The 72,089-nt window shown below is 34.7% G+C and overlaps 1 protein-coding gene across 1 annotated transcript; it reads left to right on the top strand.

Moving 5' to 3' along the window:
- Positions 1 to 12,403: 12,403 nt before the first annotated feature.
- On the top strand, positions 12,404 to 66,940 carry LOC149140056 (cytochrome b561 and DOMON domain-containing protein At3g07570-like). The gene is made up of 4 exons (XM_089450885.1): positions 12,404 to 12,607; positions 16,828 to 17,230; positions 17,350 to 17,633; positions 66,704 to 66,940. The coding sequence occupies exons 1-4, from the start codon at positions 12,404 to 12,406 to the stop codon at positions 66,938 to 66,940; spliced, it is 1,128 nt and encodes a 375-aa protein (XP_089307011.1).
- Positions 66,941 to 72,089: the final 5,149 nt, after the last annotated feature.

The raw sequence follows: 72,089 nt of genomic DNA, 5'->3' as shown, positions 1-72,089 counted from the left end.
TTGATTTGTGTTACATAAACTAGTTTTTTGAGTGTATATATGGATTTAGCACCTTCAAAAACCCCTAGGGGGCCTCTATTGTTGATGGTTTACTGTAATGACCCCTGTCAATTAATCTACACGGTAAATAAAAAAAATTACATGGGTTACACATATTTCTTGCCCGGCAAGGTCTGGTACATAGTTGTTTACACCAATTTAATACCCTTGACAAGCAGAAAACACAGGGAAGGTTCAAGAGTAGAGGTATCTGGATGTTTATGGTCACATTGAAAGTTTTCTGCGGAGGATGGAATATTTGATGGAATGTTTGTCTGCGGACATAAATGTCACTGGCTGCCTCCAGTCCACCTGTCCTATTTCATTTATGCAGACTGGCCTGATCACGTGGCAGTGGCCTCTCTACCTTTGCGCCCTCGGGGCTCTCCCCGCATCGACGGTGAAGATGGAAAGAGGTCCATCCGAGGGTGGATCCAGCTCGAGGCATTTCGTTTGAGTTTTATTGTTCCATTATGGTATTCCATATCGCATTTGATTCAGGTCTGCACTACCGCAACCCCTGCGCAGCACCGAGAAGACTACTGTTTGCTACCTGGTCGTATCACCAGTTGGCTGGAAGCTGTGTTCCTTTCCACAACCGAGGTATTGGTAAACCCTCTCTGTGTTACACAGATTTTTGGTCTATAGCTACATATTACTCTGTTTCCGCTCAGGTTTTGATCTTAACTCACTACAGGATTGTTTGCTACCTGTAGGCAAGGAAGTGTCCTTCCTTTTTTCTTTCCTGTAAGTCATGTTTGGATGTGGAAGCGGTTGACTCATGCTGATTAATAGGTATGTTCCTGCTCTATACATGTCTATTGAAAGTATCGATTATTTTGCTAAACCAGAAGAATTGCTTATTGATTAAGTTTACTAAGGAGGCACTCGAACCAACTCCTTACAGTCTTTTTCTCTATTTCTTTTCCTACGAAATGGCAGGATGCTGACGGGGTTTGAACCTGGCGAATCCGCCAGCTCACACCGAGTTAAAGATCCTTCTGTGAGAAGGTTCCATTTTCTTTCTAGGCTGATACTTGCATCGAGCTCTCGAGCTCTGATGCATTATTGATTATTGTAATGGAATTTTGTTAATAATTTTATCTGGGTCTTTGTCCTGGTGAAGCATTTGACTTCTAAATTACTGTGATTCATGCGCTCCTTAAAATTATGCAAGTACCAGTTCTCTTTCATTCCTCAACTACTGGCTTGGTCTCTGCCAACCAAATTCTGCCATTGTAATGGCCATTGTCTATCCTGTAGTTACAAACCCCTGTTTTAATTTATAAGTTATGAAGTTTGAAGGATAGACTACTGTAATAATGCGCATCTGGTCCTTATTTATATGATATGTGTTATGATGACTATGCCACTGCAATAGTATAAATCTTGACGATATTTATATGCTGTATGTTGCCTATGGGGTTCGGTTCTATAATGTACAGAATTTATTTCAGTATTGCAAGATGTTCGATATATTGTACTCTACATGATAACGAGTTTTCTGGTTTAAGATACAACAACCGCTGCATGCTATGAATCCCAAGAGTATATCCGTCAAGGCTAGACTCTAAATTCGACCTCGTATTTACGTTCCTTCTGAGCCCTTCGATTCAGTATGGGGTCAAGTCCTGTAGAGTCTTATTGCAGTTATGCTTTATTTATATGCATGTATATGGGTAATTTACTTGAATTTCTTATCTTACTGTCTTCTAAGGGTTTTGAATATACCCTAACCCTAGCCGTAAAACCTGTCTCTCCACACAGGTGCAGTTATGCCGCTCAGGAAATTTCCTTTCTCTTTTGACTAGTTTATGTTTCGATAGCCTTATTATCTCAAGGTTCATGGCTATGCATTAAATTGTCTGTATGTTTCATCTCTGTACTAGGCATATTATCTGAGTTTACTTTGTGTGAAATAAACAGTAACAGTTTTGAGGATTACTGGTTCACGACTAAAATAATTTTCGAACAGATTCCCATTCTATTCTGTCATTTGTCTTTTCCTTAATGCGAGGAAGACATTCCTTTTCCCTTTCTTTTATTTATTCCATCCGTATAAAGGACAAAGATTCAATTGCATAGCTAGGGTCAAGGCTACCGCTTAACTGGCTGTTCTAAGCCTTGTGGCTTTAACCCTTAAAGGCCTTCTGTTGTTATCAACGTGTCATAATGAAACTAACCTAACTCCTACAAACCATCTAAATAAGAAATTTGTTGGCCAACTTAGAACTATAAATTTGCCTCATACTCAAACCGTCTTTCTGTGCACTATTTATCATTTCAACTTTTTCCTATTTCGCAACCCTTCTAACAGGACTAACCAAATAACTTAAATAGAACTTTCAGTAGTATAGTAACTACAGCACAAGATTGTCATAGCGGTACTTACCTGTATCCGGTATGAACAATACTTGTTTTCTCTTTACTCAAAACCTTGTCACCACTGGTTCTCTGCTTGTCTTCCTCCCATCTGCGAGATTTGTCTGCGCGACCAAATCTCCCCCCAAGCTTGTCTGCCAGGTCACAACCTTCAGCAAACTTTTCCTGCACTGTCGTGCCAATGCTATCTGGTCCTTACCAGACTTAGCATAACTTTTCCATCATTGTCCCATCTGTCCCCACAGCACGGTCTCCCCTTTCCTCCCTCTTTTCCTTTTCCTTTTCCCACCCCCTTTCCTTGGGTGGTTACGGTTGGGAGGAACAGTTAGGTTTTTTGGCAACTGTTTTATTATTAAAAGAAACAACTTCCAAATGGGAAGTTACAATTTTCAAGTATGACTCGATTTAATTCTCAAGTGCAGAGTTAACAATTACCATTAATTCAAAACAGTAAATAGCACATTGTCCAATGTCTTTTAACCTACAACAGTAATAAAATATTTACAACCATCTTTTGTCTGGGAATATTACATCTTCCCCCCTGAGATTGGACATCGTCCCGATGTCTCCCAGCCATGAACAGTTCTGGGTAATTTCTTCTCATAAACTCTTCATCTTCCCAAGTGGCCTCATCAGGCCCAAAGTGCTGCCACTGCACTTTAACTTGGGTAATATCCCGCTTCCGCAGTGTTACCTCTCTCCGATCGAGGATGCTCAGCGGTTCGACCTGGATCTCTCCTTCTGGTTCTACCTGCACATGCAACATCCTACGTCAGTTTCCTTCCAAAAGGAAGACGTCTATACAGATTTATCGGTGATAATTCTCACCTGAACATCCTGCCAATTAATTACATGTTTAGGGTCATAAACATATTTTCTTAGTACGGAAACATGAAAGACATTATGAACCCGTATGTGGCTTGGTAGGGCGAGCTGGTAAGCTACCGGCCCCACTCTTGCTAGGATCTGAAATGGGCCACAGTATCGAGGTGCTAATTTGGCACACCCGCTCCACTGTAATGAGCTTTTTCTTGCGCGTATCCTCACAAAAACGTGGTCCCCGACCTGATATTCTTTAAATCTTCTTTTCCTATCAGCAAAGTTCTTCTGCCTATCCTGGGCTGCCTTCAAATTAGATCGTGCCTTTTTCACCAGTTCTTCCATTTCCTTAAGCATCTCGGGACCCAACATCAATCTGTCCTCCGGTCCACTCCAGCTCGAGGGGGTGCGACACTTTCGCCCATACAACACTTCGAAGGGACTCATCAACAATGAGGTGTGGTAGCCATTATTGTAAGCAAATTCAACCAAGTGCAAATAATCCTCCCACTTGGTTGGTTGCTGCATCACGTATGCCCTTAACATATCCTCTACTACCTGGTTCACTCGTTCCGTTTGCCCGTCCGTTTGAGGGTGATAAGCCGTGCTAAAATTCAGCTGAGTTCCCAACTCTTCAAACAGAGTCTTCCAAAAGACTGATGTAAATTTTACATCTCGGTCTGAAACTATTACTTTTGGTAACCCATGCAATTTAAATATATTCTGCATGAACACATGTGCGATCTGCGCAGCCCTATAGGTAGATTGTACCGGTATGAAATGTGCTGACTTGCTCAGTTTGTCTACCACTACCATGATGGAATCGTTATTTTTCTTTGTCTTAGGCAGACCTGTTATAAAGTCCATGGATATGGTTTCCCATTTCCATTCTGGTATGGGTAGTGGTTGTAATAATCCTGCAGGGTGTTGATGCTCTGCTTTGATTTGCTGACACTCCAAGCATCGTGCCAAATAACCCGCCACGTCTTTCTTCATCCCTGGCCAAAAATATTCTTTTCGCAACGCAGTAATCATCTTCTGATACCCGGGGTGTCCGGCATAGTGACTCTTATGAAATTCGTCCAATATCAGATTTTTAACATGGTTCTGATCAGGCACATACAGCCTCTCTTTATAGTACAACATTCCGGCAGTGTCTATGGCATAATCTGGCTGTTTTTCCTTGCTGGCTGGTTGCTGTATTTGCCGTTTTATTTGCTGGTAATTAGCATCTTGTTCAGCTGCACTTGTAATGATTTCCCTGAAGGGACTTTTCCCTTCACTGTAGGAGATTTCATATAGGCACTGCACTTTTCTGCTTAAAGCGTCTGCCACCCTATTTTCCTTTCCTTTTAAATGCTTAATTTCAAAATCGAAACCACTCAGGAAATCTGCCCACCGTGCTTGCCTTGCATTCAGAGTGGGTTGACTAAAATAATTAGTCAGGCTGTGGTGATCAGTTAATAACAAAAATTTTCTTCCCATCAAATAATGTCGCCACATTTTCAGGGCGTGAATCACGGCTGCCAACTCTAAATCGTAAGCAGAATATTTCTGCTCATGTTCTTTCAATTCCGTGATTCATAGGCTATTACCTTCCCTTCCTGCATCAACACACCCCCTACTCCTTCTTTGCTCGCATCTGTACACACCACATAGTTTTTGTTGGGGTCCGCAATGCTTAAAACGGGCGCTGTGGTGAGCAGGTGTTTGAGTTGCTCGAAGCTCCTTTGACATTCTAGGGTCCACCTGAAGGCCCTTCCCTTTTTCTGCAGGGAAGTAATGGGATATGCTACCCTTGAAAATCCTTCCACAAATCGCCTATAATAGCCTGCTAATCCCATAAAAGAGCGGATGTCCGCTACATCTTTAGGTACCGGCCATTCCATTATTGTTTTTATCTTCTCAGGGTCAACTGCAATTCCTTTCTTAGTGATTATATGCCCCAGATACTGTATCTGTTCTTTATAAAATTCACATTTACTGAATTTAGCGTACAATTGATGTTCTCGGAGGGTTTGCAGTACCAATCTGAGGTGCTCTTTGTGTTCCTCCATTGTCCGAGAATAAATCAAGATATCGTCAATGAAAATCAGCACGAACTTGTCCAAGTATTGGTGGAATACGCTGTTCATTAGACACATAAAAGTGGCAGGGGCATTGGTCAACCCAAAGGGTAGTACCACAAATTCATAGTGACCATACCGTGTTCTGAAAGCGGTTTTAGCTATATCCTCTTCTTTAATCCTGACTTGGTGATACCCCGACCGCAGGTCAATTTTCGAGAAAATTGTTGCTCCCTTTACCTGATCGAACAGTTCATCGATACGGGGCAGCGGATATTTATTCTTGATAGTCAATTTATTTAGCTGCCGATAATCTATGCACATGCGCAGGGTCCCGTCTTTCTTCTTAACGAACAACACTGGGGCTCCCCAGGGTGACACACTGGGGCGGATATAATTCTTATCTAGCAGCTCCTGCAATTGCATTTTTAATTCTGTCAATTCCGGTATACTCATTCTATAGGGTGCCCGGGATACCGGAGCTGCTCCCGGCACTAATTCAATGGTAAAATCTATGTCCCGCTTAGGAGGTAACCCGGGAATTTCCTCCGGAAATACATCAACAAACTCTTGTATCACAGGGATATTCTCTATTGCGGCTGTTTTGTCTTTTGAGTCAGCATAACCCACTTGGATAGCGTAAATCCGACATCCCTTCCTAATGCATTTTGCTAACTGGGAGGCGGTTATAGGCCGAAGTTGCACTGGCCGTTTGATCCCCTGCATTTCTTGCTTAATCCCCAGCTCATCCTTATAGCTGATAGTCTTTGTTTTACAATTAATTACAGACCAATGTTTTTCCAACCAGTCCATACCAATTAAAATGTCATATGAGCCAAGGGGAAGCATATTTAAGTCTGTTGTAACTAACTGGCCTGCTATTTTTAAAGGGCAGTTTTTGACTTTGGCATTTACCCGTCTCTTTGCCCCTGTAGCCAACTGAACCAGCCAAGGGTCCTTAAATTTAACAGGCTGTAACCTGCACTGCTCCACAATTCTAGGGCTAACATAACTTAATGTTGCACCAGGGTCAATTAAAATAGTGACAGCAAGGTCTAAGAGTGTACCTTCAAATTCCACCATAGTCGGCTGGTACTCTGCCTGGCGATCCTCTAGAGCAGCATTAATCCTCGGTAGACTTCGTCCTACATCACCCACTGTAGAGGCTTCATAGACCTGGGACACCTGATCAGTTCCTTTGCGTTGGGGACAATTTTTCACATAATGGGGGCCTCCACAGCCCCAGCATTGCACTGGAGGCCTTGCTGTCCCCTCATTGTCATTTTTCCCAAATTGGTCATTAGTTCTAGACTCATTGGGGGGCTTTAGTCGCAGCGAATTCTTCTGTGAATTTTTGCTGCTGGCTTGCCCTTTGGTAAAACCTCTATTACCTCCACCACGGTTACCTTTGGTACTTCCGGTCAATCTGCTGCTTTTTTTATCCAACCATCTCTTATGTAGGCCATCTCCCTTTTGCTTGCTCTGTTGGTAACACATTCGGGCTTTACGTATGGCCTCGTCCATCATTTTTGGATTATCGAATTCGATTCTTTCCCTCATACCCAAGGGTAGACTGCTGACAAACCTCTGTACTTTAGCTTTTTCCTCCCGGATGTAGGGCACATAGCGGAGCAGGGAAGTAAAACGAGTGATGAACTCGTCCATAGTCTGCTGTCCCAATCGCAGATCATGGAATTCTCTAGCTTTTTCATCATAGAAGCGTTCTGTCAAGTATCTTTCCTTAAAGTACCTTTGAAATTTTTCCCAGGTAATAGTCTGTTCACTCACTCCTTTGACCATCTTCACTTCCTCCCACCACAAGGTGGCCTTCCCTTGCAGTTGAAAAATGGCCAATCTTGCCTTAAGGTTGTGGTCATATTCATACAGTTGAAAATATTTGTTCATGTTGATCAACCATGCTTCAGCTGCCTCCTCTTGTTCTCCGTCAAAATGTGGCGGTTTAATCTTGCGGAATTCTCCTTGCAACTCTATCCGCTGCCTTTTTGACGTTTGTTGTTCAGAGGCATTATCAGACCGTTCCTGCTCCCTACCTTCCGATTCTCCAGGTTCTGTATTTTGGTCATGTTCCCCTGATATTCCCTGTTGCTCAACACTGGGGTGTGGTGGTACCTGATTTTGTTTATCCGAGAGACTCTTTATAATCCTCTCCTGCTCCATTGTGATCCTGGCGTTCTCTTCCCGTAAACGGGCCATTTCATGCTTCAATTCTTGTACAGTTTCCAGAATGGCATGGTTTGTGCTGCGAGTCTCTTCGCCGAGCTGTACCCACAACTCGGGATGGTTCCCTGCAGGTCCCTGACCTGCTACAAATCCCTGGGATGCGCTATCTGTTCTTCTCATCCTGTCGATCTTGCTCCTGTACTCAAACAGAATTTATCAGGGGGATAATCAAACAGGTTTATTGATTGTTATAAATATATAAATATATTTCCCACGCCACTGTCCTAGAGGTCACAGTTTCTGGAACTTGGCTCTGATACCACTTGTAATGACCCCTGTCAATTAATCTACACGGTAAATAAAAAAAATTACATGGGTTACACATATTTCTTGCCCGGCAAGGTCCGGTACATAGTTGTTTACACCAATTTAATACCCTTGACACGCGGCAAACACAGGGAAGGTTCAAGAGTAGAGGTATCTGGATGTTTATGGTCACATTGAAAGTTTTCTGCGGAGGATGGAATATTTGATGGAATGTTTGTCTGCGGACATAAATGTCACTGGCTGCCTCCAGTCCACCTATCCTATTTCATTTATGCAGACTGGCCTGATCACGTGGCAGTGGCCTCTCTACCTTTGTGCCCTCGGGGCTCTCCCCGCATCGACGGTGAAGATGGAAAGAGGTCCATCTGAGGGTGGATCCAGCTCGAGGCATTTCGTTTGAGTTTTATTGTTCCATTATGGTATTTCATAACGCATTTGATTCAGGTCTACACTACCGCAGGCACCGAGAAGACTACTGTTTGCTACTCGGTCATATCACCAGTTGGCTGGAAGCTGTGTTCCTTTCCACAACCGAGGTATTGGTAAACCCTCTCTGTGTTACACAGATTTTTGGTCTATAGCTACATATTACTCTGTTTCCGCTCAGGTTTTGATCTTAACTCACTACAGGATTGTTTGCTGCCTGTAGGCAAGGAAGTGTCCTTCTTTTTTTCTTTCCTGTAAGTCATGTTTGGATGTGGAAGCGGTTGACTCACGTCGATTAACAGGTATGTTCCTGCTCTATACATGTCTATTGCAAGTATCGAGGGTTTCGCTGAACCAGAAGAACTGCTTATTGATTAAGTTTACTAAGGAGGCACTCGAACCGGCTCCTTACAGTCTTTTTCTCTATTTCTTTTCCTACGAAATGGCAGGATGTTGACGGGGTTTGAACCTGGCGAATCCGCCAGCTCACACCGAGTTAAAGATCCTTCTGCGAGAAGGTTCCATTTTCTTTCTAGGCTGATACTTGTGTCGAGCTCTCGAGCTCTAATGCATTATTGATTATTGTAATGGAATTTTGTTAATAATTTTATCTCGGTCTTTGTCCTAGTGAAGCATTTGACTTCTAAATTACTGTGATTCATGCGCTCCTTAAAATTATGCAAGCACCAGTTCTCTTTCGTTCCTCAACTATTGGCTTGGTCTCTGCCAACCAAATTCTGCCATTGTAATGGCCATTGTCTATCCTGTAGTTACAAACCCTAATTTTAATTTATAAGTTATGAAGTTTGAACGATAGACTACTGTAATAATGCGCATCTGGTCCTTATTTATATGATATGCGTTATGATGACTATGCCACTGCAATAGTATAAATCTTGACGATATTTATATGTTGTATGTTGCCTATGGGGTTCGGTTCTATAATGTACAGAATTTATTTCAGTATTGCAAGATGTTCGATATATTGTACTCTGCATGATAACGAGTTTTCTGGTTTAAGATACAACAGCCGCTACATGCTATGAATCCCAAGAGTATATCCATCAAGGCTAGACTCTAAATTTGACCTCGTATTTACGTTCCTTTTGAGCCCTTCGATTCAGTACGGGGTCAAGTCCTGTAGAGTCTTATTGTAGTTATGCTTTATTTATATGCATGTATATGGGTAATTTACTTGAATTTCTTATCTTACTGTCTTCTAAGGGTTTTGAATATACCCTAACCCTAGCCGTAAAACCTGTCTCTCCACATAGGTGCAGTTATGCCGCTCAGGAAATTTCCTTTCTCTTTTGACTAGTTTATGTTTCGATAGCCTTATTATCTCAAGGTTCATGGCTATGCATTAAATTGTCTGTATGTTTCATCTTTGTACTAGGCATATTATCTGAGTTTACTTTGTGTGAAATAAACAATAACAGTTTTGAGGATTACTGGTTCACGACTAAAATAATTTTCGAACAGATTCCCATTCTATTTTGTCATTTGTCTTTTCCTTAATGCGAGGAAGACATTACTTTTCCCTTTCTTTATTTATTCCATCCGTATAAAGGACAAAGATTCAATTGCATAGCTAGGGTCAAGGCTACCGCTTAACTGGCTGTTCTAAGCCTTGTGGCTTTAACCCTTAAAGGCCTTCTGCTGTTATCAACGTGTCATAATGAAACTAACCTAACTCCTACAGACCATCTAAATAAGAAATTTGCTGGCCAACTCAGAACTATAAATTTGCCTCATACTCAAACCGTCTTTCTGTGCACTGTTTATCATTTCAACTTTTTCCTATTTCGCAACCCTTCTAACAGGACTAACCAAATAACTTAAATAGAACTTTCAGTAGTACAGTAACTACAACACAAGATTGTCATAGCGGTACTTACCTGTATCCGGTATGAACAATACTTGTTTTCTCTTTACTCAGAACCTTGTCACCACTGGTTCTCTGCTTGTCTTCCTCCCGTCCACGAGATTTGTCTGCGCAACCAAATCTCCCCCCAAGCTTGTCTGCCAGGTCACAACCTTCAGCAAACTTTTCCTGCACTGTCGTGCCAATGCTATCTGGTCCTTACCAGACTTAGCATAACTTTGCCATCATTGTCCCGTCTGTCCCCACAACACGGTCTCCCCTTTCCTCCCTCTTTTCCTTTTCCTTTTCCCACCCTCTTTCCTTGGGTGGTTACGGTTGGGAGGAACAGTTAGGTTTTTTGGCAACTGTTTTATTATTAAAAGAAACAACTTCCAAATGGGAAGTTACAATTTTCAAGTATGACTTGATTTAATTCTCAAGTGCAGAGTTAACAATTACCATTAATTCAAAACAGTAAATAGCACATTGTCCAATGTCTTTTAACCTACAGCAGTAATAAAATATTTACAACCATCTTTTGTCCGGGAATATTACATTTACCCATCAAACTTGTGATTTCAGTGAATTCCTGTTGGAATTTAGGGAAATTAGACCAGAAAAATCTATCAAAAAAACTTCCAAAAACTCGCACTAAAGACAACTTGATTATTAAATGTTTATCAAAGTTTTTTTATATTTTTTTGTATTAAGTGGTGTTATATAATTTAATATAAGGCATTTTGTAGTTTTTTTCAATATGTTTTTATATGTATTTTTTTATTTATATTTTTAATATTTTGTAATATATTAGTTTGAATGGTATATTATGAAATTGTTATTCAATTTTTATTTTCTTTTCCTATTAAGTGATGTTATAAAATTTAATGATGATGATGATGGTTAAGGTCCGCTGAGACCAAATAATGATCTATCGGACCTAAAAAGACAAATTATTTATTTTGATTTAAGATTTTATTCCTATGCTCAAAAAGCTTGGAGAGAAGCCTCCCGAGTTCACTATAATTTTGGCATTGTAAAAGGTTAGGAAGGTCAGTATTGTAACAAAGGTTGTGAAATTGAGATCTAATGTGGTTGTATGCAGGGCACTCTAAGAGGAAGTGGTTTTCATGCTCGATGCTCCTATTCTCACAAATATGAGAGATATGTTAGTATGACATTAAATTGATAAGATTTTATATTATAATGACTTTTGAATTAAAAGTTGAATAGAAATAATAAATTAGTTTTATTTTCCAATTTTGTTTTTATTAATAAATTTATAATTTTTTTTGGAAAAATTCATATTGATATCACATTTAAAAAAATTTAAATAACCATGATATTTTAGAATTCTATATTTAAATTAGTAATCACGTAGTTATATTTAAATTTGTTATATTGTAATTTTATTTTCCTTAAAAAATTACACACAATTTTATTGATATACTAATTCTATTTTCTTATAATTACCTTTAAAATATTTTTTAACTTTCTTTTTCCCAATATGAAACTAATATCAAAATAAATCTTCTCTTTATATTTTAAAATATTTTATTATTATCCATTATTAAAATAAATAAATAAATTATAAAAACCTAAATTTAATATATATAACAAAATACACCTTATATTCTTAAAGCCTTTTCTAAATCTTACCCTAATTTTTTTTATAACAAACCTCATTTCTCACAAAAAAATATGTCATTCTTTTATCCTAAAAACTAGGTCATTTATAATATAGTTTAAATTTTATAAATAAATTTTTTATATGCTTTTTTAGTTGTTAAAAATAAATTTACTTATTATAATTAAAATAAAAAATTATATATAGAGAGATAAGATTTAACGCAGAAATATCCCATTCAAACTAAACCTTGGACTTTCCCACATCGTAATGTTATACCTAATTAGTAATGGTGTTGCACCTGCTATTAGCATTATCGTGCATATCTTGACCAGCAACAACCAAGTTTTGTTCATACCATTAATGTTAAATATAATACTTTCCACTAGAAAAATACTATATTATTACAGTCGAAACCCTACTTTGTTCGGGAGCCAAAATATTAGTTTGAGATTCTCCAGTCAAACCTGCCATCCATGGCCATAGAATATATTAAAGCCATCGTGGAGTTGCTGAAAGCAAGTAGATGCTGCCAAAGAAAAACAGTTGCAGGCAACTGCTCACCTTATCCTTCTGAAATGCTGACAGAGGCGATTATATAATCCCTTGGGGGTGTTAGAACACATACAGCGTGACAGCGTGATTGAGTTTCAGTAGAATTTCAGGCAAAAAGCTATGGAGGGTTATGCATTGATTCACGATCGGTATTCTTGCAGGCACTTGTGGATTGTGATGATGGCCGCCATACTTATGACCTTCACTGTGAATGGCCAGTTAGACAGCTGCAATGTTAATCTGAATCTCTCGGCATCCATCCCATTTGATACGTCCTCTCTGCGTTGCACTCGTGTGTGGAGTACATACAATTTTACTCTCCGGGTATGATATTGATCGCCAACCTCGCCTTTCTATTTTCTCTGGTCATTAATGTAGTATTTTATTTTATATGAAAGCATAAATTGAATTATAGGTAGATTTAGGGGATATGATATGTAAGTAGAATTTTGAATTATATTTTAAATGGATTGTACAGTATTAGATTTGTAATAAAAATGTTTATTTAACAAGAAAGTAAATCAGAAATAAATTATTGTAATTATTTTTATTAAATTTTTCATCTGAAAAAATAGATTGAAAATTAAAAACTTTGTTGAGAAAGCAAAAGCCATACTTTAGTTATTATTTAAAAAATAACATTAAATTTCTCCGGAATCACCACATTATTAAATGAGCTCATCTCATAACTATCAACAAATCAATGATCATGTCTTCTATATTAACTTAACATTATAAAAAAGAGTGATACACTGAATATACCCTGCACCGGGTATTTACAAACCATGTTAAAGGGCAGCAGTACAAAACTATGTTGAAGATCACTTTAAAATGTCTTTCGCAAAACCTTAGCTAACATTATAAAAAAGGTAATGTGATAACGATACAGATAGGGCTTGGGCTCATTTAATTTATTTTGCATCTTAGTAGTACAAGACTATGCTGTGATAAGGATCACTTTCAAAAGTTGTGTTTCCTATAATATGAAATAGATACTATATCCAAATTTAGATAAAGGTGAAGATCACCTAAGAAAGTTGTTCTCCCTATAAGTCTTTCCCAAAACCTTACCAAACATTATAAAAAAGACAATGTGATAGTGATACAAATAGGGCTTGGGTTCATATAATTTATTTTGCATCTTACTTTTACAAGACTATGCTAAAGATTATTTTAGAAAGTTGTGTTTTTTTATGGTAGGACATAGATATCATATCCAAATTTAGATAAAAGTGAAGATCGCTTTAGAAAGTTGTTTTTCTTATGATATGACATAGATATCATATTTAAATTTAAATAAAATTGTCTCAGGAAAAAATATTTTAGTATAATAAATCAATATATTTAATAAACTTTAAACATAGTGTATTTAATTGAAATGTGCTTTAAATAACTTTCTAATAGCCGCTCCAATAATACCATCTTTCAAACTTATTAAAATTCTAAAACAACCTTTTAACATGGTGTGATACAATGACTTACCATGCTTTAGCTAAGGGGAAGCTTTCTAAATGTGAATGGAGGAGAGAATTTTACATTTAATATTTATGAATGATTTTTTTATTATTTGTTAGGTAAGTAAACATATATATATAATTCTTTAGGTAAAGTTGGTCCTTTTTTTTTTAAACAATTTATTTATTTTTAATAATTATTTTTATAAATTTGATAAAATTTACATTTACTAAAATGATTATTAATGACACTATCTTTTTCAATGATTCTAATTTTAATTTAGTGATTTTACTCACTAATTCTTTTTAAGTTTCAAGAATGATTCAAAATTACTCTTTTGAAAAAGAATCAACCATCTACTAAACTAACTAGAAAATCGTTTGTGGTTTAATGATCTATATTTGAGAATTTAAAAGAGTTGAATAAGAAATAAGGCCAAAACTTTGAAATTCATAAATTATTTTAAAAACTTCTCATTTATGTGGTAGTATGGTTTTTCATTGGCAATAATTAAATATAATGAAAAATTCTTTGAATATTGTTATTGCTTCATCAATAGAGTTCTTACAGCTCTGGAAACTCAAGAATTGCCCATAAATATAATGAATAACATGTTTTTAATCATCCATTTATACATATTGGATACCATAAAAAACATGTTTTTAAAGATGTATAGATGTTTGATATTTTATTGTTTAAAACATTATAGCATTTTGATTAATTTAAATCCCTTTCAATTTTTATTTAAGATTACATCTAATATGTGCATCAACATTATACTTAGTATTTTCTGATTTTACATAAAGCTTTTCATTTTTTTAAACGTCCTATTAAAGGATCTAAATCTATTAAAAGATCTAAATTTATTGTTGAACAATTATATAACAAAATTTTTTCCTTTGATAATATTTGTGATATGTAAAACCTTCAATGGTCCCTCCCAAAATGTGAGGAGAGAGTTCTTTTTCAAAAACAAACTTTTAGAAAGTTTGAAATTTGTTTCAAATAAATTTTAGTAAATAATCAAGTTAGACATAAATGTTAATCATCTTGATGTCCTAAATTTAGAAATTTATACATATAATAAGCTCAAAATGTATCTTTAAGAGATTAAATTTAGATTTCCTACACAATATTCTTGCTAGCAATTGCATTTTATGCTTCCCAAAGTAAATGGAAAGAGTTGAATATTCTGTTTCTCATTACATTTTTTTTCTTCCATCTCGAATTTAAACAAATGCATAAAAACATCGAGTATTAAGAGTTGAATATTCTGTTTCTCATTACATTTTTTTTCTTCCATCTCGAATTTAAACAAATGCATAAAAACATCGAGTATTAATGATTTTAAGGGTTTCAAAGGGAGACACATATGAGGGAAAAACTCTAGCAAGGATATTATAGGTTTTTTTCTCTTATCTTTGTTATGATATTTCACTCTTGTGCACTTATAACTATGGAAAAAAGAGTCTCTATAATAATAATATAATTCCTTTCTCCCATCCCTAATATAAAACATTTAATAGTCATCAAAGTTATGAAATATTTTGCAAGCCCAAACTTTCAATTAATGTTAGATTTTTGAACCCTTTATAATCTTATCAATATTCTAGTGCGACCGACTCCACATGCGTGGGAAATGGAAATTGATGTACCATTCACCTGATACTATGGTGTTAAAGTAGATATGGTGTTAAAGTAGATATAAAGTTATCAGAGACAATTTTTTTTAAAATTAATTCTAATTGAAATGCTCTTTAAATGGTAGGAAAGATCTTGACAAGTATAACCATAGCTAGATAGATATTTGAATGTATCTTATTCCACTCTCTCTTTTAATAGTGAAAATATACATATTCACAATAAGTTATTTTGAAGATGATTAACTACATCAAAATATAATATAAGAGCCAAAAAGAAATAGTGAATTAATTAACTTATCATAAACAGAAACACAGTATGAAAGACAAATAATGGCATCACTTATCATTTTACAATTAGCTTAGGTCCATCTTAAGATTAAATCTATTAGTCAACAAAGGGATCAAATTTCTTAAAGTTGATGCAACATCTTCTTTTTTCTAATTTTCTTTATAACCTCATTTATATATATATATATATATATATATATATATATATATATATATATATGAATTAAACATAATTTATTAATGTTAACTTAATACAATTTTTTATATATTATTTAGCTGTATATAGATAAAAATTTATTTCAATTTTTAATTATTTAACTATGGAAAAGAATTAAATTAAAAGGAAAATTATATTTAAAATATACTAAATTAAATCAGATTTACAATGGTACACACACATATATATATAGATTACTCACACCTGTTCACATTTTTAAAACATTTATCACACTACTAATTTTCATGATTTGTTGGGTTAGCAAAATTATAGTGACATGGGAACATTTTTTTCTCTTCTTTCTTACTATAGAAATAAAATAGACCACATCGGAGTTTAGACTCTCATAGACCACATTAGTATTAGTAGACTTTAATCATCATCATCATATATTTGAATAAAATATTGCATTGTGTTAATAGGTAACAAATTGATTTAGATTTTTACTTTTTACTTTTTATTTCTAATATATTTAAAGTTTAAGTGAGTTTTATGGTTAAGTTTATGTTCTTCCTTATAAAAAATTATAGATTCAAATCTAGATAAAAGTAATAAAAAAAATTCTATTACACCAACTTAACCATAATGTATTGAGAAATAATAACCAACCATAAATAACTTCGTCCAAGTTCATTGGCATTGTTGAAACTGCTTCCTCGTTGTTGAAACTACTTCCTCCAAGTTTATTGACATTGTTGCAAATACATGTATATGTATTTGTGTTTGAAACCTATTCCTTAAAGTTGAAACTAAGGAGTACATGATGATGGCCAGCTCTGTTATTTTGGGAATAGCACTTGAAGTAAATATTACCCCTTAGTGCTACTACTGAATCCAACAGAAGTTGAGATATGTTCAAAATTGAAAATAGAAAGCACATATTTGCGTTGATTTCAAAATTTTATTAAAAATGATGAACACTTTTTTGTGTTGTATTGCAGTATGCACAAAACAATACAAACGTTTGGAGCTTCTTGCTGTCTGCACCAAACATGAATAGCTGGGTTGGTATTGGGTTCTCAAGGAATGGTTTGATGGTGGGATCTAGTGCCATCGTTGGTTGGATTGACCAAAGTGGTTCTGGAATAAGTAAACAATACTATCTTGGGGGCCAATCACCATCCTTAGTTGTGGCGGATCAAGGAAACTTGGATATTGTGAATAATTATACCTCTATTCTGCTACAAGGGTCTACAATTTTCTTGGTCTTTCAACTAAATTTTAGCAGGCCTCTAACATCAGCAAATATACTTTATGCTATTGGTCCTCCAAATATCTTGCCATCTAATAATGTATTGCCTCAGCATCAGGATAGAATTTCGACTGTACTCGACTTCTCCACAGGCAAATTTTAGACAGTCATCATCCTTTTATAAATCTGAATTTGGGAATTTTTTTATTAAATCTCTCAATTTTTTCTTTATTATCCGCTACTTGACTTTAATTCTCTTAGTATTTTGCAGGCATATCTTCACAGTCAAGACTTCCAGATAATCTACGAAGAAATCATGGCATCCTAAACTTAGTGGGTTGGGGAATTTTGCTTCCAGTAGGTGTAATGATAGCCAGACATTTGCGACGATGGGATCCGACTTGGTTTTATTTGCATATTTTCACTCAAATTTCTGGGTTTCTCATTGGAGCGGTTGGAGTGGCTTTTGGGATTGTGCTGTACAACAAGTTGAATGCAAATGTCGAAGTTCATAGAGCACTTGGACTTCTCATACTTTCTCTCGGTTCCTTTCAGGTTTGTGTATTTGTCATACAATTCTTTCAATTCTTTTGATGTGAATTTCAATGTAATTGAATCTATGTTGATGGTAGATTTGAGTGTTTAAGAGATATGTTGATGGTAGCTATGAGTGTCTAATAGATATGAAACAAAGTTAGTATGTCTATTGTCAATTTTATATATATATATAAAATAAAGATGTTATCTATAAAATTGTATTATTTAGTAGTTATTTGGAGTTATTTTAGGTGATTGAGAAAAATGGTTGTTATTTATTTTAAGTAGGTTTAAATATAATTGTATCTATTAAAATTATAACCAATTTTTTTTAAAATGAAAAGAAATCAATATACTATATAAAAAAAGGATAATTATATTACTGTATTCACCCACTCTTAATCAAAGTTATCATTTTATTTATTAAATATTAAAATCCAATCTTTTAAAATTAAAAAAGAAAATAATATACTATATAAAGAGGAGAATTACATAAACATCTAGATAATCCAAGAGCTTGAACATGGTTAAAAGTTCCCAAATTGATGCACCAAACCAATGACAAGCTAAAATCATCCTTATGAGTGACATGATGCATTGTTGTAATGGCTTCATGTAGTTGTTGTATTAACTCTCAAATATAATTTTATTTACTAGATATTATAATCAAAATATGTAAAAATGAAAAGAAATTTATATACTATATAAAGAGGAGGATAATTGTATTGTTGTATTCAATCTCACATTAAAATTATAATTTTATTTATTAGATATTATAATCCATTTTTTTTAATGAAAAGAAACTATTATACTATATAAAGAGGAGAATTACATAAACATATAGATAAGCCAAGAGCTTGAACATGATTCAGAGTTCCCAAATTGATGCACCAAACCAATGACAAGCTAAAATCATCCATAATTCTATTTTATATACTAAATGATATCATATTAAAATTTTAAGAAGAATACTAATATCATAGTGTACCTTACAGAAGCAACATTAAGTGAATATATTAAACGAATATGGTATAGTATGATCTTATTAAGTGAAAATAGGCTTTGTTCTTTGCATGAGGGCACTCTCAAAAGGTTTCCTTTACCCGTGGAAGTTGTTCTCAATGATATTAAATGTTTTTTAAAGTACATATAGTATAAGAAATATTTCTAATAATCTATAGTATAATGTATTCATGCATAATGTTCCCCTTCTAGGATAGCAAACCCAACTCTTATCATTTCAACCAAATTTTATGTGTTTTATAAGGAAATGCTAGTGCCATGATTCATTACCTCAACCAATAAATGCAATAGGGCCTAATGAACCCTCAAAATGTGCATTTGTCCTCCCCTTCTTCACAAGAATGAGTTACTAACTCCATAGACTTACTTTCCAATTATGAATAGAAATATAATGAAGAAAAAGTTGTTAATGGTGATGACTTACCCCTACCAATTTATGGATGTGGATGTCCTTTATCGAAGACACCAAGTTTGGAGAATCTCTTGATGTTCCAAGAATAAGACCAAATTTACTTTCTATATGGTGTATTACTCATACCAACTAAAACATAGAGTTGTGGTCAAATTGATAGGTTATCAAGGAAATAAATGATGGGCTTAAATTTGTTTCCTTTAGTGATTACGATAAATGCAATAATACATATAAGCTAGGGAAATGTTGATCTCCTTTAAAACAAAGTGAAACAAAGAAACTATTATAGCAACACTTGGGTCATACCAATTTTGGGACCTTATGTTATATGAACCATCTAAGCATCATAGATGACCTTCTATAAATTATATAGCCTTGTGGTTTCTATTAAGGATGTATTCTATGATAAATCCATCATGAATTCTTTCCTAAGAATTTAGTGAGGCAAGCCTCTCATCCTTTTGAGCTATTCATAGTGTTACTTGCAAACCAATTACCACTCCTTAACTGAGTGGGGCCAAATATCTCCTCATCTTTGTTAATGATTTCTTCAAATTTATTGGACATATATTATATAACCCAAAGATGAACCCTTAGATATATGTAAGGAATTTAAATCTTTCATGGAAAAGCACACTAATCATTGATGAAATCTATTAGGGTTGATCACTGAGACAAACATTGCAATGATGACTTCCATGAATTTCTTGCACCTAAAGGTATGGTTTATAAAAATCCAAACCATCAAAAAAATGAATTAGCACACTAAATGAGTGGAGATATTGTGGAAATGACTTGTTGTATGTTTGATTTTTAAACAATGGAGCTTAAATTAATATGGGGAGAAGTAGTGTTTTGGGTAGCTTATATAATCAATTAGAGGTTGACTAGATATTTTAATCATATGCTTTGATATAGGTGTATATATGTAACCACCCACCTCTTCCACTATCTCAACGATTCTCTATTTTCTTGGAAGTGTTTTTATGATGTTTGGGTCCCTAATGTTTAGGGTCATTTAAGGTCCTAAATGATTACTTTTGGCAATTTGAGAGACCAAGAATTGTCATGGAATAATTTGGCCCTAATCAAAAGTTGTATTCCTTAGATAGGTCTTTCCAGTGAGCTATCATGAACCCCAAACAAATATTGTATGCAAAAGTTGTGCCCTTGGCAAGATGATGTACCAACTAACCACCTTGGGGCATACAAATATTTTTTCATTTCATCTTCTAGGGTTAGGCTTTTGGACCTCTAAGTTTATTTATTTATGTTAAAAGGTCATTATTTTAGCTTCTTGTTGTAGCTTTTGCAAATGTGCATAGCCACCATCTCTCTCTATTCATAGATGGGCTACCACCATTCTAGCTAGTTTGTGTTCTATAATATTCTTATTTCATTTATTAATATAAGTTGGATTGTCACCATATTATTGTAAACTATGTTATATTTCTTTGTGTGTATTACATTTTCTTTATTTAAGTTCATTTCATTCCTTATACAACTTGAATTAGTGGTATCATAGCAATGTTCTTCTTGTTGTTTCTCAGCGCATATCCCCAACAAGGTCAGGGTATAGAGAGTCAGGTCTTGAGCTAGTTTCACTTGGGAATGATTGCTCTCACAAACCCAAGAAACCTCCATGGAAGAAAAGATAAATGATGGATAAGGAAATCCTATCACTTGAGGAAGCACTCATGCGACAAAGGAATGAGATGATGGACAATTTCACCCACATCCTTTGACGAATACTAACAACATCCAAGGCACCTTCAATAATAAGAAATTTTTGAGGTACAATACCTTTCAAGGTTCAAGTTAACTTTTATATCCCCTTATTCAAAGGCAAAATAGATGAAAATAGTTAAATCTATTAGAGGGCTATTACCTTGTCCAAAATTTTTTTGACAATGAGAAGATCACCTTTGCACTACTGAAAGTCATTCCCCATGTCAAATATTGGTGGGAAGGTTACTAGGAGAGACACAGTGAATCTGATTATGTGATGTTTAATGTAGGACCAAAGTGGGATGCTTTTATTGATTCCCTTAAAGAGTAATTCTACCCTATAGGGAACTATGATGACCAATACATGAGATGGAAAACCCTATGACAAGAGAGAGACCGGACTATGCCTAAGTACACCAATAATTTCCATACCTTGTGCTTAAGGATGAGTATCAAAGACTCCAAAAATGAATTGGTATTGAAGTACCATAGTGGCCTACATAGATTCATCCAAACAGAGATGGATTTCCTAAACACCTCCTCACTCAGAGCCACTTATCAATATGTTATCGAAATTGACAAAAAATTGAAGCAATCGAATAAGCATGAGTTTGGGTCTACAAATATACTGCAACAGAAACCTAGAAAAAAGTAACCCTAACTCATAGAACAAGGGACACATCAAGGAGAGCCAACCTCAAGACAACTAGTCCAATTTACAAGTGAAGAAGGGTAATGGGAAGTAACAAAAGGACATTGAAAAGTGGTGTGAGTTCCACAAAATCCCCTAGGACAACAATGATGAATGTCACTTGAAACAATCATTGTTGGAAGAACCTAAAGGAAAAGAAATATAATATAGCAACTAATTCTAATTTAGAATAGGATAAAGGAAAGAGGATCATCTATGTGGAACCCATTGCTACCATCACAATGAAAAAAAACCAACCAGAAGAGCTTGAGGAGGGGGAGTTCCTCTTCGATTCATACAAGTGGGTGAGGGGGACCCCACTCCATTTTATTATTCACAGCGAGAGCTAGAAGAACCTGATATCAGTTGAGATCTTTAAGAGATTGATCTTTTTTATAGTTCCACACCCCTAACCATACACATAGCTTGAGTGTGCCTAATGGTTAAGAGCATGTATTTCCTCCTAAGGGTTCACATTTTCAAAACCAGAAGTGGGTAGAGTATGTATGTCTTTGTAGACTTATCAATCAAATCCTTGCTCGAAGGTGGGTCTCTTGTCCTACAAACAAGGGTGTCTCATACACCAATTTGGTTTTTGGCTTGGCCGTGACCGTAAAATTGGATAATAATAATACTCCATTGGTTGGTTGAGTCATGGACAAGATATCTATGTTAGATATAATTGCCACATATCCTATAGCATCAAGCCCTTAAAAGATGAGGGCCACCACTTGAAGTTTGTGATTTTCTTTTAGGACAACCTTATATGTGGAAACTTCATGCTATTTATGAGTCTCATCCCCATAGTGTGATTGGTACAAAGGTTATCTCTATTGGATACCAAAGGTAACCCTAACTATTGTAATTTCATTAATATTAGAAAAACAATTCTGAAAGGTAATCTCTCAGCATACAAAGTTTTTTCTCTTCATGGTTAGGTCAAAAGATGAATGGAAGGTCACTACAACCTCCGCACAAGCCTCTTTACACAAAAAAAGAAAGTGGATAAGGTTGTAGAGACATATAGAGATATATTTTGTTCACCTGTGGGGGTGCCTCTGCATGTCAGGTCAAACACTCAATTAAATTGATACTTCATGCTCATTTACCTAATGATCCAATATATAGATTCTCTCTCTTGGAGAGTGAGGAAATAAAACACCATATTCATGAGCTTGTCCAAAAGGGCCATAGTCGACAAATCTCCTCACCTTGTGGGAGTATAATTGTGTTGGTGTAGAAGAATGATGGGATATGGAGACTTTGTATTGATTATAGATTCCTAAACAAAATCACCGTGAAGAATAGATACCCAATCCCTAGGATGCATTGTATTCTTGACTAGCTTAAGGATGTCAAGTTCTTTAGTAAGATTGATCTGAAATCGAGTTACCACCAACTTCCAATTGAACAAACTAATATATGGAAGACAACATTCAAATCTAAAGAAGGAATTTTCAAGTGTTTGGTCATGCCCTTTCGCTTAACTAATGCTCCAACAATGTTCGTGAGGATGATGCATGATATACTGTTGTCCTTCACAAACTCTTTTGTGGTTATATATTTGGATGACATCCTCATATTCAACAGAATTTGGGTGGAACATTTGTAGCACATTCAATATGTATTGATCACCCTATAGCAACAAAAGTTGTATGAAAATATGAGAAATTCTCATTTGGAATGCAGTGAATTCAATAGTTTGGATATAATGTGGATGAACATGGGGTACATGTGAACCTAACCAAGATTCAAGTCATTCAATATTGACCAACCCTAATGAATCTAAAAAATCTTAGTAGCTTCTTGGGCCTTGTGAGATTCTACCGAATGTTCATGTTGTGCTTGTCTTATATTTCTTGGCCCTTAAGTCAAGTGACCAAGGGTGGAGCAAAAGAAAAATGTTCCTAGTCTAATTCATGATAGAAATAATTTAAGGATTTGAAACACCACCTTTCCTCTGCACTAGTCCTCACGTTACAAGACCCATAACAACCATTTTAGATTGATACGTATGCCTTTGACTATGTTATTAGTGTATTCCTCACTTAGAAATGACACATGGTGGTCTATCATAGTGAAACACTTTCAATTATGTCCAAATATACCCCACCTACGAAAAAGGGATGTACTCCATTGTGTAGGCCTACCAACAATGAAATCATTAGATTCTAGGAAAGGAGATGATCATCCACACCAATCACATGCTTCTGCAAATTATGAAAACACAAGAAAAGTTATGAAATGATCGACATAAAAAAATTTACACATACCTTCAAAAATTCCATTTCAATATCAAATACAAGAAGGGAAACACAAATCATGTCATTGATTTCCTAGTCAACCTCTAATTTTTGCACTAACCAAAATTATGAGCTCTTATGCGAAAAAGACTTATGGGTGGTCAAAATTATACAACAATAACTATGACTTCGTTGCTACATTCTAGATGTTAATTACAAGAAATAATATTCCAAAATTATAACTTGAGGATGCACTCTTATGCTAACTAGGCTACCTTTATGTTCCTTTAAGCAAGCATGACAAGCTAATTTGGCATCACACTTTGGTGTGGAGAAGATAGTAGAAATACCTTAACAATATTTCTACTAGCTAAAGCTTCAACAAGATGCCTAATGGTATATTAGATCATGCATTTCCTATGCCATTTCTAAACCAACCATTAAGAAGCTGGGGTTGTACACTCCCCTACCTACCAAAAAAAATCTGTGGGAGTCAGTATCCTTGGATTATATGTCAGGCTTTCCATCCACCAAGCATGGAAACAATTGTATATTGTGGTTTTCAATTGGTTCTTTGTGATGCCCATTTTAGTATCATGCAAGAAGAGCACAATAGTTAAAGTCACTACTAAAATCTTCTTTGAGCATGTTTTGGTTCATTCTGGGCTACCTCAGACCATTATTTCATAACGTGATAGTAGGTTCCTTAGTACCTTTTGGTCTAGCCTATGGTCTCTCATGGATACCAAGTTGACCAAATCAATTTTGTTTCATCCCCAATAGGATGGAAAAAGAGAAGTGGTCGACATGATTATTGTTCATATCTTGCACATGTATAACTCTAAGAATCCACATAAATGGGATGAAATCCTTCCATATGTTTGACATAGATATGAAAAATCCCTCCATAGATCTATTAGCCAAAATCCTTTTAAGGGGTTATTTGGGTTCCAACCATTGGCCCCAATTGATGTAGATATTCCCATTACATATTCACTAAGAAAGTCCTCCCATGCTCAGTTCAAGGAAGATAGGGAAGAACTTTTGTTTGAACATATCTAACACATCCAACAACATGTCCATGATATCTTGTAGAAATCCAATGCCAAGTAACACATATTTCAATAAATCTAGAATTAAATAGTGGATCTAGAATTTCAAAATAACCAAAAAAATCATTTCTAATGATGTCCTTGTAATAAAAATTTTCCAATTTTAATGAAATACGTGTTAAGTACAAGAAGCAATATGAACAACATAGGTTTCCACATAAGTTTCAGAATGGTGATAAGGTGTGTTTACATTTATAGAAATAGTTCTTCAAAGGCCCCCATAGGAAGGTTAAAACACTTCAATATGGGAATTACACAATCTTAAAGGTTGTGGATGAAAAATATTCTGAATTAATCATTCCCCCTTTCCTTGGCTTACACGTAGTATTTAATGTGGAGTTGCTTAGACCATATTTTCCACCTTTATTAGACACCTCATAGGAAACTAAGTAATTGGACACCATAAAACTCAATGTTGATTATATTGAATAGGCTAGTGTTGATCATATCATTAACACCAAGATAAATGATACTAACCAACAACACATACAACTCTATTGAGTTATCAAATTAGGGTAGCCTCTTTACTAAGGCATGTGGCTCACCAAGAGCCAAATTTAGCAGATGTTTCCCCATCTAATGAGGGAACTTGATGAAATAGAGACCATTTATTCCTAAGGGGGGAGGATTGATTGAGGTGAATATCAGTGGCCATCCACCTATTCTACTATCTCAACCTTTCTCTATCTTCTTCATTGTTTTTTATTATTTTTTGGTCTCAAACTTATGTGGCCATTTTGAGGCCTAAAATGTTGTTTTCTAGAAATTTGGAGGGCTAGGGATTTCCATGGAACTTCGTGGACCCAGTAAAAAATTTTAGTCCTCAGATACATATTTAAATGATCTATTGGGCACCCCAAATAAATACTGTATGCAAAATTTGTGCCCTTAGGAAGTTGATGTACCAACTAACCACCTCAGAGCCCACATATCTTTTGGAATTTCATCTTCTGGGGTTAGGATTTTGGACCTATAAGGTTCTTTATCTATGTTAAAAGGTCATTCTTTTGGCCTCTTGTAATAGATTTAATGAATGCACATAGCCACCATCTCCATTTTTCAGAGATACCACCATTCTAGCCATGATGCATTCTACAATATTATGTTATTTCATTTATTAATAGAACTTTGGTTTTCACTATATTATTATAATATATGTTATGTTTATCTATGTGTTTTCCATTTACTTTAATACATTTCACTTCATTCCTTATACAACCAAAATCATGATTTCTTTTGAGAAATGGTAAGGTTACAAATCTTCATTTTTTTCATTTTAAAATATTTAGATCAAATGCATGGGCCCATACTCTCAAAGGAAAAGTGAAACAAGTTGTAACATACAAGTCAACATTTCACTTTGGTGGCTACAATGAAATTTTGAAAGAATATTTCCTATATGATCCTTCACCAACAAGGTGATTGAAGATAGGGATATTGTCCTTAATAAGGTTTTTTCCCATTTCCCATTGGGATATTAACCCACTCTTATTGCAAAATATATGTCCCTAGATGTCTTAGTGGATCTCTTTTTTTCATGAACTAATGGTGATCCTCTTCCTTGTAGTGATTCTTATAGAATCCCATCCATAGTTGCTTAATCAATGACCCATTATGAGGCCTTTGTTTATGACCAGTTTGATATTACATGCATTTAAGTATATTCTACTCTAGTTGCTCCATCTAATATCTCACTAGTTGAGAAATCCCATAACAATGTTAGAACCCTCCACTTCCGCTCTTACTCCAACTATGTCACAACCAATGCCTAAGTGGGATAAACCTAGTCTTATTGTTGCTATTCTAATCCTTCCTCATGAAGTAGAATTGAGATGATGACAACAAACCTTGTTTCATGATCTCATATCTCCATTGCTAATGCAAGCCCTACTACATACACTTAGGAAAAAGACACTCTAGAATGGAAGGATGTTATGGTTGTTGAATATTATGCCGTTATGAAAGTCCAAACTTGGAACTTTCCCCCCTTACCCAAGGTTAGGAATCTAGTTGATTGCAAATGGATTTATAAAACAAAAAATTATGCAAATGGAAAACTTGAGAAGCATAAGGCTCATCTTTCTGATATAGCCTTACCCTAGAAAGAGGGTATTGACTATTTAGAGACTTTTTCTAATTGTATGAACTTGATTTGGATGATGCTATATCTTTGGGAGAATTTTGTTTCTAAGGTGAGACAAAATATCTTCTCTAAATAATGGAGAGGCTAAGAATTACTAATAATATAATAGGAGAAATAATGATTAATAATTTATCAAATTCCATCATAAAACAAAAATTAAATAAATCAATACTTTATATCTATCTCTCTCTCTCTCTCTCTCTCTCTCCCTATATATATATCTATATATATATATATATATATATATATATATATATATATATATATGTATGTATGTATGTATGTATATAGATATAAACGAAGTATTTCCTATTCAGACCATTCTCCCTAATTCCAATCATAGTACATGAAATAGGGATAACATCCCTAATTCTTATCAGAGTACATGACACATAATGAATGTCTTTTCCATGATGTTATCAAATCTCTCAAACCATTCTCCCTAATTTCGGTCAATGTACTTGACACAGGGATAACACCCTAATTCTGGTCAAAGTACATGACACAAAGAGAAACCATATTTTGTGATGCAATTATCATTCTCTCTCAATCATAGAAGCATTTATTAGAGAAATTTTGAGGTCTAAAATGGGCATCCAAAGGAATATTATAAAATAATAGTGGAAATAATAAAATATGATTAGATTATGTCGTCACATTTTGGAGGGAAAAAAAAAAAATTTGTGTTAACTCGTATTTTCAACTCATATCCCTACGATTTTACTCGAATTTCAAGTGGGGGACTCATTGTATAAATAAATTATTTTTTCATCCAAGGAGTCCCCATGGTTGACATCATCATATTTAATCCTATTGGTTTTTATAAAAAAAAAAAAATTGATGCATTTTGTTTTGAGGCCCATTTTTTACCTCAAAATTTCTCTAATGCTCCATAATCCCAATATTGTCTCGAACGTACACAAACTTCCCTCTAGAAAGAGGCCTCGTTAGCATATTGGTTATCTTTTCATTAGTGGAGATATACTCAAGCTTCACTACTCCCCTCTGCACCATGTCTTTCATGATGGTTGTCACCTGCACTTGATCAAAACCTACAAGTAGCATGTGAAGCTACACTACTTATCAAATTGATAATTCAACTGCAATATTCCTAGCTTTTCCATACTTCTTCATGCTCATCCTGGAAATTATAACAGAGCCCAAACTAAAGCAAAATTGATGTTGGTAATCCTCGTAGCCTCACATGATCCATCATCAAGATGCTTTCAAGGCACCATGACTGGGTGCTTCCTCTCACATTGACAGTTTATTATCCATGAATATGTCATCAAATATGAGGTTAATGCCTTCTAAGGTCAAAATAGTTCTTACTAATGGCTCCCTCTAACAGCAATACCTTCTCCATAGTTTCTCCCTCAGACACATGAGTTCTTCTTCTTTTGTCAAATATAAATCATATATGATCATCCTTGATCCATTCAACCAAGCCCAAATTACAAACTCTTCATTAATTATGAGACTTCTTTTCATGTTTATTAAAAACCTGAGGTAGTTCTTATACCAAAGGAAAATATCTTCCCATAATCATCTCCCTCTACCTAGGAGAACTTTCTCAAATCTTTCTTCCAGTTGCCATTTTTTACATGTTAGAAATTTACTTTTCTTAGACACAATCAAAGCATACTTCAAACTTCTCACTCCTTTTGAACTTGGGTCTCATCTAGTACAATATCCTTCAAGTATAAATTATGGAAAATCCTCTTGATTTTCTTTATTCGTCCATTTCTTCCATCTGTTTTCAAATCATAGGAAACTTCTACTATGTACATACAATCCACACTAGGAGGTCATGGAAGAGAAATTATCACCAAGCAAAGAATTCAAAGACAAGAGGATAACTAATAGTAAAAAGATAATAGTAGTAATAAAATAAGAGAGATATAAGATACTTATCTTTTGAGAATATTGTTAGCTCCCTCTTGATCTTTAATCTTCTTTCAACCATCTAGCACCTTTATCAACCTCATCCACATCATCATGATGTCATGCCTTTCTTGCAAAGGCTAGGATTTCTTCTTTCAATAAAAGCGACCAATCTCAAGGGTTTTTTCATAAACCCTAGGGTTTTCTTATCAATCCTTATTTCTTGCTAGGGTTTACAAACCCTAGAGTTGAAATGTCCTTAATCCATCAAGAATGTCCAATGATGATCCAAGAAAACACTACTTTCTCTAAACCCTTCCAACACTGAGAAATATTTTGTCCATAAAAGCTTGGCCTTCATTTCAATGTGTAAAGAATAACTTCATCATTCTTCAACACCCAACATTCATGACAGTAGATGCAAGATATATTTCTAGACATTAATAAATTCAATCAATACTAGGTCTACAAGAGACTTTTACAAGAGAACCTTTGGTCTCTAATCCTGAAGAAGGACTTTGAATTTCTTCCAAAATGAAAGATATTTGAGTCAACTAGAATTAATAAGTGACCTTAAGAGGAAAAATTTTATATTTTGTAAACTTCATAGATAGGCTTCTCAAATTTAGTATATTTACCTTTAGGTAGTCCTATGATCAATAAACTTTCTTGAGGAACTTCATAGACTAAATCATGTGAAATATATGTATTGTATCTCAATCAAAATAGTCATGTGAAATACAAGATATATCACAGAAGTACAAGGAATTGAAGATTTGTAACTTTAGGGAAAATTAAACCTTCAAGTTATTTGTTATAGTCTATATCATATTTGACCTAAGCTTTTATCAATACTTGTTGTCAATAAAATATTCTTACAACTATTAATTTCACATTTCAATGGTCAATCCTTACTAGAATTCAACATATACTTTTTAAACCCATCCTTGGTCTTCCTCCTTTATGATGATAATAAATTATTAAGGTCTAATAATACTTCAAAATAAATAAAATATTGATGATACATACCTCACATTCTAGTTGGGTGAAGGAGGCATTAGCTTTTGAGCATTCAATATCATGTATAGAGTTATGCTTTCTTAGTGGCCAAGGCTGGTCTTTAGCACTCCTATGATCATGTCAGTATCTTTTTCTCCAATAATTATTCCTTCATAGCATCCTCTTCTCTAATGAATTTTATAATGAATCTTCCCTATGAACCATCAATCAAATCACAAGGGATTACATAATAAAACAAGTTTTTTGAGGTGAAGTCACTTGGCCTTTATCATAGAGAGATAAAATTTGGTCTAAGATTGAGGGATAAATTTTGACATTTCTCATTTCATTTATGGTCCCTTTTCATAACTTTAAGACTAACATAGACTTAGATCATTTTTCAACTACAAATGCAATAGAGTATGAATTTTATAGAACACAAGAAGAAAATATCTTTAATGAAAAAATATTTAGACGTGCCTCATACATATTTAAACCTTTCAATCTTTGAAATAACTTAATTTTGTTAAGAGTATCAAAGTGATAAAATCAGTCTTCACAAGCCTAATTAAAATTTGGACTCCTTCTAAGATTCCTCGGTCTGAGATTGTTATTTTGGAATTATGATGCATTCAAGATTCCTGAGATATATCCTATGGAATTTCAGCCTCCCGCAATAGGACAAATAATTTTGGACCTACTGGGATTTTTAGCCCTTGAAATAGGTCTTGGACTAAGGCTCAGTCTGACAAATGTTTTAGCCTGCTTGCAGAAATTATGGTGTAGATTTGCAACTTCTCATGAAGTTTTAATCAAAATCACAAGACACAAACGTAATCTACTACTTTGTGGACATTAATTCACAATTTAGAACCAAAATCTCAGACATGCAATAAGAAATCACACACATGCCAATAGTATTTTTACCCGGGGAAAGAAAATTGTTAAAAACCCAAATTCTTGCTTGCATTAATCTGATGAAAAGAGATTTATTATAATTGCTTTTCTCAATTGAGCACAACCTCTAAGTAAATAACCTATCTCTCTACTCACAGAGAAGCTCTAACCCAAACTTTGTCAATTTATGCCCCTACTTGAGCCACTATTTCCTTGTGCAATTCCTTGAGAAATTAGGCCCCTATTATTTAGGAATTTCTCTGAAATGGGTTGCGCAATTCCTCATGTTTATAATTAGGAAGCATGAAACACCTATACAGTCTGGAGGGGTATATAACTAATGTTATAGTATGCACTCAACTGGGTAACTCGAAGTCTCTGTATGCACTAGCTATTTTGTGTCAGTTGATCAGTTAACTAGATGATCACTGAGTTTGAATGAAATCCCGCTTCACAAATGAACTTCCACTAGTTCCTCCAACATTTGGAACTATTTTAACTAAAAATAACTTGAGATGAATGACTTTGATTGCTATAAATTAGCATCAAACATGCTTAACTGAACTCTAAGTCCTCGAACTCAAATTTACTAAGTAAACTAGGTGACACAATCCATGTCACACAAGTTAACTGCATCCAAGTTGTCTACTAATGTGGAAATTCATTTTTCTCAATTTAATCAAGGAAAAATCAAATTGAGAATTTCTTGTTACATTTTTCAAAAAACCCTCTTAGAAAGAAATGGATTATCAACAACCCATATCTTACACCTGTGGATCTCGAACTTCCCTCTTAACAAGGCCTTTGTCAAAATCTTAACATCTTGTTCCTCCATCAGAATGTACTGCAACAACATTATTCGCCTCTACATAGAGTCCCATAAATGGTGATACCAAATATCTATATGCTTTGATCAATCGTGAAAAGTAGGATTCTCAGAGAGCTTGATTCAACTTTGATTATCACAGTAGATCATAGTTGGATCCATCATCTAAGCAAATATTCCAACAATCTTTCTCATCCAAATAACCTCACATGTTTCTTGACTTGCAACCATGTATTCTTCTTCTGTCGAGATGAGCGCCATAGATCATTACTTCCTGATGTACCAGGAAACTGCTGCGGACCCAACACTAAAAATTCCACCTGATGTACTCTTTTGGTCTGATGGACTTCCCACCTAATATGCATCTCTGAAGCCACACATCTTCACTCCCTTTTTCCATCTATATTGTAGTTTAAACTAGGTAGTTCTTGTGAGGTACCATAAAACATGCTTAGTTGCGTTACAAAATAATTTGGTTGGCCTAACCATAACTTAGTTGAGTTGTTTGACTGCATCGCACATATCTGAACATGTGTTCATAAGATACATTAGTGAACCCACCAACTGCTAATAAATAGTAGCATACACTTCCTCACATGAAGTGGCATCCTCTTTCCTCCAATTGGTCACTAGACGTTTCTCCATGGGTTTGCAACTATCCATGTGCTACCTCTATAGTATCTCATTTTCATACTTGCCTTGAGATACAAACCATTATCCATCACCTTTCCATACTTCCAACCTAAGAAAGTAGTGCATACGACCCATGTCCTTCATTTCAAACTCCCTTGCAAGGTCCTCCTTACAATATATGATCAGCTACTCATCACTAGTTAAAATTAAATCATCAACATATAAGACAATAATAAGAAATTTACCTTCTACCAAGATGCGATGGAGCTTTGCATCCACTTCACTTTTCATGAAGCCCAAATTGGTGAGATAGTTATCGATCCTGGTGTACCAAGCACAAGGTGCTTGCTTGAGACCATACAATGCTTGCTTAAGTCTACACACATGATACTCTTGATAAAAATTATTAAAGCCTTATGGTTTCTCAATGTACAAATCCTCCTTAATAACTCCATTGAGGAATGTTTCTTTTACATCCATCTGGTGGATCTTCCACCCCATCTGCATAGTCGAAGTAGGAATTGATCTAATGGATAAGTACCTTGCTACAGGAGCAAAGGTCTACTCATAGTCAATCCCTTCAACTTGAGAGTACCCCTTGGCTACAAATCAGGACTTATACTTCTCTATGCTTACGTTTGCTACCTGCTTCACTTTGAAGATCCATCTCAAATGCTCAACTGATTTATTTGTTGGTCTTGGGACCACCTCCAAAACACTGTTATTTACAATGGATTCATATTCCTCCACCATTTCATCAACCCATACAGGTTTATCAACTACTTCATCAAAAGAGGATGGCTTAGTCTCTACAAGCTCAACCATTAGATCCATGTAACCAGTGTACTGAACATGTGACCTTCTCTGTCTGCATTCATTTGAAGGAGCACCCACATCCTCCCTGACATCCTACACAAGTCTCTCAACTTCCCTGGTTCTTTTTCTTCCTTATCTGGATGGTTCTGCTTGAGTGGTTGTCTCCAATACTTGCTCCTCAATTTGTGCTTGCTCCACAACTTCTTGGTGTTCCTCCTTTGGAGCTAAAATATCCTCTTCTAGTGGGATCTAAATCTCCCTTTCAAGAGAACACCACATCACTTTATCCTCGTCAAATTTTACATCCCTTCACAAAACTATCATTCTGAGGGATGGAAAGTACACATGATAGTTGTGGGGAGTTTCTATGTAACCCATAAATGGCCCCAATTCTGTTGTCATCTATAGCTTCTTCCTTGATTCTTTAGAAACATGGCAATAAATAGAGGCTCCAAAAATACTGAAGTGTGGCACATCTAGATTTCTCCCCAAGAATGCCTCCTCCAATGCAATCATGCCCATAATTTGATGAGTACTCTAGTTCTGTAAATAGACTATTGTGTTGCATGCCTCAACCCACAAGTACAGAGGTAGGCCTTGGACATGCAACATCACCCTCGATGCTCCTAGAATGATATGGTTCTTTCTCTTAGCTACCCCATTTTGTTGTGGGTTGTGGGGTGTTCTCAACTCTTGTTGAATGCCTTATTTCTCACAAATATTTTAAATTCATTCGACACATTCTCACCTCCATTATCATTGTTAAGAGAATTCACCTTCTTGTCAGTTTCTTTCTCAACCAATGCCTTGAATTCTACAAACTAAAAGAATGTATCATATTTATTCCACATGAAGATGATCCAACACTTCCATGAGAAGTCATCAATAAAAATGACAAAATATTTGTGTCTGGTAGTGGAGGCTATCGAGAAAGGTCCATAGATATCAGAGTGGATACTTTCCAAGACTACATGTGCTTTGTTGTCCCGATCATGGAATTTGGATTTGGTGTACTTCCCCAAAGTACATCCTTCTGCTCAAGTGCTCCGTTAGGGAGGCTTGTGGTTATTTGCTGCATAATATTCAAAGTGCAATGACACAAATGATCGTCTTCTTTAAATTCCAAAGTTCACTGACATTGCGAATCTGTACTTTCTCCAACTTATAACTTAACACAACACAACCTTCCACATCTAACTTATACAGGTTCTTCACATGAACCTCGATCTGCTTCACATGTTTCATGGCTATGTGTCTCAAGAATGTTTTCCCTTTACTGAAGATCACATCATAACCATGGTCTTCCAAAAGTGAAACATAAATGATATTTTTCTTTGGGCCCAGAAAAACATGACATCCTTTAGCATGATGGGGGAGCCTTACTCCCTCTGAAAGGTGACTGTACCAATATTAGTCATGTTATACCTTCTGTCATCACCCATCTCGATGTGCATCTGCAAATATTTCTCTTCCAATTCACTAAAAAAATCTTTACACCTTGTCATGTGGAAAGATGCAGCTGAGTCCAAGTACCACACACCATTAGGGGAGTTATTAGGTCTAAAATGGGCCTCCTAAGGAAATTATAAAATAATAGAGGAAATAATAAAATAAGATTTTATTACATCATCAAATTTTAGAGGGAAAAAAGGAAAAACTATTTTTTCAACTCGTATTTTCAACTTATCTCCCTATTGGTTTACTCAAATTTTGAGCAGCAAGACTCATTGGATGCATAATTTGATTCCTCATCCAAGGAGTACCCATGTTGCATACTTTTGATGGACCCTGCTACACGAAAAATGAGAAATACATGAAAAATGTGATTGCAATCATGCTTTTTCATGTATTTCTCATTTTTCATGTAGCAAGGTCCATTGAAAGTATGCAACATGGATACTCCTTGGATGAGGAATTAAATTTTGCATCCAACGAGTACTCCCGCTCGAAATTTGAGTAAAACCTTAGGGAGATAAGTTTAAAATATGAGTTGAAAAAGTAGTTTTATTATTTTATTATTTTTTAATATTTTTACTTTTTTACTCCAAAAATGGTGAATCATCCCCCATGGTTGACATCATCATCTTAAATCCTATTGGTTCTTATAAAGTTTATTTTGGTTGTACATTTTTCTTAGGAGGCCCATTTTAGACCTCAAAAACCCCCTAATGTCCCCATCACTATGTTGGCCATGCATGCAATAAGGGTAAATTCAAGCTCAAACTGTGAAGCCAAGGCTTCACCTGCCACTCCTCCTGAGGTCTTCTTGCTTGCCTTCCCGTGTGGACACTTCGTGGAACAGTGCCCAAAATCATGACAATTGAAGCATTTAATTTTGGACAAATCTTTCTTCTTTCCCTCTTGACTGGATTCTAGTTTGGATTGAGATTTATTCACTTTTCCCTTCTTTGACTTTCCATCCAATGCAAAAAAAAATTCATCCTCGCCCTTGGATGAAGTCCCATCTCTAGTATTCCACCTTATTTCTTTTTTTTATCAAATCAGACCATAAGCACTCCCAATTCAGTAGTTTCTCCCTCCCATTCACTGAATCTTGATAGTTATGCAAACTCTTGGGAATGCCCAGAAGGGATAGGTTTAGCAAGTCTTCTTCAGGAACATTAACATCGACCCCACTAAGTTCATCACGACATTTTTTGAACTTGCTCAGATACTATGGAATAGTGTCATTCTTATGCATCTTGATACTTCGAAGTTTATCATTGAGCGCCAACTTTCTATGGTCACTATTATTCTCGAATAATTTTGTTAGTTCTTTCCACATTGCAAACAAATTTTCTTTTCCATGGAAATCTAAGACAATGTGATCCCATACTCCCTTCAAGATTATTCTCCTCGCCTTAGCTACATATTTATTCCACTGAGCAAGGTTATGGGCATTAGAATCCGGTGGTTTTGCAACATCTATCTTGATGTATTCTAGTAATCCATTGTCATCCAATACCACCTCCATGCGATCCTTCCATGCAAAAAAATTAGATGTGCCTTCGAAGGCATACTCAAATCATAGTCCATTGAAGGGCATATTCTCACCTCTGAAGAAATCCTGCTACATTGAATTCCAAATTCAAACATCCTGAGAAAAAAATTCAAAATTCCCGCTCTAATGTGAAATCATTTGTGATACCATGTATAAATTATGGTGTAGATTTGCAACTACTCATGAATTTTTAATCAAAATCACAAGACACAAACCTACCTACTCTATAGACATTAATTCACAATTTAGAACAAAAATCTCATACATGCAATAATAAATCACACATGCAAATAATATTTTTCCTAGGGAAAGAAAATTGCTAAAAACGCCAATGTCCACTTGCATTAATCTGATGATTAAAGATGTATTACAATTTCTTTTCTCAACTGAACACAACCTTCAAGTGCATAACTTATCTCTCTTCTCATTGAGAATCTTTGAACCATACTTAGTCAATTTCTAGCTCTACTCGTGCCCCTTTTTCCTTGTGCAATTCCTTGATATATTAGGCCCCTATTATTTAGGAATTTATCCAAAATGGATTTTGCAATTCCTCATGTTGATCATCAGGTTGCATGCAACACCTGTACACTCCAGAATAGTCTACAACTAATGTTACACTACCTTGGAATCTCCACCTCAACTAGGTAACTCGAATTCTTTGCATGCACTAGCTATTCTAGGTTGATTGATCAATTAACTAGATGATCGTTGAGTTTGACCGAAGTCCCATTCCACAATTGACCTTCCACTAGTTCCTCCAACAGTTGGAACTAGTTTAACTGAAAACAACTTGAGATAACTAACTTTGATTGTTACAAATTAGCAATCAAACATTATTAACTAAACTCTAACTCCTCCAACTCAAATTTACTGAGTAAACTAGGTGACACAAGCCATGTCACACAAGTTAACTACATCCAAGTTGTCTGTTGATGTGGAAATTCGAATTTTCTCAATTTAACCAAGGAAAAATCAAATTGAGAATTTTTTGTTGCATTTTTTAACATTGGTTTAATTCAGGTCCGAGACTACTTCATATATCTCCTAAGGGTCTCAACCCAACACGAATAAATCTTGAGGTCTTCTAAATGAAGTATCCTTTTATATCTTCATATAACATTATTTCGGGCTTCTATCAACTATGACAATACTAATCCTTTAACCTACTAAGGCTTCTCTCAGAGAGCTAAAGTAACTTCGGCCCAGTGAAAAATAATTTAAGGATATTTTGGTCTAACCAAAGAGATAAGCTTCCAGTACTAACTCATCTTCATTTGAGTTGAGCTTCTTAAACTATGGCTGCTCTTTAACCATGTTGAAATTTTCATAGGTATTCTATATTGATAATTACTTCTAATAATTTACTTATTTTCACAGTCTTATTCATAAATTCATTATTAAACATTACACAAAATACGTCATCCATCTATAATAGAAAGATCATGAAGAGACATCCACATAAAGAACACAATAGATTACTCTAAGAAAACCCACACAGGGAAAACCCTAAAAATATTTTCAATAGAGAAATAATCAATTCAACAGAGATACATCTTAATCAATAACTAGGTCAAACATGGTCCATCCTTCCTCCTATTCAAGTCAACTAGCTCCTTAATGACTTCGATTTGACCTGCTCCTCCCAAAGCATAACTTTAGTCTCTTCAATACAGAGATTCATCCTTCTTTATAGTTCTTCCACACAGATAGGAATAATTGCAATCACAGGGATTTGAGCAGTAATAGGATTAAAAATTTGACCTTGAATAGAGATCCTTCCAGAGATATTTCCTCATAATTTTGGCCTTCTCCACAAAATATTATCATAGAACTTCATTCTTCATTTGTCATAGTGATCATAAATATTTCAACCTTTTACAATCATAGAGATTTGTGCCTCAAACCATCTGAACTTTACTTGAACATAAGGAGATACAAACTCATTTCCAAATGATGGAGTGTGAGTGCTATATATAGGCTTCTTCTTTGTCGAAAGGGTGCCTCTTCTAACTTGAACTGCCATGAGGGTCAATTTACTAAATCCAATTCTAAAAATTCAAATCTTCTTCTTTTTGAAAGAACAAGAGGAACATTCCTCTTTACAATTTTATTTGACAAATACCAGGAAGAATATACTTCACAAATATATCAATAGTAAAATAACGACTATGAAGATTGACCATAGTTACAAAATTCAAGAAACTAGAGAATGCAGAAGAGAAGAAGTCCTACTCTGGAAATTTAATTAAGGAACCATCAGGTTGTCCAATACATCTTTTTATGAAGATGATCATTGTATTCCTTGGACTCTTAACTAAATAAATGAATGGTTTCTTGAAGCAATATGTAACCAAAGATGAAATCCAAGCCACTCTACAACCTATGTAGAAAGGAAAAATGTTAGGTATAAATGGGATAATGATATAATTCTTATTAAGGTTTCCATGAGTAGATCAAAGCTGATTTGGTGAAAGAAATTCAAGAATCGTAATTTTCTAGGAAAATCATGTAGTTCTTGAACTCCACTCACATGGTGCTCATATCAAAGTAGGTTACCAAATTTTTCAAGGATTTTATACCTATACCCTATGGAAATGTTTTTTTGTAAGATGATCTCCCAAATAATAAAAAATAAACTCAAGCTTGTGCTTAGTGAGATCATCTTTGAGGATCAATTTGGTTTCCTCTTTAATAGAAAGATCTTTGATGTGGTTGCATTGGCATAAGAAGCCCTCTACTTTATTAAGACAAAAAAAAACTCCCTCCTATAACACTCAAGCTTGACTTATCAAAATCATATGATAAGGTTAATAGGGTTTATTTGAGGCCAATATTAATTCAAATGGAAATATTGCTCTCTATGGTAAATTAGATCATGGATTAAATTATCACTACCTATTTCTCAATCTTAATTAATGCATCTCCTTTGAAATTATTCTCATCTTTTGGAGGACTAGAATAAGGATTCCCTATGTATCCTTTCACGATTCTTCTAGTAGTAAAGGATCTTAGCAACATTCTAGGGAAAATGAGGAGTTGAGAGGAATTAAAAATTTTCAATTTGATTCATTGATGATGTTTAGATATTAGGTGCAGGACTGCATTAGGAATTTATGTCGCTTAAGAATAATATGGATCTTTATTTCTTAGCTACTTACATGGAGGTAAATATGACTAAAATTAGTTATTATTCCATTTTCCTTGAGTGGACTTGAAATATTAGCTTAATGAGGTTCTCACTTTCCCTTGTAAATCTAATGACGAAGGCATGAAATATCTTGGATTTGTTTTAAATCCAATTGCATGCTCATTTGAAGACTATATATGGTTGTTTAAAAAAGTAGAGCTTATATTTCATTATGGGTAAACAAAAGGCCATCATGGGAAGGTTTCCCAGTTCATTTGAAAGTCATGTTGGAAAGTATATTGATCTGTTGGACTTCCATTGCAAAAGTACCCAAATGGATCTGCACAAAACTATGCAAATATTAGTTTCATTTTTTCTAGACATGGGATGATAATCTTTTGGTAAAATGGTCTAAAATTTCTCATCCTAAGAGTTTGGGGGGATGAGCCATAAATCTTTATCTTTTAATCTAGCAGTTGACAACAACAAAAATATTGCAACTTACATATATTAGTTAACCATGGAGGAGAATAATGACTTTGAAATATCTTGTGGGTATTTCAATGGAGAAATTATTCTAATCTCCTTGTAACAATGCAAAGAATTGTTGAAGAGTATGGAAATATTTTATAAACACCTTTGACTTTTTTGCAAAATGAACTATATGGTGCATCGGTAATGATAAAAAATTAAGAGTGGGAGAGGATCCTTGGATATGAGTGAATGACAACTTCAAGATTTCAGATATCCTCCTTGAACATCTAAATAGGCAAGGTTTGTTTTCCTCTATGGGACATGAAAGCTCCAATCCAGCATCGAATTGGCCAAACAGGGTAGATATATGAATTAGAATTTGTATTAGAAGGCCTCTTGGTAGTAGAATGGAGAAGCTAAATTGGGAAATTATGATTTAGCTATGTTAAATTGATTAAGGATGAAGAGGATCTGTTATTCTAGTAATCGGTATAAAAAACCAACTACTAGTAATTTCATAGAAAATATTAGATACCAAGCTCAGGTTGAGACTGAGTTTAACTGTGGCAAGCTTTGTTTGTGGGATAGGGTGTGGAAGCTTCAAAACCCTTTAAAAGAAAACATTTTTTTGTGGATTTCTTTGAGCAATAAACTATTGACAAGGGACAATCGAATTACAAGAGGATGGTGGGGTCCTACTAGACATTCCTTATGAATGTAACGATACCCAACCCTTCATGTACTATTAAAGAAATGGGGTAATACTTTTTTTTCCAATGAATCTTACTTAGACTTCTCGACTCATCATCAAAGCCTCACAACTAGGATCTCACTCTGTGTACTTTCACACATATAGATATAGGGATAAAATTATATATTTAATTATATATACACATTTATCAGCCCTACCAAATGCAATGTCATCCTCTTCCCACACCAACCCAATGCCTTCAAACATAACTCCCTTTTTCCTCCTAGGTGAGTGCCACTGGTTGCACCACCAAGCTTACCTTCTCTTGACATTTCCCCAAGTGTGCACATTAGTTACTGCCAGGGTCTCTATATCATGCTTCCATGGATAGTGGGCCCCTCTACCACCACTACCTATTCACGTCATCCCAGCCATGTTATCCCAATGACTTTGGCTACTGCAACCATCGATACGTCTGGGGTCACTGTCGGGATGACCTGGAAGGTGGGACCTCCTCTCCATTAATTGGGTGCACGTTTAGTGATGTGGTTGGCACATGTTAGCTGAGTACTTATTCTTAACACTCACATCCTTATTTCCATGTGTGCCACTAAATATATCGTAAGGGTCCCTCAGGGACACATCACCCTACTCCTTGGCGTCCCGACACTTACGATTGACTCCTCCCATTAAACTTCCGAGATGAACCTGTTGAGTTGACTAGTCAAGTGGGCCATTCCTTGACTAATAACATCACCATAATAGTGTGGGCCCTGCCACTCTCATCACTTACATCATCCTGCATGGCCTTACCTAATGCTTTCTCATGTGCCCCCTTCCTTCCTTCCAGGCCAATGCTTTCAGGCTTGTGTGGGTGGTTCGCCACACCTCCATCCATGTCATAACCATCATATGCACGTCATCTTTCGTCATCATCCTGGCACCTTGTCCCTCCACTACTCAACACGATTTTCCGAGGTGAACCTTCCAGGTTCCACCTCCAGGCCATGTTGGCACACTCGCAACCAATCACATTAGGGATATAAATTAATCACTGTCAATAAAATGGATCCATGACTATGGTTTTGATCAAAGCATGAATAAGGATAGTCAGATCACATTGTAAGTTTAAGACCTTGTTTCCCTGCACTGCATCAAGCTCACAGATGGGCACTTCCATGGTTTGACTAGGAAAACCCTATCAACATCTGAGCCATGAGTTTGATTTGGATTCCATTTGACTTCCTGGGGGCTTGCCCCAACTCTTCACTGATCACTCCTCGTTGGTTGATTTGGCTAAAAATTTGCTACAAGAATTCAGTAACCATTATGAATGGTATCATTGCTCAGCAGTGACAATGGTGAAAGTGGTTTGCTAAAAAACCCCACTGTGATACCCCTCATGAACTTGCACAAAGGCCTCCCCAACGAGTTCTCAACCATCCAATGTTCCTTGTATCGAAGCAGGGGATTTCACAACATGCCATCATAGGTGCTTTTGTAGACACACCCTGTTATGGACCTACACCAACCTTCTAAAGCGTTTTTCCTCTTGTGCCACCTATTAAGGGTTCCCAACTCCAAAGTTCGCCTATAGTCAACTCTAGGGCGCTATGCAAGACCCTCCATCACCTAACTAGTGATGCTAGGAAGCTAGTGGAAGGCATCCAACTTGATGATAATGCATGGTTGGCTAAGCCTTGATGTATGGGTTTCATGCTTTACTTGCCCTTATAAGAGTGAATAACTCATTCAACATAATAGTAGCACCTCATGTACATATTCATAGGCTTATGGCTAAGTGAATGAAAATTCATATGTATGCTCAGACCTTGCTTAAGTAGGCAGTCTCTCATGTAATATTTTAACTTAATAGAAGGTTTCTTAAGCCCAAGGTTTGCATGTTTTAAATCTAGACCCTTATGGATCTTCTACATGTCACATTTCTTAACGTACTTGTATCATTTTTCATATGTGTTGTTAACAATGTTAGGGAACACTTCATATAGATTATTGTTCAGCCTGTGGCCATAGCATGGTCTTGGTTGTCATGTAAAGAAAAGATACATTCTATTTCTTATTATAGGTTGTGAGTAGCACCAATATGAATTTAACGTGACATATTAATTTCAATGCAGACATATACATTGGTTCAACTTATTTAATAACATTGTTCATTTCAAAGGTGTGATACATGCATTTATGTATATGTTTATTTATCATAACCATAAGGGATATCTATGGATAGGGAGGTATTTACATGCTCATCACATTAACAATGTTGTTACAATCCCAAAAATCCAAGCCATTTCAACCAGAATGCATCATAATTCATCAACATGTAAACATGTACAAAAGATTACTTATATTTTAAACCTATAGGGTAACTAAGTCTGGGACAAGGACTCTCCACCCAACCATAGACAACTGCAACCACACTTACTTGTAGCTTTCACCCCCAAGCCAAATTCCAGACTCTAGGAGGGTGCTGACTTAAGGGAATAGAACACCAAGTTCCAACTAAAACGGGGAATTTCAGAGGACATCTTCCTCAATCCCACCAACTATCTGTAGCCATATTCTTCATCACAAAGAGTCCAAAGGCTCTTTGGCTCATCCTAGTGCATACACAATGATTCACTCCCTTCCAAGGGGTCCAGAATCCATTTTAATAGTATTACAGAAACCAAAGATCTTCAAGAAAGTATTCCTTTCTTGTTGCCTTAGGATTGGCCTCTTCCTAAGTTGTTGAGGGCTCCAAATTACAATATCTCGACCCAGAGCCTCCAGGGGACCCACGTTGTTATATGGCTCCAGAATTTTATCCCAACCCACAACCTCAAGGGACCCAAGCTATTATAGAGCTCCAGAGACTCTATATCGACCCACAACCTCTAAGGAACCCAAGCTATTTGATATGGATTGGATCATTATATTTCTTTTCATCCATCTCGATGCATTCAGGGGGGAAATTGGAGGAATCCACTCATGGGACCATTTTTACCAATGAGACCTAGTGAGGAAAAACAAGGTTTGAAACCTTTCGAGATTATTTTGAGGCATTAAACAACATTTTTGGGGGCTAAAAATTTGTCACTCTAGCACTGCACCATTTCACGTTGTTCAACACACATATATATTTCTAACAACGTACAAAGTGTTTCAATCAATGTTTGGATCCAAAAGTTATGCCACTCAGAAGCTGACCTTTCTGTTTTCACACATATAATTTGGGAGGATGCCATGGCAGCCCCCATTATTCATGGAAAATTGGCTAGCCACATGTTTATGATGTAAAAGACTCTAGAAGATCCTATATTCTAACACTAGTTAAGAGTTGATGTAGTCAAAATTAACCACCAGTAGGCTATTAGGTTGTGTTATAATTGTGCCACTAGGAGGAAGAGGCATTTCATTCTTTCAAGAGCATTTTGTTCCATAGCTGAGAAAAAATAGCTAGGAGAGATAGGAGGTAGAGCATGTAGAGAGGATATGCTCATTATAGCATCCCATGGGCCACATACATTACTTATTTGTACCTACAACCTTATTTTCCAAATAGAGAAAGAGAGAGAAGTGACCTCAGCTTACAATTGAGTTTTCTCCTGAAAGGGTTTCCCAAAGAATATTTTGTGTCTTATGTGTGTGTGTGAGATTATTTTTTCGTCCTCTATTTTTATTCATAATTTTCATTCACATGCATCCACTAATTACAGTTAAATCTACAGATCTTGAAGTTTAAATAAATTGTAATAGTGCAGAATTTTCAGATTTCTAATATAATATTATCATATCTATTATCACGAACTGTCTAGTGGAATATCCACAGTGTTTTACATATCAATGTTACAAGGTTCGATTGATTCTATCTCAACCCATAGCCTCTAGGGAACCCAAGTTGTTACAAGGCTTCAGAGACTAGCATCTCAACCCACAGCCTTTAGGGAACCAGAGAGATAATCCACTTCTCTTCTCTTCTTTTCTCTTTTGTGTTGCCTATTGATGGAATCAGTCTCTTCCTCCTCTCTTCACTTCCTATTGAATTATCTTCATTAGATTCTCCAAGTTGGTGCCTCCTCCAACTATAACCAATCTTTTTTCGGATGGTCTCTACTATCCCTTTTCCTTGTTATGTAGGGATTATTCATCCTCGTCCTTGCTTCCTTGCCTAATCTCGTCCTCCATAAATATATTGTCCTCTTTTCCTCACTAAGGTTCTCAAGTGCATGGGCCTTGTCCTTTCTTTTGAAACTCATTTAATTTAAGAGCTATCCTATTAAAATCATGCGCCAACCAACCATTGATGGTTGTCCAAGCAATTCAGATTTCTTCTCTGCACAAGGAAACCTAAATCATCCAAAGAAAGAAATCCTCCTCCCCACCTCTGGAATCTGTCTCCCTTTACTTAGTCCCCTTTTTAAATTTCACATATTTGTAAAATATTTACAATTCATATTTATGAGAGAACCGTGGGTGAGGTTGTCATAAACGCCTCGCCCTCAGGGTAACACCACCCTTGATGTTCTTTTTCCCATATGTAACACCAAGAATAAAATACAAAACATATTGTTTCATGGAGCTTTATATACACAACTCTATAGAATATCTACAATTATAGACACACTTGCTTTAACAAGAAAATAAAGTAGGGATAATTAGATTTCATGGAATCATCCATTTCCCATGTGGCCTCTTCTATCCCAAAGTACTTCCACTACACCTTGACTTGCTCTATGGCTTTCCTATGGAGCGTGAGACTCCTCCTATCTAGAATGTACATTAGCTTTGGCTGGAACTCCTCCTTTGGTTCCACCTGTAGCACAGACCAATCGATCATGTGATTAGAATCCTATTCATGTCTTTTAAGCAAAGAGACATGGAAAACATCATGAACTCTAATTGATGGAGGTGAAGAAAGCCTATATGCCACTCATCCAATCCTCTCAAGGATCTCAATCGACCTAAAATAGCATGGTGTTAGCTTGGCACATGTCCCAATCTTTAGGGAAATATTCTTGGGTTTAATTCTTAGGTAAACATGTTCCCCAACATGGAACTCTTTGTGCACCCTATGATGATATACATATCTCTTTTTCCTATCTTGTGCCACTTTCAAATTCTATTTTATGATCTGAATTTGCTGCTCCATTTCCTTGAGCATATCAGGTCCAACAAGGACCCTATTCACTGGATCACTCCAACTGATAAGAGTGTTGCAACTCTTGACATACAATGCCTCAAATGGGCTCATCTTTATGGATTCTTGGTACCCATTGTTGTATGTGAATTCCACTAGTGGAATATATTCTTCCCACTTCTTGGGATTTTTCATTACATACATCCTTAGCATGTCCTCAACGATTTTGTTAGTCCTCTCTATTTTCCCATCTGTCTGTGGATGGTATGTAGTACTAAATGCAAATTTTGTTCCCAATCCTACAAACAATTCCATCCAAAACCTGGAAGTGAACCTAACATCTCTATCTAACACAATTTTCTTAGGGATACCATGTAGCCTCACAATCTCCTTTATGAAGATCTGTGATATGTCACTTGCAGAATTAGTGGACTTGACTACCACAAAATGACCTACCTTACTCAGCGTACAACCACAACCATGATTAGATCACGTTTATTGGTGGTTGTAAGCAATATAGTAATGAAATCCATAGAAATTACCTCCCATTTCCATTCCAGAATGGGGATAGGCTACAACAATGTTGCCGGATGTTTGTACTCAACCTTTACTTGTTGGCATTCTATGCACTTTGCCACAAAATCAATGACTTAATTTTTCAAATTCAGCTAGTAGTAGTACCTTTTAATGGTCGTAAGGGTTTTTTGATATCCTAGATGGACGAAATAAGTCTTAAAATGGAATGCTTATGGTATTAGTCTTTTTATTTTATCATTGTTTGGCACATAAACTCTATTTTTAAACCTGAATAGTCCATCCTTAGTGAGCTAATATTCTTCATCCTCACCACCTTGAAACAATTTTTCTCTCACTTGCTAATATTTTTCATCTTGTTTCCTAGCACTTTTGACCCTTTCTAGCAGGTTTGTTTTATAAGAACTTACATCTATTGAGTGGTTTTCCCGCAATATTTTTATGAGAGCATCATAAAATAAGTTCCATTTACCTTTTATATACTTAATTTCAAAGTCAAATTCAGTGAGAATTGCTAGTCATCTTACTTACCTAGCATTAAAATTGGGTTTCCCAAACAAATAGTTGAGCCCACTATGGTCTATCATGAGTGTAGATTTTCTGCCAAGTAGGTAATGCCTCCACATTTTCAATGCATGAATGATGGAAGCCAACTCAAAATCATGGGCTACATAATGCACCTCATGTCCATTTAACTTCCTAGAATCATAGCATACTACTTACCCTTCTTGCTTCAAGACTCCACCGAGCCCTTCCTTGCAAGCATTTGTGCACAACATGAAATCCTTGTCAGGATCTGCAATTCTCAATACTGGTGCATTGGTGAAAAAATTCTTTAACTTCTCAAAGTTTTATGCACATTGTGCATTCCACTCAAATATTTTTCCTTTTCTCAGTGAAGTTGTGACAGGATGGCCTATCATGGAGAATTTTTTTATGAATCTCCTATAGTATCCTTCCAATCCCATGAATGTTCTAACCTCATGCACATTATTTGGATTTTTCCACTCCCTTATGGCTTTGATCTTCTCAGGATCAACTAAGATACCCTCCTTCGAGATAATATGCCCCAAATTATGTATCTGTCATTGGAATAATTCACACTTATTGAGCTTTGCATAGAGATTGTTCTCTCTCATCAATTGTAGCACTACATTCAGATGCTTCCTGTGTTCTTCCTTCATCCTTGACTACACTATTATATGATCAACAAACACAATGGTAGAGTTGTCCAAATATGGACGAAGCACATTGTTCATCAAACACATAAATGTGGTAGGTGCATTAGTAAGCCCAAAAGGTACCACAAAAAACTCATAGCGCACATGGGTTTTCCTAAAAGCAGTTTTATGAATGTCCTCCTCCCTAATTCTTACTTGATGGTAGCTTTACCTCAAGTGAATATTGGAGAAAATTTCTACTCCCCTTAGCTGATCAAAGAGATCATCAATCCTTGGAAATGTGTGCCTATTCTTTATGGTCACCTTATCGAGCTACCTGTAATCAATACATAACCTAAAGGTTCCATATTTCTTCTTTACAAATAATACAGGTGCTCCCCATGGAGACACACTTGGCCTTATGTGGCCCTTGTCAAGCATATCTTTTAGCTGGAATTTTAGCTTGACCAACTTTGGGGTGCTCATCCTATGTAGTGTCTTGGATGTTGGTGTTGCTCTAGGTACCAGCTCAATAGAAAAGACTATCTTTCTATGAGAAAGTAATCCAGGAACCTCTACTAGGAAGACATTTGCATACTGCTAAAAATAGGATACCTCTTTAGTAGCTCAACTTCCTCATCTGCAATTTAACTATCAACTTTCTTGTTATTAGAAACTTGCACTGCAAATAGCATGCATCATTTCTTTTGTTGTATTTAGCTTGCATAGTAGTGACCAGTCATACTGAAATGGGCTTTTTCCTACCCTATAATGGTCTTTTTTCTCCTTGTTCATCCAATAATTAAATTGATTTTCCATAGCAATCTACCTTGGTCTGGTATAAGTGCAACTAGTCCATACCCAACAACATGTTATTTTCACCCAATGGTAATACATTCAAGTTTGTCATTGTGGGCATGTCAATAAGCTCAAATGCATAGGACCTTACCCAATGGCTAACCTTCCTTTTTGTCCCAATTTCTAGCTCAACTAGCGATGGTTCTTCATGCAATTCCCTGACTAGGTTGCATTTGTCAACAAGCTTTGGGATGACATAACTATAATTAAAACTTCAATCCATTAAAATGGGAACAATTTGATCATGAAACTTACCTTCCATCTCAATGATGGATTCCTAGTGATCTAATTGGCGGTTGTCCACTCTACATAAATTCTTAACATACTCCAATCCACCTCACCCACAATGCAATCCTCTTGAGAACTATAAACCTTTGGTCCCATATTTTGCTAATGTGGATAGTCCCTTCTTCCATGGTTCTTACCACAAGTCCAACATTTGAGTGGCTCTCAACCTTCAAACTTGCATCGTGTTGATGTTGGTTGCTGCACATTTTTCTTAACAACACTATTAGCTCTTTGTTGAGGTTTTCTTACATGAATTTGTTCCTTACCTTTTTTCTTTTCTGAGCTTTTCTTGGGAAAATTATTCTTATGTCCAATGCTACCTTTGGCCTGCTAATTACTTTTAATTTCAGGTAATCGTTTTTCCTTCTTTGATCCAAACTAAATAGGAATGCAATAAATTACAGATATAACCATAAATACAGAGATGCAATAAAAATAACACTTCATTTCATTAATATCAAATATTGAAATATGCTTACAAATAGAATGGAAATAAGACTAGCTTGGGTGATGGTAGATTATCTCTGAGAAATGATGTGGTGGCTACATGCCTCTGAACTATGTTACAATGAGGCTCAAAGGCCTATTTATTATTGAGAAATGATGGAAAACCCTAAACATCCAAAAGCCTAACCCTAGGAGATGAAGTGTCAAAACTATGGGCCCCGGTTGGGTAGATGGGTACATCAACTTCCTGAGGTCATAACTTTGGCATTCGATATATGTTTGATGTGCACAATAACTCATTAGAAATATCTATCTGAGAAATACAATTTTTGAGTGGAAACCATTACAACCCGTATTTTCCCCAAATTTCCCAAAAAAATGTCATTCATGTCCTCAAAATGGATCCAAAATTTTAGGATCCGAAACACTATCAAAAATAGTAAATAGTGTTACAATTAAGGAAACTGAAGAATTGAAAGAGACAGTGGTGGGGTTACAAGTGGAATAGGTGGGTGGCAACCAAATTCCACCTGGATCATGCTCATAGAAATTCTTTATCTTTTCACTAGCGTCATTCAATGTAGGAGGCTTTAGCAACTTGGTTTTACCTCTAAATGCCATAGGGAGCCCACTAATAAACCTTTGAATTTTAGTTTTCTCATTCTTGAGATATGGTATGAACCTCAATAGACCTAGGAATTTGGTGATATATTCTTCGTCTGATAGCTACCCCATTTTGAGTTCATAGAACTCCTTCGCCTTGCTATCATAATAGCACTCAAACAGGTATTGATCTCTAAAGAGCTTTTGAAACTCATCCCAAGCCAATTCTTTCTTGATAATGGCTCTAACATTCTTCAAATTCTCCCACCATTTATCTGCTTCCCCCTTTAGGCTATAAGTGGTGATTCTAGATTTCATGTTTTCAAAATAGTCATGTATTATGAAAAAATTATTCATGCCCAACATCCAAGATTTTGCATCGTTTTCTTTCTTCATGTCCCCATTAAATGTGGGTGGCTTGGCTTTCTTAAATTATTTAGGCATGTAATCCTTTCCCTTGCCTCTTAGATGATGGTGATGATGATGGTGAGAATGGTGGTGGTGCTTCTTGGTAGAAAAACTAGATGGTCTGCTAGGATGATGCAAGTATGTGCTACTCCCTCCTCTTGGGGTGATTAAAGATACATCTTCTAAAATAATGTCCTCACTTTCTATGTGTGCCTCACTCTAGACATATCACCATCTTTTTGTTGGTGTTCTCTTCTAACTCATGGTGGTTATTTTTGTCTCTGTGACTGGTCCTCATCTCAAATTGCCTCTACTTCTTCCAATCTGAGAGACTTTCTAGGATAAATGCATTGATATCAACTTTACTTTCTTGAGACCTCACAAACCTCTCATTGTCTGCCTTGAAACTTTTGACTTTGACCCTCAGGATTCTTAAAGTGTCCATCCAATCTGGGGAGTGATTCTCTCCCCCTTGGTCCACTGATATTTCTTCTTCATTAATTCTGACCCTATCACTGCCATGCTATGATTGATCAAAACTTTATTCAACCATTCCAGTCCTCATTATTGTATTTCCTTTTTCTTAGGTTGCTTGCAATGTGTTTTCAACTACACACACTATTATACATTTCATGATAATAAATAAACACAAAATCATAACCATGAAATTGCATTCATGGATCTACCATGGATATCTCTGATATGAAAAAGTGACCATGTTATTGTGCCAACATATTTACAAATCATATGCATTAATCATTCAATCCTACAATCCTATCATGAGTGCATAATTAATAATAAACAATGTATTTATGTCCATGATCCTACTCTCATTGATCTGTTTTCCATATGCAACCAAACAACTCCCATTAGCACAAATTCATCGCTAAAGCAACAATCAACAGTTTAGACCGACTTTTAAAAACTAAATAGTTAGTAAATTTTCAAAAATCATCACTTTCTCTTGGTGAAACCCATCCAGTACAAGAGTTGAACCTAGATGCTCTAATACCACCTGTAATTATATCTAATCCATCACGTACTATTATAGAAATGGGGTAATACGTTTTTTTTGTCCACTAAATCTTACTTATACTTCTCAACTCGTCATCATGGCCTCACAACTAGGATTTCACTCTGCATACTTTCACACATGTAGATATAAGGATATACATATATATAATTATATATACACATTTATCGGCCCTGTCAAATGCAATGACCTCCTCTTCTCACATCAACCCGATGCCTTCAAACATAACTCCCTTATGCCTCCCAGTTGGGTGCCATTAGTCACACCACCCCTCTTACCTTCTCCCGGCATTTCCCCAAGTGCTCACATTAGTTATCATCAGGGTTTCCATACTGGGCTTCCATGGATAATGGGCCCATCTACGGCCTCCTCATTGGATTGAAGCCCACTTGCTGACCATCATCTCTACCTTCTCACGTCCTCCCAACCATTTTATCCTGGCGCATTTTCCTATTGCACCCTTGATACATTTGGGTTCAATCTGTCAGGATGATATGATAGGTGGTACCTCCTCTCCACCAATAATATGCACGCTCAGTGATGTGGTTGGCTCATGTTAGCCTGATACTCCTTCTCGGATCTCATGTCCTTCACTCCTTGAGTTCCACTATATCTATTGGGTGGGTCCCCTAGGGACACGTCACCGTACTCCTTGGTGTCCCAGCGCTTATAATTGACTCCTCCCTTAAATTTTTGGGATGAACCCATTGAGCTAACTAGTCTAGTGGGTGATTCCTTGACCAATAGCATCTCCATAACAGTGTGGCCCTGCCACGCTCCCACCTTACGTCATCCTGTAAGGCCTTTCCTAGTGTTTTCTCATTCGTCCCCTTCCTTCCTTCCAAGCCAATGGTTCTGGGCTTATGTGGGTAGTGGGCCAACTCTCCAACCAATGGTATAATTATCGGGTGCACGTCATATTTCCGCATCGTCCCGACACCTCATCCCTCTACTACTCAACATGATTATTTGGTGTGAACCTTTCGGGTTCCACCTCTAGGCTACATTGACACACTCATGACCAATCGTGTTAGGGACAAATCAAGCCCCACCAATGAAATTCCTCCATGAATAGGGTTTTAATCAGAGTAAGGATACAAATATCCAAATCACATTATAAGTTTGAGGCCATGTCTCCCTGCACTGCATCAATCTCACACATGGGAATTTCCATGGCTCAAGCGAGAAAACCCTATCAACCTCTGAGCCATGATTTTGATCTGGATTCTGACTAACTATGTAGGAGCTCACCCCAACTCTTCATTGATTTCTCCTCACTAGTTGATTTGGTTAAAACTCTGCTACAAGAATTCAGTAGTCATTACGAATGGTATCGTTGCTTAGCAGCGGTAGTGGCGAAAGTGGTTTTCTGATGCACCCTACGATGCTACCCTTTTTGAGCTTGGGTGAAGGCCTCTCCAATGAGTTATTGGCCATTTTATGTTCCCTGTATAGAAGCAAGGGATTTCACGGCATGCCAACATAGGCACTCTTGTGTCCACACCCTATTATGGGTCTCCAACAACCTTCTGAAGGCCTTTGCCTCTCCTGCCACATGCTAATGGTTTCCAAATTCAAAGCTGGCCTATATTAGACTCCATGGCACTATGCAGGACCCTCCATCACCTAACTTGTGACACTAGGAAGCTAGTGGAAGGCATCCAGGTTGCCGATGATGCATGGATGGATAAGCCTTAATGCAAGGGTTTCAGACTTCACTTTCCCTTAAAAGAGTGAATAACTCATTCAACGTGGCAGTAAAGCAACCTATACAAATTCACAGGCTTATGGATAAGTGAATGAAAACTCCTGTGTATGCTCAAAACCTTGTTAAGGAAGCAATCTCTCATGTAATATTTTAGCTTAATAGAAGGGTTCTTAAGCCCAAAGTTTGTAGGGTTTAAATCCATACCCTTGTGGATCTTCTACATGTCACATTTCTTAAAGTACTTGTATCATTTTTCATATGTGTTGTTGATAATGTTACGAAACACTTCATACATATTATTTTCAGCCCGTGGCCCTAGCATGGTCCTGGTTATCATGTAAAGACAAGATACACTCTATTTCTTATTATATGTTGTGAACAACACCAATATGAATTTAACATGACATATTAATTTCAATGTAGACATATACACTCATTCAACTTATTTAACAAAAGTGTTCGTGTCAAAGGTGTGAAGCATTCATTTATGTATATGTTTATTTATCATAACCATAAGGGCTATCTCTGGATAGGGAGGTATCCACATGCTCATCACGTTAAAAATGTTGTTACAATCCCAAAATCCAATCCATTTCATCCAGGATGCATCATAATTCATCAACATATAAATAGGGACAAAATATTACTCATCTTTTAAACATGTAGGGTAATTGAATCTAGGACAAGGACTCTCGACCCAACCATAGATAGTTGTAGCCACACATACTTGCAGTTGTCACCCCCGAGCCAAATTCTACAGTCTAGGGGGGTGGATTCTTAAGGGAATTAAACACCTACTGCCAACTAAAATAGGGAATTCCATAGGACCTCTTCCTCAATCCCACTAGTTAGTCGTAGTCATCTTCTTTAGCACAAGGAGTCTAGAGGATCTCTACCTCACCCTAATTCATACACAGTAATTCACTCCCTTCCAAGGAATCCATAATATATTGTAATAGTATTTCAAAAATTAGAGATCTTCAAGAAAGTATTCCTTTTTTTATGCTCAAGGATTAGCCTCTTCCCAAGTTGTCTAGGGCTCAAGAGTCTAATATCTCAACCAAGAGCCTCGAGGGTGTTAAATTTTCAGATTGTTCTATGTTGTATCAATTAATTTAGCCCAAATCAATACTTCAATTAACAATCTTTCAAATTATAGTTATTCTTTTCATTGATCAATATTAATTGAATATAGAACAATAAATGAAATGACAAAGAAGACAATCAACACATCAACAAGGGACACCAAGTTTGGTCAAAGGCTAGGGAAAAAACCCCACTAGGGGGAAAACCCTTTGAAATTATTCTTCTATTAGATTGTCATAAAATGTTCAGCAGAGAGTACAATGATCCCAATACAATATCATCAATAGAACAACCCAACAACATTCAGAAAGAAGTTTCCAACATCAAAATATATCAAAGACAACTTTTCCTTTCTGTAGTCAACTTCGGTCTTCGGTCAAATCTGATTCAAACTTCCCGATTGCATGCAGGGGGGGTTGTGCAAGCATCTGGAGGCTTCCAATTGGACCCTTTACTCTTGCAAGCAAGTCATTGTGTTCCAATTTTCCTTGTGGCGTGCCTGCAACTGTAACCCAAAAACCCTAAAATAGATGTGAGCCTCAGACCCTGTAATTTCAGACCTTTGGGAACTTTTGTTGTCATCCCTGCCTTAGACCTGTGTAAGCCAATCAATGAAGAAGAGAAGAAGAATATGCTTGGAGGTGTCCAAATGAGCTTGAGGTCACTTATATTTATACGCTTCCATGGGTGACCAATTTTCTTCAGGGCCGATCTTGTCCAAATGTGCATATGTGAGCTTTTCTTCATACGTACGCTTTCCCTTGTCCGAATTTGATGACATTTAGGTCGATTTTGGTCCTCTCAAAAAGAAAAATTAAATGCAACCATGGTTGAAATGAAATAATTTTTCCAAAGTGAAATTTTATCATAGTTTCATAATTTAACACTCCCTCTCTACTAGGGAGAATTCCACCTGTCTATATCTGGCCATTGATCAATATGTCATGTATATCTTGTCGTCATATTATGTCTCATCTCTTATCAACTCTATATGCTGAAACTGTCTCAAATATAAAGCAGAAGAATCATTGGGGAGCTAAAGCTACCACCCTCTACATCCTCGGAGAGCATATCTCAATCCGAAACCCCATCGGGGAGTACATCTCAACCCAGAATCTCATAGGGGAGCTAAATATATCTGACACCATATTGAGAAATAGCTGATATAGGGGATCACATCTCAACCCATCCTATTTCCTACCTATCTTCCCAATAATGACCCTCAATAGTCATGTGGTAGAACACTTGCATCATTATCTGAGCCTGGGCGAGATGCTCGACTTACCAAAGGGTAAGGATCACAAACCCCCAAGCCTCATCAACCTATTGGGCAGACAGGGAGGGACAATCCCAACAATACCATCTTTTGGGTATGATTCCAACTAGGGTATACTCTGCAATGACCAAGATAGGGTAGAAACATCTCCAACCCTATGGGTAACAGATAAGGGTGATAACCTATTTTCCAAAGATCCCTCAACCCCAAAAGCCCTCTATCTCAATTCCACACCTTGGGAGCTCAAACAAGGGGGAAGATTTAGCTTAATGGCCTCGATCAATGTTTCCCCTTATCAGGAGGGGTCACATCCATCAGTCAAATCTACTCTCTAAAGACCAAGAACTTCCCTTTCAATAAAGCCTTAGTGAGAATATTTGCAATATGCTCATTTGTTGATATGTGATGGAGTCTAACGTCTCCTCTCTGTACCATGTCTCAAATGAAGTGATATCGAATCTATATGTGCTTTGACATGTCATGAAACATGGGATTATCTACCAGATATATCCCACTTTTGTTGTCGTAATATATCATTGTAGTATTTAGGACTTGCTCAAATAGATCTCCCAAAATCTTCCTCAACCAAACTGCTTTGCAGGTAGCCATGCTAGCGGAAATATACTCTGTTTCAATGGTACTCAATTCTACATACTTTTTCTGCCTGCTCATCTAAGATATTATGGAAAGGCTAAAAAAAAATCCAAACGTACTCTTCTGGTCAACAACATTTCCTTCCCAATTAGCATCGGTGTATCCATGAAGTCAAACATCTTTGGAAGAATATCTCAAGCTATAGAAATTCCTTGCAGATTCAAACTAATAATTGTTATATGCTAAAACAATAGACTTGAATCTATACTACACATCATTGAAAATAATTAATTGATAGAGAAATCACAAAGCACACAAGAGAAAGAATTAAATCAACACATTACATAATGATTTCCTTGGGAAAGCCACAACTAAAAACCCCTGCTATATGTATATTGCATTAGTCAAAAAATATGAGAATGTTACAATGCTTTTCTCAAGCCCAAGAAACCTCTATACTATCTCTATCTATCTCACAACTTCCTAGACAAGCCTTGGATGAATACAATATGCTCTGCTCAACCTTGAGCTCAACCTACACAAGTATTTTCTATCCTCTGCTTGGCTAACTACATTTGGCCAATACTTAGCCGAATTCCTATCCTTCCAACTCCTACTTCCTTGTGATCTTCAATGAGGAATTATATCATTATTTAATAGGAATTTTCCTCCATTGGATTTCACAGTTCATTAAGGCTCTTCCTCTAAATGCATGCACCATCTGTACACTTTGGATAATTATACAATTGATAGTAAATTGTCCCTGAACTCCAATCTCAAGTGGGTCTTTCTCTGATCTAATACACATGAGTTAATTATGAGTGAATCTTCAATTTACTGGTTGATCATTGCAAGCAACACTACATTGTACTTTAGGTAGCACCACACTGCGCTTTAGGCAACACCACATTTCACTTCAGTCAAAACCACACTTCACTTTAGTCAACACCACACTACACTTTAGGAAGCACCACCCTACACTTCATGTAGCACCACACTGCACTTTAGGAAACACGACACTTGACTCAGTTAGACTGAAGTAACTAATTACAACTCAAAATAAACTCAACCAGGACTCCTACCTGAATTAACTAATTACAACTCAAAATAAACTCAACTAGGACTCCTTTAATGTAGGAGACACTCTCCATGACTCTAGTTAGACCCTCAACTCGAATTAACTGAACCAACTAAGTCAAGTTAACTTAGTTAACTCGTACAAGTTGTCTTATGATGTGGAATTACAGTTTTTGTCCTAATTTAATTCAAGGACAAAATTAATTTAGGAATTTCTTGTTGCATTTCAACACAGACCAAGTGTAATCATCCCATGAAAATATCTCAAAACGTGTTTGGTAGTGATCCAATGTGCATGGAGAGGCTTAGTCATGAATTGAATCAATGTATTCACTACATAGCATACGTCTGGATTGGTGTTCACTAGGAAAATTAGAGCCCTAACCAATTGTTTATACTTGAATGGATTCACCAAATAGGGTCATGCAACTTCTTCACATAATCTCTCGAAGTTCATTTCCATTGTTGTGGGTGGAGACTTGCATTCTGACATTCCTAATCTTTCCAACAACTTCACAACATATTTTCCTTGTGAAAAGAAAATCTCACCGGGCCTTTTCCACACCTCAAGTCCTAAAAAGTAGTGCATGAGTCCAAGGTCCTTCACCTCGAATTCGGAGGCTAGATCCCTCTTACACTCAATCATCAGGGGCTCACTACCGATCAAGAATAATTGTCAACATATAAAACCAAAATAAATAGCATACCTTGGAATAACTTGAATTAGAGGTTGGGATCAACATTTCTTCTTTTGAATCCCAACTTCACTAAATAATTGTTTATGCAAGCAGACCATGCTTTGGGGGCTTGCTTCAAACCATACAATGCCTTCTTCAACCTACAAACATGTGTCTTTCAATCCTCTACTTCAAATCATGTGGTTGCTCAATGTACACTTCTTCTTGTAACATGCCATGGAGGAATGTAGTCTTCACATCCATCTGATGAAGGGTCCATCCTTGGCTTTTTCCAGGGGAAACTATCAAACGAATGGTTGTATATCAAGCAAAAAGAGAAAATATATCATCATAATATTCTCCCTCTTTCTAGGAGAATCCTTTAGCCACAAACCTTGCCTTGTATTTCTCAATGCTACCATCAACTCCATGCTTGATCCTAAATAACCACTTTGAAGTCACAACAGATTTCCATTTTGGTCTCGACACAACATCCCATATGTCATTCTTCATAATCGATTCATATTATTAGGCCATAACATCTTTCCAAACTCTTTCCTTCACGACTTCTTAAAATATGGGAGGTTTGGCTTGAATCATAGTGCTCATGGTGACAACATATCCCTCGTACTTGCATGGCTTCTTCCTTTCTGTAAATGACCTTTGAATGGGAACACATCTCTCATAATCTTCTAATGTGTCTCAAAGCCAAAGTGGCTTCTTCCTAGTGGGAGGATCACATGGAGGAGGATCTAAGGGATCCATGGGATCCATGGGATCATCAACAATATTTGTCTTATTTTTGGCATGGAAGGACCATATAAAATATCCATATCATCATTCTTCTCAAGAGGAGGAGGTGAAGGAAGGTCCCTTTATTTTCCAAGTGTGGAATCTTCATCGAATGTAACATCCCTAATAATTTCAACATCCCTTTGACCAAGAATATATATTCTAAATGATTTATAATTTTCACAATATCCAACAAATGTATCGTCTCTTCCCAAGGATTCTAACTTGTTCCTTTTGTCCTTTGACACATGAAAGTATATGAGGCAACCAAAGATACAGAGATGACCAATATTGGGCTTGATAACTATGAATACTTCTTCAAGGGTGTTATTGTCCAATGCTTGCTGAGGTACTTTGTTTTGAACATATAAGACGACATTTGTTGCTTCTCCCTAAAGGAACTTCGACAACTTTTGGTCATGGATCATGGCATTGACAACTTCTATAACGGACCTATTCATTCTTTTAGCCACTCCATTTTGTTTGGGAGTATAGGGAACCATTATCTCTTTCTTGATACCTTCCTTTTTGCAAAAATCAATGAACTCCTTTGATGTGTACGCTCCACCATTTTCAAACCTGAATATTTTGATTTTCTTCCCTATTTTATTTTCAATCGAAGCTTCGAACTCCTTGAACATTTCGAAGGCTTCATCCTTGTGCTTCAAGTAATATATCCATGTCTTTCTTGAGAAGTCATCAATGAAGGTGATATAGTTAATATGGACACCAATAGAATGCACGGGCATCAGACGACATATGTCAGAATGGATAAGATGGAGGACATCATTTATCTTATTCTCACTAGAGGGGAATGATCACCTTATCTTCTTCCCATTGGTACAACCTAGACATACTCCCTCATGATGGGCTTGAACCTTGGGAATCCATGAGACCAATTAATCCAATTCTGGAAGAGCATCATAATGTAGATGGGCCAATATTTGGTGCCATAGACCTCTTAGATTATTAGTATCATGGACCAATGCTAGAAGTGGTATTCCAGTAATCCTATAGATACCTTCATATATTGATCCCAATGTGAATGCATCTCTCATAGGTGATCCAACGGGACAAGTAAGAAAATTTCCCCTAATGAAGGCAACCCTCATCCCTTTCTCTTCCAAAGCAGATATTGATACCAAATTCTTCTTCAACCCTCGCACATATATCACTTCATGGAGCAAAATAGATTCCCCTGAATTCAAATGAAATTTGATGGACCAAAAACCTTTAACGGGATGAGTAGAGTTGTATCCAAGGATAATTTTCAAATTTGACTCCCTCTCTACCAAATTAGATAGAAATTCCTTATAATCAGAGAAGTTATGAGTGGCCCCACTATCAACCAACCAACTATCCCATGAAACTATAGGAGATGAACTAGTAAGGGTGGAAATAAGAATATATTTAGATTGATTTGCAACATTAATTTCATACCTAGATAATTTTAACTTCTTTTATGCACACTGATCTTCTTCATGATCACTTGGATAATCTCTTCTTCTCCTTTCATCTCTTCCATTGCGATCATTCCTTCAGCCATCTCTCCTTCTTTGATCATTGAACCTATTGTTGTTGCTTCTAGTATTGTAGTGTGGTCCATTGTTCTTCTTGGGGAATTCTTAAGCATAGTGGCCTTTCTTATGATAATTGTAGCATTTTATGTGCATAAATTCCTTCCTTCTATTTGGATTTTGGGGAGGAGGCTTTCTTGAATTTGATGGAGTGATGGATGCAGTGGACTCTCCTTCTTCATGCTTTTGAATCATTCCTCTTAATATCATCCTTGATTCTTCTTGAGTGAGATTTCCAACAATTTCATCAAATGATGGGATAACATTATTGTTTCTTATAGTAGTAATAATGGTTTCCCAAACAGGAAGGAGACCTCTTAGAGTCACGATGAACAATTCCCTATCAGGCACAAATTCCCCAACTCTTTGCAATTGATATACAAGGCGAGATATACTCATTATGTAGTATTGCACAGACTCTCCTTTATTCATCTTTTTGTATTTGAGTTGATCTTTCAAGGAGATGATTTCATTCAAATTGTTGACTTCATACATGTCAGCTACCTTATCATACATGTCCTTAGACCTTCTCAATTTTCCAACATGTGCAAGTAAATTATCTTGCAAACCATCAACTATTATTTTCTTTGTTTTTAACTCACATTTCTTGTGCTTGTTCTTAACATCAACGGAAGCATTATTTGGAGGCTCAAGTACTTTTCCTTGAATGTAGTCCAAAACATCATTGTTATCAGCTATGCTCTCCAACCTAGCTTTCCATGCAGCAAAATTTGATGAGTCACCCAACTTCTCATTTTCTTTGAAGAAGGAAGTCATATTGACTTGGCTATATCAGCTCTTTCAAATTTCCAAAGATGATTACTTCAATGCTTGTCTCCTTTTGGGCTTGTCATTCACCTTAGCTCTGATACCATGTTAACTTTTCAAATTGTTCTATTTTGTATCAATTACATTAGCCCAAATCAATACTTCAATTAGCAATATTTCCAATTATAATTAGTCTTTTCATTCATTAATAGTAATTGAAGATAGAACAATAAATGCAATGATAAAGGAGACAATCAACACATCAATAAGAGACACCAGGTTTGGTCAAAGACTAGGGGAAAAACCCCATTAGAGGAAAACCCTTTGAAATTATTCTTCTATTAGATTTTCATAAAATTTTCAATAGAGAGTACAATGATCCCAGTATAATATCATCAACAGGACAACCCAAAAACATTTAGAAATAAGTTTCCAGCATTAAAATATATCAGAGACAACTTTTTCTTTTTACGGTAAATTGCGGTCAACTTCGGTCTTCGGCCAAATCCGAGTCAAGCTTCCCAGTCGCACGTAGGAGGATTTGTGTGAGTGACTAGAGGCTTTCAGTCGCACCCTTGATGCCTAAAATCTAGATACTCTGGTTGAATTTTCCCTGTGACGTGCCTGTGACTATAACCCAAAAACCCTAAAATAGATGCGAGCCTCGAACTCTGTAATTTCGGACCTTTGCAAACTTTTGTTGTCATCCCTGCCTCATTCCTATGTGATCCAATCAATGAAGAAGAGAAGTAGAATATACTTGGTTGTTTCCAAATGAGCTTAAGGTCACTTGCGTTTATAGGCTTCCATGGGTGACCAATTTGCTTTAGGGATGACCTTGTCCAAAAGTGCATATGTGGGCTTTTCTTCATAAGTACATTTTCCCTTGTCCAAATTTCATGATCTTTAGGTTGATTTTGGTCCTATCAAAAAGAGGAATTCAATGTAATCATTATCTCCATCAAATAATATGTCCAAAGTGGAATTTGACCTTAGTTGCATAATTTAATAGAGGGGACCTAAGTCATTACAAGGATTTAGAGATTCTATCCCAACCCACAACCTCCAGGGACCCAAGTTGTTACAGGGCTTCAGAGACTCCGTCTCAACCCAAAATATCCAAGGAACCCAAGATGTTACAGGGATCCAAGGACTCTATCTCAACCCACAAACTCTAGGGAACCCAAGTTGTTACAGGGCCCCATAGACTAGCAACTCAACCCACAACCTCCAAGCAACCATAGAACCAATATGATTCTCTTCTCTTCTCTTCTATTATATTTTTCACTACCTGTTGATCAACAATCTCTTCCTTCTCTCTTCACTTGCTCTTGAATTCGATTCATTGGATTCTCCAAGGTGGTGCCTTATCCAACTATTGGCATCCTTCTTTCAAATGGTTTATGTTCCACCCTTTTCCTTATTATGTAGGTATTCTTCATACTTGTCCATGCTGCCTTACCTGGTATCTTCCTCCATATATTTCCTATCCTCTTATCCTTGTTAAGGTTCTCAAGTGCATGGACATGTTTCGTTTCTTTTGCGACTCGTTTAATTTATGAACCAACCCATTAAAACTATGCACCAACCATCCTTTATTGGTTGTCCAAACAATTCAGATTTCTTCTCTACACAAAGAAAGATCAATCATCCCAGGAATTCAATCCTCCTCCCCAACTCTAGAATTTGTGTCCCTTGACTAAACCCCATTTTTAAATTTCACATATTTGTAAAAATATTTACAATGCATCTTTATGAGAGAACCATGGGTGGGATTGCCACAATTCATGTAAGATTATGAACCTTTCTTTCATCTTTTTATTTCCTACTAGTTTGATTTGTGGTTTGAGGCTATATAATCCAAAAGCTATCATAAAAAAAAATAACAAAAAAAAAAAAAAAAAAATGGTCTTTGCCTATTATGGAAGAATGTGTAAAAAAATTATCTCTCTGATTAATATCTTCTATGTTTTGAGGCCTTTCCATGTTTATTTGTTTAATTCATATGTTGGGCATATAATTTGTGTGTTTTCTAGGATAAGAACATTATGGTGGAAATTATGCCACATATTATTGCTAAAGTTTCCAAGTAATTTGAATGCAAGAACATGACAATTAACCCTTGCTACCTCACCATGCCTACTCTAGATTTCAAGATTCCTTAGGGATTCTTCGATGGAGCTAGCTAAGGCTAGTCATCTAGAGGTGGTGTGGGTGAAGTTTCATATTTGAATTCCTTTCATTACTTACATTTAAGATATTTCATTAGGCTTGGTAAAATATGAAAGCATAGTTCACACCTTTCATGACTCTTTTACATTAGGCTAAGAAATGTAGTGTCTCTTAGCTTTAGATATTAGGGGATTTTGAAGTAATAATTGGAAAGGAAAACATAAATTCCAAGTGCAAAAAAATTGTTTCCATCCTTGTTTAACGAAACTAAAGAACACATCCAACATTTGAGGGGACTTCTTTCACTCATATTTATAGATAGCTCATTAAAAACATGGATTGTCTATCCAAAGAATCCCTATCCCTTATTGATGGAACTTTTAACTTGCAGGAATTCTTCAACTAATTCAAATAAAAGGTTTCCTTTTTCTATTGATCTAATGTTATGATCTATAGAGTAATGTAATGTATTTTGGAGGAGCCTAAATAGACTTAGTTTTAGTTTTAGTTTTCATTAGTCTCTTTTGTTGATTTAGGGCGAAGGATTAAGAGAAGGCCTTAGATTTAATATGATCAATATTATTGATTTGAAGAATTTTTTGAAATCTCAATAAAATTATAATATGTATATTTTCTATATAAAATATAAAGATTTTTTTACCCTATATATCTATATATATATATATATATATATATATATATATATATATATATATATATATATATATATATACATATGAGAATCATTACTTTTAATATGTCATTTTAAGTCAAATAAAACCTTACCATGGATTTTTTCCCAACCATTATAGTTCCAAAGGATGATATAACTAATAAAATGTTGAGGACTATGTGTGTTAGGGATCTCTAAAGGAGAAACTAAGCAGGGAAGTTGTGCCCCATATTAATGTTAATGTTTCCAAGGGATTTGAATTTAAGCAAATGACAATTAACCCTCGCAACTTGAACATGCTTACTCTAGATTTCAAGATTCCTTATGGATTCTTTGATGGAGCTAGCCAAGGCTAGTCATCTAGATGTGGTGTGGGGGAAGTTTTATATTTTAATTCCTTCTATTACTTTTCTTTAAGATATGCCATTGGGCTTGGTCAAATATGAAAGCACAGTTCACACCTTTAATGACTCTTTTACATTAGGCTAAGTAGTGTATTGTCTTTAAGCTTTAGATATTGGAGGATTCTAAAGTAGAAATTAGAAAGGAGAAAATAAATTCCACTTGCAAAAAATTGTCTACAATCCTTGTTGAACCAAATTAAAGAATACATCTAAGGTTTGAGGGGACTTCCTTCAGTCATATTTATAGAGAGCTCATCAAAAACATGGATGGTCTATCCATTATCGATGGAACTTTGAACTTGCATGAATTCTTTGAGGACATCAATTCATATAAAAAATTTCTATTTTCTTTTGATCTAATGTTATGATCCAGAGAAAAATATAATGCTTGTTTTGATTGGTCTCTTTTATTGTTTTATGATATGGGATTAAGGCATTAAGGCCACCATCAATTTTTAATAAAATTATAATATTTAAAAATTATAATATTTATATTTTCTATATAAAATGTAAAACAAAAATTATATATATATATAAATTAATTATTAATTAAATAAATAAAATAATTATTATAATTATTAAAAATCATTACCTTTTAATATGTCATTATAGGTTTTTCCCCGACCAATATAATTTGAAAGAATGGTATAACTAATAAAATGTTGAGGAAACCTACTCTGTGTGCTAGGGATCCCCAAAGGAGAAACGAAATAGGGAATGAGTTTCCTGCATAAAAACACGCTTCAAAAACTTTAATTTATAGAAATCGTTATTTAAAGAAATTTACTTTTATTTGAAGCAAATATCAATCATCGTTTTTACCCCCATTTTAAGGATTGGAATATTGTTGTTATTGTTTTTGTGTTTATTTCATGTTATCTGAGTTTAATTTGTAGGGTAATTCCTTTTCATTGAATTTAATAGAGTTTTAATTTTAACAAAGTTAAATAATTGTATGGTAATGATTTTTCTATAATTTAATATAAATAATATGTATAATTTTTTTAATACTGAAATAAAAAATTTTGATAGATAATATTTGGAAAAAATGTTATTAATAAAAAATAATATGTTAAAATTAATTATACATAAAATGTTTTAATATACATTAATAATTTAATCTCAAAATATTTTGTTAAATAAAATATATTATAAATAAACAATTTTTAAAAGTACTATCGAATTTACCTCAATTTTTTATTGCCTTTGTTGTTAAGATATTGTTGATAATCCAATGTGTTACACAAATCTCTTAATCAATTCTCACATGATCAAGTACATTAAAGTTTACATCACTTACTTTACACTAGATAACATCTTTTACATTACCCTTAGTACCATCTTCATATTGTGAAGAAACAATTTTATGAAATTTATTAAAAATAAAACTTTTGAAATATAAATATTAATATTTTTTCATAAACCATTTAATAAATTAAATTACTATACTAATTAACCAAAATAATATACAACATTATATTAATTTAAAATTTAAAATCAAATAATATTAAGCCATATTTATGTGTTTAGCCATGTGTTTAGTACTTAATTAAATATATAATTTACCAAAATAATATACAACATTATATTAATTTAAAATTTAAAATCAAATAATACTAAGCCATATTTATGTGTTTAGCCATGTGTTTAGTACTTAATTAAATATATAATTTAGATATTTTTATTGAACCATTAAATTTCTAATGGTAACCAACTTATAATATGAAAATAAAATTTGGTTTTCTAAATTTGGAGGGATGGATAACATCTTTTACATTACTCTTAGTACCATCTTCATATTGTGGAGAAACAATTTTATGAAATTTATTAAAAATACTTTTGAAATATAATATTAATATTTTTTTCATAAACTATTTCATAAATTAAATTATTGTCGCACTAATTAACCAAAATAATATACTACATTATATTAATTTAAAATTTAAAATCAAATATTATTGAACCATTAAATTTCTAATGGTAACTAACCTATAATATGAAAATAAAATTTGGTTTTCTAAACTTGGACGGACGGAGAGACGACTTTTTAATGGGAGAGAGTTGTGTTTTACGACTTTTTAATGGGAGAGAGTTGTGTTTTACTTTTTAATGGGAGAAAGGTGTATTTAATGTTTAGTTAATTATTAATAACAAAAAATATTTAATAATAAGCATAAATAAATTATTTTAATGTTTAATTTAAATAAATAATTTTATATTAAATTAGTAGAAATTTTTAAATAAAACTAATAATATTATATTGAGGCATGTTTTTTATTTTTTCATATTTTTCATTTGAGAAAAATGTGTAATTCATTAAATTCTTAATATAGAGTTGGCATGTGGCTTATTTTCAATGTTACATGTAACAAATATTTTATTGTGGAAATTTAATCTCACTTTACCATGGAACTTCTTAATCTTTGAATAGACTTTGTTAGAATATCATGATTTACTAATAACACATGTTCATAAAACCATAACTCATGTTCATATGACACGTGTTTACACAACATTCTTTTTAGTTAAACAATTTAACACATGTTCATAAAACCATAACTCATGTTCATATCACACGTGTTTACACAACATTCTTTTTAGTTAAACAATTTAATGAAAACAGTAAATACTTTTGAGATAAATCTCAAGCTTTGATTTGTGATTACTTCTAAAAATATTCTAGAATATTATGTAGAGGTTAAATCTCTACCAGCCACTTCAAAATATTAGTTATTGAATTAAACTTTTATAAACCTTATTCCAAAACAGACATGCTTAATTAAAACATTAGAATTATGTATTAGTATTTATGAAAGATATGTGTAATTCCATCCATGATCAACATGAGTTGACATATGGAAAATTATGAAAAATTTAGAACTAACTTAAAGTTATTAAGAACTATCTTGTATCAAGAGATCAAAAAACATTTTCTATAGAAGCCACAATTTGACCAGGAAAGTTATTTTTGCCAAAATCTGACTATTTTTTATTTTAAAAATCTTACCATAGAAGTGTTTAAATCGACTTAGGTTAAGGAACACCTTAATTAGTTATGAGAAAATGTATTTAGTCTTCTCAGGCAACTTTCACTCAAATGTTTATCTTATCAGGTATTTGCTACACTGTTGCGACCTCGTAAGGAAGCAAAGTCACGAAAATATTGGAATTGGTGCCATCAATGGTTTGGTCGAATACTTCTCATCTTTGTGGTGGCCAACATATTTTATGGAATAAATTTGAGCAATGCAGGGAAAATTTGGAATATTGGATATGGAGCAGCTGCAGGATTCATTTTCTTAATTTTATGTAGCGACAGGCCTAATTTTAATGGTTTAAGAAACTCATAGAAGTAGTTTAGAACAAGGTGGAAAGCTGTAAATGTATGGTGTTTATTAAGTTACATTTATTTCTTAAATTTATTAATATGTATACATTTATTTTTTAAATTTATTAAAAAAATTATGTCTTTGTTTTTTTTATTGTATGTGTAAAAGTAGTTTTAATTTTATATTTTTTGAATTAAATAGGTATATATTAGGTAATTAGTTATATTTAATTATGTGGATATGTATATTTATTTTGGAATAAAGTTTTTAAAATTTTAATTTAATTATTAATAATTATTAAGTTGATGGTAAGGATTTAACCACCACAGAATATTGTAAAATATATATACTAGTATACACATATCAGAGGTTGAGATTTATTTTCAAATTAGATAGGTTCTTTTTGTTCTTTTATTTAAATTGATAAATGAAAAACAATGTCATATGAAGTAAGTTATGGTATTTTTGTCATGTGATATTGATAAGCCATGGTATTGACCCATGCTATTGAAACAAAGTCTATTTACACATTAAAAATCTCCATGGTAAAATAAAAGTAAATCTCCATAATTAAGAATATTGTTCCATGTTGTTTAAATGTATATATATTTAACTCTTATATTAATTTTTTAAATTTTATTATTATTATTAATAATTAGCGTTTTATGATTTTTTAATTAGATATATCATAACATAAGTGTTTTTATATTTATTATAAATTAATGTATTAACACTTATTGATTATTTAACTTATATAGCTATATAGCTATATTTATATTATATTAATTAAAATTACTTTAAAATCTATCTCAAGTATTATTAAATATATTTATATTTATTTTTACCAAAATATGTACATTTATATAAAAAATTAAATTTACTTGTCTTGAGTTATAAAAGTTTAAATTATTGGAGAATATTTCAAATTTTTTTATTTAAAAATTATTTACTCTTTTTAACTTAATTTATTGTAAAACAAATGTGAAGTTTATATGATAAACTAATTTGTAAATTTAAAGATGTGGAAACTATTTTATTGTTCTTAATTTAATATAATTAACAGTTTTTCTTAGGAAAAAATAATGTAATTTTTATAAGATAAAAATAATGGAAGTGATTTCATTATTGTTAATTAAAAATTCATTACATGTTTTTGCAACTTATTTTTGATAAAATAGATGTCAATTGTTTGTAATATAAATTATTGTCTTAATAGACATATTTTATAGCCTAGTATGAAGAGATGTGTAAGTCTTTCTGTGCTCAACTATGAATTGACACATGTCTTTTTTAATATAAAAATAATGATAATTATTAACATCCACTAAGACCAATGTGGTCTATCGAGTCTTGAGAAAGTAAGAGATTAATTGAGACTCTTTAAAATTGTATTTTTATGATCAAAGAGAAGGGAAAGAAGTGTTCATATATCACTATAGTTTTGTTGACTTAACAAGTCAAGAAGGTAGGTAGTGTGGAAAATGTTTTGGAAATAAGAATGGATGTGAGTAATAGAAGGGCAATCCAAGCAAAAGTGATTTTCATCTTCGACCCTACTAGTATCACAAAGGTGACAATTTCTTTCATCCCAAGGTGTTTCACGAATAGACCAACACCACGTTTCACTTGGAAGAAGCTCATGAGAATTAGTTCTTATCCTCACAATGTTCATTTTCTTCTTAGCACTTGTTAAGAAAGAAATATAATTATGGTTAGCAAGAGTGAGGTTGACACCTCCTTATAATACCTTAGCTTCCTTTTCCCCTCTAGCTCCTTATCATCCCATAACTTATCCTTAAATTTGGAAGTAATTATATTTAATATTATCCTTATTCTCCAAGATGATCTCCTCTTTTACCACCCAATGGTCGAGCCAAGACTGGAACATCCTTGTTCCATCCTTGCTTGAGTCGGAGGTGGGGGTCTTGGCTAGAGTTAGAAGTAATTTTGGGGAACCTTTTGGTTTCTTTATTGCAAATCTTCTTCTTATACATCAAATATCGAAACATGGTCATGTTTTCAATGGGGGAAGACTAGCTTCAATCAAGAGGATAGAATAGGGAGTATTTCCTTTAATCTTGAAATTGTAGGTTATAAATTGCTTTTGAATCAACTCAATCTTCCTCCAAGATTCTCTAGATATACAACAACCCTAAACCTCACAACCATATAAAATAGCAGGGGTGACGAGAGTTTCAATGAGGAACTTTTTTTTACTCCAAACAAAAATATCAACTGACTTACAATTGTTTTCAAGCTCATAATAAGCTCTCCAACCTCCAATAATAATTTTCTCAATGCTCTAATTCCAGTTTAGTTGATGATGAAAGTCAATACCTAAATATTTGTATGAAGAAACCTTCTCCAAGTCATAGATGAAATTATTAGGATTGATCTTTTTGGATTTAATTATCATGACTTTAGACTTATTGATATTAATAGTGATACCCATCTTGGAGTAGTGATCATGGAGGATTTTAAGTTGCTTGTCGAGATCATCAAGGCTTCTAGGTAGAAGAATGATATCGTCAACATAACGGAGAAGAGTAATGACCATACCATAGTTGTTGATATTACAACCTAGTGCTAAGGCGTGGAAAAAATATTTCACATTCACTCCCAACCATAAATAAAATATATCCATATCAATATGATATAATATAATTTGATACCAAGAGTAAAAGAGAAATAAAATATTTTAAAGCGAAAAACAATATATTTTCACTCCTAAATTTAAGAAAAATATATATTTTTTATATTTTTGAAAATATTTAATTATAAAACTTGAATAAATTATTTGAATATTTATATTAACTAAAATATTTTAATATGAGTGTCATATTCTTGTAGAAGGAAAGTTAAAATATATTAATATTAATATTAATATTAATAAAATATTGCAATGTCTACAAAAGAAGTGATTGGAAGTTTTAAAAAAATTATTCTTAATAAGAGCTATTAATAACAATAATCAGAGATAATTCCATTTTATTTAATTAAAAATATAAAACTAATATATGTTATTTAAAAAAATAATAATAATTGAAAAAAATCAATATAAATTGTAAATAAAATACTTCAAATTTTGTACTTTAAAAGAACTTTATAATTCAAAGAGATTTGATCATTTTTATTAAATATGAAATTAAGATAACTCTATATTGATTTATAAAAAAAATAAAATCATTTACTAAACCTGGTGTATAAAAACATATTTTCATACACTTATAATACCCTACTGCAAAATATGAAACCATGAGTTTTCATTTGCTTAAAATTTTTCTAATCACTTTCAAGATGTATGATATTAATCAGCATTTATCATCAATAAAAAGTTTAAATACTTGCAATACTAAACATTGTATCATTATCTTTTATAATGATAAACTTATAAATATGCCATTACTAAATTAAGCTTAACCGTTTAAGTTATCAAAGAAAATTGATGGTAAAAGAAAATAAAAAACATTTAATACATTCCTTCCCACATTTTTAATATTTAATATGATTTTTAAATTACATGTTCACCAGGACGAAGCTAAAATCCCTCTTTAAGGAGTACACCTACTTGATCGTTTGAAAATACGATACATTTTGAAAATTTCGAATAATTTTGTATTTTGGTTGAGATTAATAATTGTGGGCCAGTTTGATTCTCCTAATTATTACAATAGCATCGACTTATCTCACTATAAGTTTGATTCGCTTTATTATTGTAATAGAATTGACTTATTTAGAGCTTGGGGTTGCAGGAATATTTTAGAATTTGAGGAAAATAAAAGAGGTCAAATTATTGATCTTGTCATGTTTGTTGGATATTGAAATATTTTTGAAATCTATAATCTAAATAAAGATGGTTGTTTTTAAGGCATTAGTAATAAATTGTCATAACTTCAAACAATTCACCTCACTCATGCTTGTATTCTGTTGACATTTAATAAATGTAACTCTAGTATTTTTACTTAGTTCTATTTAGGCATGAGCTGGGGGTAAAGTTTTTGTTAGATATAGTACCAAAATAATTATAATTTTCAAATTATTTTTTTGATAAGTTTAACTGTTGAATTCCATTGTAAATAGGTGCATTTGGGTATAAGCTAACATACTTCATTTGTTAAGTTTAGATTGCTTAGAAAATGTATTGAATACTCTATTACATTTTATTGTTGACAATATGGTCGCAATTGATAAATAAATGAAGTTTCTCCAACATAAGTCACAGTTCGAATTAGATGAATTACAAAATAATAATAATCATTCTAAACTAGTTATTATTTAAAGAAATCTCCTTTTGAGTTAAAGAAAGACGATTACCAACAAATAGCACTTGATGTTACTTGAGGAGTAGATTCAAATGAATATGAAAATTTTCTATTTGCACTTCCCAAACTCATCATCATACTTTCGAAATAAGTCATCAACAACAAGCATAGAACTACTCTTGAATATGAAAAGGAAGTGACCTTTCACATTTTAGACTACTTCAAAGCAATCCAACTTTTTTACGAAAACTCATTTTCACCTTCTCCATTTCCACATGAGATTCTTAGAAGCCAACATTGTTATCCAGTTGTCTACCTGAAATATTGATGTTTCAATCTTCACCCTCATGAGCATTGTGGAAAACATACTCATCATTCAGATAGATATTCCAAACATAGGACACCTACATGAGAAAAAATTGAATTTGGATAGATCTCTTCTTGGAAATTGTCTTCAATAGCCAAGAAGATATATCGATCATATGTGGAATTCATTTTCAAGTATTGACATGTCTTGTAGTGAAGAGATTTTCATCTTCTCACCTTATATCTGATAAGGGGGGAATTAATAGTTTGCTACTAATATCAAAGTCATATCAAGCGAGCTTGAGCCATAAACAAAACCAGAGCTAAAAACCAAATCCTAGAGCTAGATTTGGCCATAGCTAGATTCAGAGCTATAGCCAAGATGATGCAGGAGCATCCAAACTTCCAAGTCATTTTTGAAAAATCAAGGCTTTTTGGAGATAAAGTTCCAAAATGGGGCTTCAATATTGTAAAGGAATTATAATTCCTTAATTGTAAATATTCTTAGTTTCTTTTAATTATTATAGAATAGTTTTAGAAAAGCTATGGATAAGAGAGATCTTTTCCATAATGAAAAAAAAGTGTTTCCTTAAAAGTATGAG

Source organism: Pinus tabuliformis, chromosome X, assembly GCF_031772625.1.
Source record: "Pinus tabuliformis cultivar Carrire ecotype Pingquan chromosome X, CPIR1, whole genome shotgun sequence".
NCBI lineage: Eukaryota > Viridiplantae > Streptophyta > Pinopsida > Pinales > Pinaceae > Pinus > Pinus tabuliformis.
The sequence above is the reverse complement of the archived record's forward strand: the minus strand, read 5'-3'. Positions and strand labels throughout refer to the sequence as shown.

Bases quoted from the DNA above. Each gene is read 5' to 3' on its own strand.
- LOC149140056 (XM_089450885.1), top strand. From the start codon at position 12,404: ATGGAGGGTTATGCATTGATTCACGATCGGTATTCTTGCAGGCACTTG. The intron at 12,608-16,827 runs GTATGATATTGA...GTTGTATTGCAG, and splicing joins CATACAATTTTACTCTCCGG to TATGCACAAAACAATACAAA. The intron at 17,634-66,703 runs GTTTGTGTATTT...TTATCTTATCAG, and splicing joins TTTCTCTCGGTTCCTTTCAG to GTATTTGCTACACTGTTGCG.